Raw genomic sequence first — 72089 nt, forward strand, 5'->3', positions numbered from 1 at the left:
TATACTATTTATACAAACTTTTCAAAACCAAAGTATATTTTTGTCTATACTATAAACCATTTTTCCCAAAACAACACGTTTTCAGAAACAAAACTTTTACATTGGATTCATGGCTATTTTGAAAACATAAAACCTTTTTCCTCCATTATCCAAAGCCATGAATCTAATACATAAAATCCTATGTTACTCACAGGCATTTTTATGCTGATGTACCTATTTTCATATATGTTTCAGGTACTGCTATGTGATGATTGTTGATGCATGCTACACATAGGATGGACTTGTGCCTTAGCGACTTTAAAACTGAGAAACAATTATTTGTATTTATCTGAATTGTATCAAAACATTGAGTTCAATAATTCAATAAAACAAAACTATTTGATCCATGGTTGTGAAACAATGATTCTGTTACAACACTCCCCGACGTTTCCACCACGATTTGTTGTTTTACGTGGTCGGGGTGTGACAGGAGGTAGGAAGAACAAGCTCCTATTTAGGTACCTCTAAGTGTTCACCACTACACTTGATGTAAGAACATTCAAGGAGGGTCATGAACTATAAATAATACAAGAATATTAAACACTAATCTAAGAGAAATCATCAAGTAATGTGTGGATTTTTAAGTAGGATAACCCAAGTTAATCCTAAATCACACAAACATCAAGTCTTGAACTTGAACATCACTTGTGGGTTAAACCCTTGAACAAAACAGAAAGTTTGTGATGTTTATACCTCTGATTTTGAATATCTCAACCTTGTTTTTAAACCTAACTAACCATAGATGTGGTTATAAGCATAAGGACATAGGTTTGAGATGAGTTTCCTCAAGTTTAAACAAGTTTATCAAAGATTGAAACATGAACAGAAAAATCAGTCAACTTTGGATCCCTTTTGGCGACGTTCCAGGCTCTGATTTTCCAGGGAAAACCCATGGAAATGTAGCTAAGGTCAATACAAAGAAGTGGCAAAAAGAATTGAGTGAATCGGATAAGAATTGAGTGAGTTATGCGCATTTTCGTGAAGAGGTGTCAATCTGCTCGAACCCTGATTTGCAGCTACGATTTGGGGGTTTTGAGAGTGTTTTAGTGTCGCAAAAGTGGTAGGGAGGCTGTTTATAAGTGGTATTTATAGGGGGAAGGATTAGGGTTAAGTTGGGTTGGCATTTAATACAAGTAGATGAGAGTTTAAGCAATAAAAAAAAGAGGTAATTTAGCAATATATGGCTGATTTGCAAGGGCTGTTTGGCAGCTTTTATATTATTTTTTTTTTGTTGTTGTTTAAATGATGTAAAGTGTATAAATAAGATGTATTTTATATATGGTTAACATGTCCTACAATGTCTAGTGTGTATTGGACATGTATCAAGGCCTAAAGGTATATCAAACATGAATTAAAGTAAGAGTAAAAAAAAATATGTTATGCATAAGTATGTGTAAGAAACCAATATGACAAGTATATACGATATGTGACTTGAGGTGTCAAATAAGAGTAAAGAACATGAATTTGCGTTTTCGAAAATATGACCAAATATTTGTTTAAGAATCACGAACACATGGTAGTTGTTTGCGAGTTAATCTTCGTAAGTATGCATTAAGGATAAACAACATAAATTTCATATAAAAGATCATTTTTTTACTACAACCGAAGTCTCGGATTTACAATGACTTAAAATGAATTATGATTACAAAGGAGACGGATTTCCGAAAGTAGAAATATACGACAAGTTTTCTAATTAGGGAAAGTGTGGAAAAGCAGGGCGTTACACAAGTAAATATATTATTACGTGATTCTTGTTTTAAATGGATTTTCATCAAAGATCTATAGTAAAATCCAACTCTAAGTTGCCACTATAAATGAATTTTCTAGAACCAAACAGATAAATTAGCCAAATGTAAATCACAAATCTATATCTAAAATTATTGGTACTTGATAATTATAAACATCCAAGCGTAGTTGCTCAATTGCAAAACCCAAACAAATTTCAACAAAATCAAACATACCTATTCTTGAATTCCGACCAAATTCGAGCAGCGTTGTCCATATTTCAAGGCACCATGCTGATTTAGAACAAATTTAAGCGAAATAAAAACAACGCACAAGTGCATAAAAAAGGTAAAGTTGAAAAATAAAGCATTTTTCATATAACAAATCAAAGCTTATGCAAATCCCCTTTGCCACTGTCGTCCAGGTCTCACACTGCTATACCCAATAAACCCTAATTTACTGGCAAATTAAAAAAAAAACCTAAGCTTAACATACAGTTAGTTATACAAGATATGACCAGTTTGGAAACATGCAAACCTTCGTCGGAGTTGTTGGAACCCTTGCCAGACAACCAACCCTTCCAGAAACCCTAGATTAGGTGGCTGATGTTCCTCTTGCTTGTAAACCCTCACTGTTACCTCGAATCCACCATCATCGTCCTCATCAGCGCCCACCAGATCTTGTCCATTCATCCTCTCTCTCGCGCCCATGCGGTATGCTCTCTCTCCCCGGTGCGGCGGTGTGTTTTCCAACAAAATGAACTTTGAGATACTATTTAGTTATTGTAACATTTCACTTTATCTTTTATTAGGTTAGAGAGTTATGTATTACATGGTTTATAACATTTTACTTTGTTTTTTTAATTTATTATTAGGTTAGAAACTTACGTATTACCTAATGTTGGATAATCAACAGAAAAAGAAAAGAAAAGAAATATTTTAGTAAAAAATATTAAATATACAAGAGATAAGCTGGATATTATGATTTAATATTATTATTTTATTGGAGTGTAAAACGGGATAATGGGATCCTTTATTAGAAGTAGAATTCTAAATATACCACATGTATAAAATAATATGTATGTTCTACTTGTATTGAATAAATCCTTTTAACGAAACAGTTGATTAAAATAAATATTTTTTTTTAATATGTGATTATCAGTTATCCTTGTCCTTATCATCAAAATATAAAAACAATTAAAACTACCAATTAAATAAAATCTTTATCTTTATAAATATTTAAAACGCTAATATATTATTTTTAGGTTTTAATAACTAATATATGATTATAATAATTAATATATTATTATCTGTTATCTTTGTCTTTATTATTAAAATCTCTTCTACAAATTTTAAATTTAATATTATCAATAATTGACTTTCCATAATAAATATTTAGAAAAATAATTAAGACCGCCTCATAGAGTGCCATGTGTCCCGAACATGGTTTCTTTTATTATATAGTACTAGTGGTGCAAACACGGGTGGTTTCTTAGAAAACCATCCATAACACATTTTCATTATAAAATATTTAGTTTTTGTTTTCCAAAAGGTTAAATATAAGTAACCTTTTGCGTTTTCATATGACCTTGATCACACACTAGACCCTAAACATCTGATTGACCAAAAGTGAACAGACATTTAACCTTTGTTTTTAAAAACCAAACCTCTGATTAATAAATAGATTTTAGGTTTCAAAAGAGTATATCATGTGTTTGAGGTATTTAAAACTCTGTTTGACTAAAGTCAACCACTGTTGGTAAAGGGTAATCTCTGTTTCACCAAATCACTGTTTCTCAAGACTCTGTTTGTAACCAAACAGAGGTTTCAAACATATGTTTCTCATACCCCTGTTTAATAAACATATTTTAGGTTTCAAAAGAGTGTATCATTTGTTTGAGGTATCTAAAACTCTGTTTGACTAAAGTCAACCACTGTTGGTAAAGGGTAATTTATTTTTCACCAAATCACTGTTTCTCAAGACTCTGTTTGTAACCAAACAGAGGTTTCAAACATATGTTTTTCATACCACTGTTTGAAATCCTAACCTCTGTTTCAAAAACAAATACAAGACTCTGTTTGTAACCAAACAGAGCTTTCAAACATATGTTCTCATACCACTGTTTAATAAACAGATTTTAGGTTTCAAAAGAGTGTATCATTTGTTTGAGGTATCTAAAACTCTGTTTGACTAAAGTCAACCATTGTTGGAAAAGGGTAATTTCTGTTTCACCAAATCACTGTTTCTCAAGACTCTGTTTGTAACCAAACAGAAGTTTCAAACATATGTTTCTCATACCACTGTTTGAAATCCTAACCTCTGTTTCAAAAACAAATGTCCTAGTCCATGATTTCAGTAGATTCCTCAAACGATTTCCTGACGGCCACTCGCGTCCGCCAAACGATTTCCGATCCAAACAATCTTCTCAAGAGTTTCGAATAGAAGTCCTGGACCTGCGATTAGGTTGTCACCCACCTTAATTCAACAAGGAGATGAGCATTAATGTCCATGAAATGCCTCAAACAGAGCTGTCTGAATACTAGAATGGTGACTGCTACAGTAGAACTCAACCCAAGGTAAATGTCCTTTTATTCTTACTAAAGTCAATCACGCACATGCTCGCAGCATGTCTTCGAGTGTCAGGATGATTCGTTACTCTGTCTAGTTGTCCTACAGTGATAAGTAATGCTCATGCCTAGACGTAAGCCAAGGGTGCAGTGTATTGATTGTCATAAATCAGGTATAACTCAAAATCAAAGGTAGCAGAAGTTGGCACCTCGTGCCTAAAACCGCCTCTCTCAAAGGAACATTCACAACCGTGAAGACTCGTCAGTTTCCTTGATTGCGAGATAGTGTGCTGGTAACGTGAGACAATCAACGATCACCCAGGTGATACTGGTTCCGTTTCGAGTTGTAAGTAGATTAGCGACAGAATCCATGTCAGTCTGTTCTCATTTCCATGCGGGTATTACTGGTTGCTGATAATTCACTTTGACTTTCCCACAAGTCAACCATCATTCACATATATAGCTAGGTGGGCCTTCATGCCCAATCACTAGTACGAGATTCATAGACCCTAACATCTCCCATCAAACTCAGACGACTGGAATATCAAGGTCGGTGTGCTTTGCTCAACACAAATTCCCTTAAGTTTCCGTATAACGAGACCCACGTTCGTTCCACGAGGTAGCAAATATCGTCCGACCTGCCAAAGGTTGCTTCCCCATGCCCCGCATGGGTTTAACTTGCAATTTCTCTTCCTTCAGTTCTCAAGTTTGAACAGAGCGGGTCTAATCAGGTAAGTTAGAGTCGATAGTGAACTGCAAACTCATACACACTTAGGGTCCGTAGTCGAATTCATTCGAAGGTTCCATCCAGCGAGGCCATCATTTGATTAGCTCTTTCAAAACCAGGGCATACGAGAGGCTCTTGTGGTCGATCTAAGTAGTGCATTTGGTATCGCCCAAGAGATGCCTCTAATTTGATTCCAAGAACTATGGCTTCCACCGCCAGTTGTGACTCGTGCAATTCTTCTTGTAAGTCCGCTACATAGGCTATCACCTTCTCGTGTTGCATCGGCGTATAACTGAGACTCTGATTCGAACCATCATGATATACCACTAAATCACCCGCACCCTCGGGTAAGGATGATGTTTAGTGTGTTGTAGAGTTTGGATCGGAAGCTGAAAAGACGTTCTCCCGTTTTGTATCCCACGAATGCACAACACCCTGCTATGCTAAGGAAGTTAAAGCTGCACTATCTTCGAAAAAACCCTGATGAATCTGCGATAGTATCAAGCGAAACCAAGAAATTGCTATATCCCCGAAGGAATCTTTGGCGTCGATCAGTTTCTAACCAAATGGATCTTAGCGAGATCCACGTGTACTCCCACTTCGTTGATTATATGACCAAAAGGTACCTCTCGAATCCAGAAATTACATCTAATCAAGATTCCGCGCGAAGTGGCTCCTCCCTTAGGAGCTCTAAAATAAGGTGTGAATGCCGCCCATGATGTTCCTTCCCCCTGGAAATGTTACAAAACATTATCAATAAACACGATCGATTCATGTGGTCCATAGAGCTGCTGGTGTGTTGATTAACTCCAGTCGCACTGGTCGCATTGCGTTCGATATGCCGTTGTGGAAACATTCCCCCTTGGACTTCCATCTGATGGTAGTTCGTTCGTTAGTCATCCCTTGAATAGGAGCTTAACCCTTGCAGTTGGTCAATAGGCTGTCAATACATGGTCGAGGCGAACGGTTCTAGACTGTCGCCTTGTTCTTAATAATCAGCACAAATACGAAAAGGCTTATCTTCATGAATATAATTGGGGCTCCCCAAACCGAAAAGCTGGGTCCGATAAAACTCTTGTCCAACAGCTCTTGGGGTTGATTCGATAACTCCTGTAAGTCTCCTGGCGCAAGACGATAAGGAGCACGAACAATTGAGGCTGCTCCTGGCATGAGGTCGATTTGAAATTCCACCTGGCGATGTGGAGGTAAACCTGATAATTCTTCTGGTAGCACATAGGGAGAAATCACGAACAATTGATGGATCCTCAATCCTCTTTTCCGTAGCCTAACACAGCGGGGTAATCCTTCTGTGGACACTTCCAGCCTTCATTGCTGAACTGATGGTAACCTCTGCACCACTCGTATACTTTATGACAGAAGACCACTTTCTCCTCACATGGTATATCTGCACGATATCTGGATAACCAATCCACACTGACCCCTGCATCAAAACTATCAAGAGTTTTAGAAGGTCGATGTCGTACTCTTGTCCCACAAGGTCGAGTTTGCATCCCAACAAACACATGTAGTTTCAATTGACTTGACATCAGCCGACTCCACCACAGGTTCAGATTCAAGGAGCATCAGGGTTAGATAGAACAGAGACGAAGCGACTAGCTACTCATACTAGCTACCACGTTGCTAAAATCCTGGCGTCGCCCACGCCAATCCTGAATGCTCTTCCACGAACACCACTTCTAGTGTTGTTGTTTTCGTTACGAGAATTCCCGGTACTGTCGTCATCCCCTTGGTTGTTGTCTTGAATTATCAACGGCTAATCCATGTCGTAGGCACCTTCATTTCCATACCGTAGGCTACGATTACAAGTACCTTGATGTTGCCATGACTGTTGCCTCTATTGTCGTTGCTTGAAACAGAGTCCTACGATCTTCACCAACCAAATCCATCCTTTCACATTCTGGGCCACGTCCTAATGTGCTACTCACTGTGCTAGTAGTCACTCATTCCACACTATAATCTGTTGTCATCGCTTATGTCCTGATTGATTCGTAAGAGTCGACTCCCAACAGTCGCTGACTAGGGTTAAGGATTCAATTGAGGTCAATTCGCTGGTGTTAGTTGCCGGTAATCAGGGTCGTCCAAATACTGAGGTCGGTAAAGTACTATGCTCATCTTCTGGTCCATCGCTCTTGCAAGTTGACTGAGTAATACACAGTATGTCGCGAGAGTGTTGCAGAAGTGGTCACACTTCGGAGTCTAAGACGCCAATACATAGAGTTCTATCAAATGAAGAGAAGCGAGGAAGGTATAAACCAACTCAAGGACGTTCGCGCAAGCACCTAACATTCTACACGTTTCGCTAGGCGTTCAGATGCGTGTTCAAGTAATACTCAATAGCATCAAGATTCGTAAGAGTTCAGAAAAGAGTGAAAAGATCATGTTTGAGTAGGAGACAATCACTGTTATGACTCCTATAGACTGTTGAGTTCTAACATAACATCAATTAATAGAGCGGAACCCCTCTCACACTCGTTAAGCCTCACTGGGACTCACATGCACCCCACATTATTATTATGTGTGCACCCATAATAATAAGGCAATTTGCATGCTTATCTCAGTGCCTCTTAACTCGCGCTAAAAGGTTCCCCGAATTCGAGCAATGAGACAGATGACGCCACAACATAGATCATGAAAGTTCAAGAAGAGTCGCACTCTTAAAACACGTAACATGGGTTGGTAACATAGAAGTTCATACTGCAGTGCTAAGTGTACATTCACGTGTGATGTTATTCATAAGCAAACACTAGATATACTATGCAGTAGTAAGTGAGAAACGAACCTTGCAGTCTGGAGCTGAGTGTTATGGTCGATTTCGGTACTGTTCGGTTATAGTCTGGTTTTATAAAAACGCTTTAAAACCAAGTTCACTATAACCAGTGGCTCTGATACCAAACTGTCACACCCTCAAATTACCACCTCGGGAGTGTCCCTGAAAGGCGTGCGACGGACTGACAATGAGCCACTAATTACATTGAATCTACAAGTCTCGAAATAAAATTTCCAATTTAATTATAAAAATCTCAACAAGAGTTTATACGAAAAACCACTAAGTTCAGCGGAAGCGTTATCAAAACTATAATTTAAATATTCTCAAAGCAAATGTACGAAAAACCAATATCCCAATAAGTGTATCCAATCAGCACAATCCATGACCACTCGAACCGCTCCAAACAGCAAGTTCCACATCCAAGAAACCTAACGACCTGCGAGCATGCAACAAGTGTATCAGACAAAGCTGGCGAGTCCACAGTTTAAGAAAACGTTTGTTACCAGTTGAATGTAAAACAGTTCAATAACCAATGCAAGTAATATTGTTAATATCTCAATTCCGAACAAGACGGCTCCTGAAGTACATGACTGCCCTTTCCCACGTACTCCTATCCAGTACTGGGCCCGACTGGGTCATTAGTTCACACCCGTCCTCTCTAGGAGCGGTGTGAGGGTGTCAAACCTAAGTAGCGCTACCAACTAATACCCGTTACCCTCCAGGTAACAACATAAGGGACTTACAAGAATGATAGGTGAGAATATTAACCAATATACCCGTTTTTACCCAAAAGACTTATCCCTCCACGAGATACCCACTGACAGTCCCCAACCACTGGGACGCATGCTCGAATGTAGTGAAGTCACCTTTGGTTTGCTCGGTAAGACTAACCACCCGTTTACCAGTGGATCAAGCATGCCCTAGCATGAGTACCAGTATCAATCAGTTTTAAGTTTACTTATACGTTGTTCACGTTTACACACATAGTATACATCCATCAAGCAGTCATGATATAACACTTAATTGTGTACGAATTCCTTCATCTAAAGTTCATTCACACACTTGGTGCTACACGTATAGAACTATACCTCGCCTACCACGTTTCAAATATCCAAATGACATCACATATCATCATACAAAAATGTGCAAATTTATTTACCACTCGTGGCCCGTAGGCCCATTGTGCGAGACCCCGGCCAAACCGTCCTGGTCCGCAACCCAGGTGCAATTATCGTTTCAGCTCCTGACCCACCCGAACCAGCCCAATTGTTTATTTCCCGGAGCCCACTCGCACCCTATGTGCGGCGGCCCACCGGCTGATTAGTTCGTGTTTCATGTGAGCGGCCCAACAGTTTCATCATTCATGTACAATCTTATTATGCAATTGTGGCCCAACTACTTATCTAAACGTGTGTGTGTGTGCAGCCCATTAGTGAAAACCATCCGCATACATTACCAGATTATATCCATTTAATTTAACAACCAAATTCAACTTGTGCAAGTTATGAATTTGCCAAGAGGTCCCAAGTTATTCAATCATCGAACAATATGTGCTTTGTTTTGTACCCACTCCATTATATATTGTCATACAATCCTAGCAACAACTAAGTAACCAGCAGCAACACATTACACAACATCAATTATTATTTACATAACAAGCAAATCAACAACATGATCATGCAACCCTAAACCTTGAACTCGTCCGCATTAATAATTTTTCCTATCTATACAACCCAAACATACAATTCGAACACATCGTGAATACCCTCCTTCATACATACATGTTAATTTGAACTAATCAGTTCTATAACAACTTATAATAACCATCAAGATTTTCCCATTGTCCTAGTAATCACAGTTTCATCATGACTCATACCTGGACTTAACCTACCACTATAATCATCCTAACAACCAATCACAGCCCAACGCAGTTCTTAGGGTGGTGTGCAACGGCCCAAACTAGTGGTCCGCATACCGGGTTTGCCGCCCACTTCGAGCACAACACAACCTTTGTAATAGTTTCAACATATAATTAAATCGATCCGGCTATGGTATCATGGCAAGCATTATTCATTATCGTTTGTCGCATACTCATAGATCATCATATAAATCATTAATCCTCACATCAAATAACACATATCATGCAAACAGTAACCATGTATAACAACTTCATGAGAGTTCACGTAATCATCATGGTTCATTATAACACATATGGTTTCGACCAGAAATTACCACATAAAGGTTCACTTGTTCATCATCACAATCAGCGAAGGTTTACATTTAAGCAAATATGATCAACCATAAATTTAAGCAAGTATTATCACACTAACCAAGGATTCAGGTGCAAGAGATGATGTCTCGATGATGATAAGGGGGGTCCCCTGCCGCACACAACCTTGGAAAAGATAGGGTTTATTTTGTTTTGAGTTTTTCGTTAAACAATAAATTACGTGCATTATAATTGGTAAGGGTTTGGGGGGGGGGGGGGCGGTTACCCTCTTTGGCCGAAATGGGCTTAAGCCCATTTAATTGGGTTGTCACAATTTAATGACTTAGGTCTATGTGAGTGAATGTGAAGTTGATTGTCAGCTCATGAGATCAGTTTGTAACTTCCATGTGATCTTAATCTTTTATCGGCCCACCAATTTCTTTGGTCCAATCATAGTTTAGTATTCATAATTGTGTTGGGATGTGAATTCATTTTTGTTGCACGTGACTTTGAAGTTTTTAACAATTTGCATATGAATAATAGTGTCGGCCACTTTCAGATTGTGAATATTAATCCATTCAATTGCATGTGATCTAATCATGGTTCTCGGCCCAAGTGAATAAGCATCAGCCCACTATCAAATGTTTGGTTCAATTATATCAATGTAGATTGCATGAAATCACATTTGAGGTCCAATAACAGATCATCTTTGACAGTGAATCTCGTGTACCTAACGGCACATTTAATGTTTGTCAGAAAGTTTTATCAAGAATGCATGTGATACAACCAGTCCAAAAAGGAAGTTGATTACTATTTCATTTTGAAGTCAAATCGTCGAGTGGCAAGTCTCGGATCACTATCCGACACTTTGTTTGTTATCAAGTCTCGGATCACCATCCGATGCAAGGAATCTGCTCAAGTGTCGGATTGCAACACTAACCTTAAAAGTTCGAGTTGTCACAAAACATAACTACATATAGAACATGTCTAAGAAGCAAAATTAGTACCACCGATGAACCAAATGTACAACCACAAACAATCATGACATGAAATGTTGTCTATAAATGTTCAATCAACGCAAGACAAACTAAGAGGACTTTATCTTTGTCATGAAATGCACAACTTTTGTTAACTTCAGCAATTGTATAGACTTGTGAAATTCTAACGAAAGTTCATCACCAAAAGCAATATTGCATGATCTCAGATAAAAAGACCATCCAACAATAACGTAGTTGAATCCAGTATTGGTTTTTTGAGATGTTGTAAACGGTTCCTGGACTTCACATTTGAGATTCTGGATCTTGATAGGCTTAGGATTATCAGTATGCAGATCCAACGGGAAGATACATCTGATGGAAGATGCTAAAAAACAGAAAATTAAATAATGAATTTTATAAAATATTGATATATAACTGAAATTGTTAAAATAACGAAACAAAGTAACGACTGCAAAACTTACAAGCCTGTCTTCAGCATCTGTGGTGAAGTGTAAGACTGATTCTGAAGTGGATGATACTAAACGAACCTTTTGAACTTTACACGGTCTATCAACAGCTTGGTTTTCCTCTACAATTGTCTTGCCACGAAGATTGTGCATCTTTTCAACCTAAGTAAATTAATTTAGAATATAACTACTCTAAATTCTTGAAATTTTGTAACTTTCTTTATCAACACAAACTATCTTCTCAACTCAGCTTTGAAGTTTAAACTCAATCATACAGAAGAATATCAATATATTGAGATAATAATAAAATGGACAATATAAAACTAATAAACGCTTACATTAGATACAACACTTGAAGAGGCAGAAATGTCACGAACAGAAAAATCTTTAGACTGAACTTGAGGATCGTTAACATCATCAGCTATTTTTACAGAATGATCTTCAGGCTACAACAAAATTTTAAAAAACCTTGTTATACTTATTATACAATAAAATATATGCGTAGGAAATTATAAACTTACAACATTTTTAACATCTAACTGATCAACCAGAAGCGCAATCTTTGAATCAAATAGCCCATCATCAACAAACTATCTTTATAAGAATGATCATATATAAGAAACCATATTTTAAATCATAATAATAAGTAAATATTACATGTGTATATATACATTAAAAATATCCTCAAAACTCGTAAACTGCTTAGAATTACCAACCGAAGCTCCAGTGTCATCATCATCTAAAGCAACTTCCCCGGAATTCAGAACTTGTTTGTGTTTAGCCTACAATATGGGATTTCAAAAGTTATTAGCATAATATAATAAAAGTTACTTATCACCATCATGTTATCAAACAATGTATTTTATCATCAAAATTTTATACCGCAACCAATAAATCAAACCCATCATCTCCATAAACTGAATCATCCAGCACAACAACATCAGCTTTCTTGAAGGAAACCTCAGTTCCAGTCTCGGGATAGAAAACGGAAAGCTCAAACGTTTTAGATGCAATCATGGTGAAAACCAGCCAAGATTCAACTGCTATCGGAAGTTCTTCAATCAATTTTAACCATCCATTAGTAAATCCGCATCCATCGTAATTTTTACCATAGAATTCTTTCCAAAATTTGTCAGCAATTAGCTATAAAAGAAGCAAAGGAATAATTAGTGCAGACTTACAAATTTGATATGAACTAATGATCAACAGAAGTTACAACGGGTTAGTCAACAAAAGTAAAAATGAGAATTACTCAACAGGGTTAGTCAACAGTAGTTACAGTATTTACACACAACCTAACCACTGTTGGCTATCAACTATTACATACCTCTGTTGCTATCCAACAGAGGTTTCGTAACAACTGTCATTCATTATGTCCAGCAGAGGTTGCAACGTGGACAGATCTTAAATATCAGATGTTAGTCAACCGAGGTTAAAAGACTTGGTCAGCAGAAGTTAAAAAGGTTAGTCAACAGACGTTAAGATTATAAGGAAACGGACGTTAAAAGGGCAAACAGATGTTAGCAAGTTGTTGAGCTAGCAAAAAATGTTTACAGTAAGTAACAAAATAATATATTGTTACTTACATTCATGCCAAGTTCAGGTCTAATATTTGCTGAAATGTAAGAGTTCTCGTAGGCATTTTCTTTAAAACATGAGACAACGAATGACAAACTTCCAATAGCTTTTACCAATACAGCATCTTTGGTTTTCAAACAATAATCTCTAACAAACTTTGTCCATCCATTCGTAAATCTACAATGATCATCTTTCTTCCGTACTCGTACTAACCATGATTTGTCACCATCAAGTAGTTCTATAATTCGACCGTAAGGGATCTCCTTGCCCCACAACAGACTCTCAAAATCAAGTGGTATATTCTGCGACATTACTTAACAAACATCTTACATCAAAAATTAATGTAGTATCCTAATAGTAGCAAGAAAGTTAAAAAACATACCAAAAATATAAAATCATCTTCATTAAGTGCTGAAGCAGAAAGAGGTCTGAACCATTAAGAGCCTCATTAAGAGGTAAACAAATAGCCCCTAGTTTTATAGGTTGTTAAAGGGGGCGACATTGTTTATGTGACACTAACGTGCTTAAGTGGAGCTAAGGTGTTGATGACGTGGGACAATGAACCCCTATGAGCTCAATTCCATACCTTCCATCTTAAGTTGTTTGATAATACAATTTTTCTTAATTTTTTTTTTGTTGTAAAACTAGGCTAATAGCGTAAACAATATGAGAAATAGAAGTAGGGAGAAAGATGTGTTTTCATTGATTGGTATATAGTTTACATTGAAATACAATGAATATATATAGGAGACAATATCTTGGAGAACAAGCCAATCTATTTTAGGAGTTGATAACCACAACAATATAATATATTTATAACACTCCCCCTTGGTTATCAACATAATACGCTTGTAGATGCTGCCTCGTTAAAAACCTTGCTTGGAAAACCCAGTGGGACAAAACCTCAGCTAAGGGAAAAAGAGTGCAGCGCGTATTTTCTTCTCCTGATACTTTTGGATTAGATATGTTTCCTCATTAAAAACCTTACTAAGAAAACCCAAATGGGACAAAACTTAGTGAGGGAAAAAGAGTGCAACTTGAATAAATCTCCCCTTCATTATAATATGCATCATTTAAGTGACGTGTGTCAATCTTCCTTGAAAGTTGCTCAAAACTTTTGTAGAATGACTTGTCGTTTGATGCCTTGAAGTGCAATCCTTTATGTTGAATGATGTTGTAAACTTCTTGTGAGACTTCTAATGCTTCCTCTTGCGAACAAATACCATAAGATCCACAAAAGTGTTTTATTATAATCCCTGCATTTACAAAACTAGTCAAACTTGTTGATGGGTTAGTAAAATATGAACCCATATCTTTCGTACCATAAGGGTATAGAAAATATATGTTTTATCCATTAAATTATCTCCTCATGATACACAATTTATGAATTTAATGATATATGTTCGTGTATGACTAGTAAGATATATTTGTACCTCAGGACCAATGATCTTTACTTTTTTGATAGAAGATGATAAAAGTCATTTTCTATATCAAATATTTGGACATCATTAAACGTACTTACACCATAAGCCTTGTCCCTTTGAAAATGTCCACAATCTTCTAGATGTATTATGATTGATGGATAATAATACAAATGTATGTTCTACATATCAAGCCATAAATTTGCAATATCATCTTTCATTTCCAAATTCTTGCTTTTATATTTGAGCTCATTTTTTTTCTCTTCGGGAGATTCAATGACATCATCAACATAAATTGTAATACTTGTAAACCTCATATTGTTCTTTTAATGAAAACAAATGGACCAACTTCACCATATGTATTTCTCATTTCTGAGCTCACTAGTTAATCGATTATATCACATTCGATTCGACTATTTTAGTCCATACATATTTTGTCAACTTCATATAGTATGTTCTTGAGATTTTGATATTAATGCTTTTGGTATTATCAATCCATGAGGAATTCTTTCCATCTTATCCAAATATGCATGTGTGTTCATTCTTCAAGAGTTTTGCTACATAAGCTTTCTCATTTAACACATTGATTTCAGTATCATATGCAAAACTGACATGAACACTTGCTTTTATCTCCAAAATCCATATTGTACCATGTGTATACACTATTTATCGAGATATCACAATTACTGGGTACAAGTTTTCTATGTATGTTTCTTGGTGCACAAGTAGATGTTTCAATTAACCTTTCAAGCACTCAATTGCTTTAGAAACTCATCAGGAGTTCCAGTTATATCCAACATGTAAAATAATCATAACCTATTCAAATTCGAATATGTATAAATGATCACATTGTTCTCGAGAACTTACTTTACATGACTTATATAATTTAACCCTTTGGGATGTTCATGTAAACTTTCAGTATCAAGTGATACAAAACATTCATAAGACGCATATCAATTCTCTCTTTATATTGACTAAAAAATATTAGAAAGTCAATGCATCCACCACTGGAGAATACGTCTACTCATAATCAGTCACAGGTCTTTGCGAAATTCTTGTGCCACCAATTTTTCCTTTTCTCACTCACTTTGATTTTCACATAATTCGCATAGAGACTCGTTTATATCCAACATTTTTACAACTTCAGTTGTATGGATTGTTGGTCCAGAGACTTTCCATGTCATTAGAGAATTCAACTTTGTCTTAGTTGCGTCTTTCCATTTTGGCCAATCATTTCTATGTTTACGTTCATAGGCAGATCTCAAATCTTGATCCTCATCATTTAATCATTTCAAGCGCTACATTATATACAAAAGTATAATGACGTCGATTTTTATTTTGATTCCATACATATCTTAGACATGATACAACTTATCGAGATCTTTTTATTTTCAGGTACCTGAGGTTCTTCTTGCACCATCATGTCTACTGTCTCTTCAGGAGATCTTATTACTATAACCTCGACTTGACCATCTTAATTACTTGCTCCAATTTTCGAGGCATTTTGTTATTGGAATCAACTAGTCTACCACACTTTACGCGTGCAATATACTCGTTACAAAATATGTGGTTGTCCTCTTGGGACAAATATGACTGGAGCATAAGCAGTTGATTATATGACTTACTTAGTCATTCTATTTAGGTCAGTGAACTTGTCTGGTAATTTGTTATTTAATATTGGTAAATGAATTATCATTTGAGCTTTTGGTTCACCGTTCATAGTCTGAGGATCAAGATGACATGATAATCCATTCCACTTTTCACTTTTCAACTGCGTGTTATCTCCCCCTAATGTTGGGAACATTCATTCACTAAAGTGAAAACCAATGAGCCGTAAGAAAATCTCTCACCAATGTCTTTAAGTATTTAATCATAGACGATTATTTATACCCAACATATTCTCAAACTTTTTAGAAGTCCCATCTTTGTGCGGTGTGGTGGATGAGTTTCAATATATGTCGCACAACCAAAGATAATCTTTGATGAGACATCTTTGGTTCCTGACCAAAAACCAAATGTATGGGGAGAACTATAACTTATTGGCTTGATGTGAATTAATGGTACTATATGTAAAATTACATGTACCTAAATGAACTTTTGCTCCTCTCATGATCATTGGCTTTGTAATCAATAGTAGACGTTTAGTGGTCATCTCAACAATAACACTTATTCCAATGATCATTAATAACTTGGGAATCAAATTCGTTATTAACAAATAAATATACTAATCTGGATTAATATGCTTGCTATCACATTAGCTAAGCCACAATCACACAAACTTCATGTTGTGGATTTGATAACCATTTAGACGATGCATCAATTTAAAACACTAAATGGTATCATGTTTGGATATACGTATCCTTTCTTTATTCCAGAATATTTAGTGATTCACACCCTATCTTGGTTGGTAAATAATTAATTTCTTCTTGAGAGCAAAGATATCTTTAATTCATGAAGAATCTTCGAGTTCTTCATTCTGTTTCACAACATCATTGACTCGGCGTGGTCTAATCGGTCATGCTAATCAAATATCATGATCCATAAGCTGCTAGTTTATAATCGTAGTTGTATTACTTGCACGTATGTAATACAAAAGTAAGACATGAGAGAGATTATTTGAAACTATCATGTTATATCACTATCATTATTCCCACATTTTATTCGCATATTATCACTCTCTTACATTGCCACTTCTAGTGGTCGATCTCATTATGCCTATCATTACAATATTAATAGTCGGTCTCACTATTAACTTGGTTATCTTACATTCTCTGATAGTTCGGCCTCATTACAAGTTTCTCACAACATTGTCAATGATATACAATCACATTCATTTCAGTGAATGGAGTAGAACCAACAAAGTTTCATTGTTCCATAATATTGAGACTTTAGCATATTTGAGATATGACAAATGGAAATTGTTTGATCTGATGTTTCCTTGTAAATAATCTTCTCTTTACATAATACAAATAGAGAAGTAACTACATGTTCGAGTCATGTAAGATTTATCGATTAAATATCTTACGACCTTTTATAACTTGATAATGAGATTCAGGGAGTATGATCCTTCAGGTGTCATATCTAAGCATATATATGCCCTTTCATGATAGTAATAATAAACCAACTTTGGTTTAGTTTTTCTATTTCATACTATACATATAGTAAATAATATCATACAAAATATGAGATATACATAAAGTCAAGTCATACAGTACATGTTATAAGTTGCCACATATAAAAGCTCTATAAAATAAAATATTTTTTCATAACAATAAACAAACATATATATATATTATTTGTGTATGACTATTCACAAGAATATTATATTATATATCCAAATATTTATCATCTTGCTTTTACATAAACAAATATTCCATCAAGTTCTCGTTTTCTTACAAACATATGATCACTTATCACTCTTCAAATTAATTTATGAAAATGTCTTTTACCACAAACATTTATAATTTATGATAGTATCTTACAAATTATTGATTAACTGATGTTAAAATACAAACATGCATACGGTATTATCCACAAATATCATAGCAAATAATCAAATATGATAAAATCAACAATGTTAGAGATCATACGTACAAATTTAAATTTAATGATTATTCATAACTAATAGAGACTAATTCAAATATTTCAAATACATCAAATATCTTTTGTATAAATGATATTATAATAATAAGTAACCTATAATTTTTTAAAATATTTTGTGGGCTTTTCTGGTCTAATAAAAAGAATCAACAAATCAATTTGTAAGCTAAAATATATATCATGGATAAAAGTTTCATATTCATGCGATATTCAAAGATGAAAAATACCTAGCAAAGCAATATGATTGACTTTTGCTGTTAATTAAAAGGAATGTCAAATCTCTTCGTTCAATAAATAAAAAAAAACTTTTCTAGATCATATAAATACTTCAATTAGTAACCATCCAATGATTTTTTTCGTAACCCACCGCCAATTCCGTAGGGCGGTTTCTTCAAAGCAATTGGCAAAACATATGAAAGATTTAGAAATTCCAATAACGAAATTCTAAGTTTGAATATGAAACGAACTAAAAAAAATCGTGACAAAAATATCCAATATGGATTTCATGAAATTACATATGATAAAAGTTATCATAAAACCAAATAAATTATGAAATACCAATAATATGATGTAATAGGTAATTGAATATAACTAGACTTGTTTTAGAGAATCTAAATGCCCAACTGAAAGAAAAACAAAAAAACATCAAGATGGTACATTCTCTAAACTAATACAAATTTGCATAAACTCAAATCATTTTTTTTTACGCAAACTAAAATATCAATGTCTATTTTAGTTAAGAACGTAGATCAATCAATTTTAAAACAATAATAGTGGTTAATTGTAATCATCCAACATACTTTTAGGTAATCACAAATATATGATTCATGATAAGAAGATAAATATAGACGTGCACGGAGAATGATTAATTAATTAACATGAAGAATGTGAAAGAATGTACCATACAAGAGCCGTGTGAAAACACTCTTCTATCCTTGTGAAGCAACAACACTAATGCTAATACGATCCACCTTCAGAGAGCAATCCGTGCTGATAACGTGTTGTAAAACTAGGCTAATAGCAAAACAATATAAGAAATAGATGTAGGGAAAAAGATGTGTTTTTATTGATTGGTATATAGTTTACATTCAAATACAATGAATATATATAGGAGATAATATCTTGGAGAACAAGCCAATCTATTTTAGGAGGTTTTTTTTTGAAAGGTAAACTTTATTAACACAACCGCTACCTCAAACCGATGCAACCCAAATAACTACAACCGTTAAATATTTACAAATTTACACCAATCATTCCAAGAAGTTTCAATACCTTTATTCCTAGTTTTGAACCATAAAAAACCCAGATTCTTCACTTTGCCGCAAATGTACTCGAGCTTCACCTCTTTGTTCTTGAATCTTGCTTCGTTCCTCATTTTCCATATCGCCCAGCACCCGATTCTGACCAGACCTTTAATGACTTCCATTTTCATTCCGACAAGACCCACGTGTTTATGAATGTCCAGGAGGTCCCTAAAGGTGAACACCACCAGCGGCTGGCACTTGCACCACCTCCCTAACCAAGACCAAAGCATAGAAGCGAAGTAGCACGAAGTAAACAAATGCTCCACAGACTCGTTACCTTCTCCACACAGCTCACAAGCCAAGCTACCAACATCAATATTTCGCTTAAACAATGCATCTGTGGTTGCAATTCTATTCATCTCCGCCCGCCAAATGAATACATTAATTTTTTCGGGATCCACTTGCATATATCCGGGACAAAAACATTCTCGCATGACTTCTGTATCTGTCAAGAATCAACCTGGAGTTGATAACCACAACAATATAATATATTTATAGGCAAAAGATCAAATACAAATAATCTTAACATACTAAACATACAAATTGAAGGAAAACTCAAAAAGACAAGGTGGTTTTTGTAATTACCACCAACTATCAAAACTAGTTTAATACCCGTCCGTTGGACGGGTTACGTTGATTTATTATATAGTAACAACGTGAATGAATCTATGAACACAAATATTTACTTGTTGCGTTTTACTATTACAACACATTCTGAGTCATTTTGGCCTGAACCCTTTACCAAAATGGGTCATCCCGTCCATTTTTCCATATACAATAAAGGAGCAGACCCTATTTGATCCACTACTTGAGTGTTAACTTCCTTGAGATCTTTTCTCTCCTTCCTCAAATGAGTCTTTTCCAAATGCATCAACCTGCCTAAATATATTTGGGATTTAGGCGAGGCCAGTAGGCTAACACATATTCGTGATTTTAATGAGTGGGTTTGTTGTACAAAGTAAAAAAAAAATTGTAGCCTTAACTGTCTCAAGGTCATGAGGTCCTCACCAAGAGCTCTGCAGTGGATCCCCTACCCAGCTACCATTAACAAAGATTCTTGACTTTGAGATACAACAGATGATATTCCTATAAAAGAATTTGATTAGCTTCAATAAACTTTTTATACATAAAATTAACATTAAAAGGAGAAAATGACCTCAAAAGTTGAAAAATGAAAGAACCTTTAAGATGTGTTTCGCAAGCAGTTTTTCTCCAACGGCGGATTACGAACTCTGTGAAAACAAAGGCAAAAAATAGAGAGTATTACCTATTTCTCCAAATTTGTAACTTTTAAACTACCTCAACCAATTTACATTTATACTAACCATGATGAACGCTTCAAAATCTTGAGCAGAACAGATTAAAAAAAAAAGTGAAACCGATTAATGACAGAGGCTTCGTTCAAGTCCTACGCGGGTCTAAAGGTTCCTGGACACCATTTGGTTCTGGTAGATCGTTTGCCACTTGAACCATAACACAAAACAAACATCTACCTGTTCAGCAACTACCAACCCATCAGCAAGAAGTGATGATGTCAGCCACACCTGCAAGCATATTTGGAATGCAGCCATAGGTGTTGCACCCAATATGACGCTAAAAAAACTGCACACCGGACAAATAGCCAAAAAAATCCTAACTAAGTCAATAAGAGCAAATCAAAGTCATTAACCCCCCCCCCCCAATCATTCGAGCGTTGGCTGGAACCCGTGATGCCATATTCTTATTAACACCCATTCCCCGGTTTCCCCTGATATCCATCACCACCACGACCACCACACCTGTTGCCCCCAAAATCACGTTTGCACACTCTACCGCCAGTGAAGTTTCCACGACCCCTCATTCCTTCATTTCTGAATCCACCGCCCCTTCAAATAGGAAATCTCCCACGCGCTACTGTTTCAAGAAAATTATACCTATATGCTTTAATAATATGTTCTGAATGCTTTTATCTACTATGATCCAAGTTACTCAATATTTCAACCCATTAACTAATCCATTTGCCACATGTAATCTAATTGCATATGTGTTTGTTGAGCGTGTTTCCTCAACAACAGCATTGCATCCATTGATTGCGACTGGCGACGCCTAAAACATCATAAGACACATGTCACAAGAATAACAATAAGTTTGGAGATGAATGAAAATATTCAATAGACAATTTTTTAGCATTTTCTATCTATTGTAACATATAAACAAAAACCGGTGCACACCTGAATCGCCTTTTGAACTGCATCAGGCACCTCAAATTCAACAAATCGAAAACAAAATCCCTGCAAAGTTACAAAAAAAAAACGGTTCAAACGCTTAGAAAAAAATAAAATGGATATGTACCATGTTGTTTCGAACTTGAATGCCATTTGGCGTAATAGGACCAAATTTCTAGAACTCTTTCTCCAACAAAGCAGGTGTAGCATTCATTGGGAGACCCTTGATGTAAACAGAATAGCCATCAACTACCGAATACATGCACTTAGCATTTAAAAAAAGAGCCCTGCAAGTTTAGTCATAAAACTATCATAATTCCAAAAGATAATCTATTAAGGAAGTTCGCATCTTGAATCATAACAATTTATAAAACATATAGAGGCAAGAAAACACATGCAAACTAATATCACATTAATTTAGAACAATTACCGTAAACAGTAGACGTAATTCTAATACTCGTAATGAACCCGGATTCAGAACATGAGAGCAACTCTGTGGATAAATCTAAGTGGAATTTTCTACAAAAATGACCACTAAACTGTATCTGTTAAATCAATCAATTTTTAATTATGTTATAAAAAATTAACCTCGAAATCCAAATACCAGATTCAAACACAAAAAGAAACTGCAGATAGAATAGCATACTTAAACCTTTTCAATCAAAATAACACAACACATCAAACATAACTTCAAAAGTTTAAACAAATGAATTAACTTTGGCTGATTTCAAAGTGCTTCTCAAATTTTACTACTTAAAACATGAGTCCTTGTAGCCTTAGCCCGTTCTGTGTGTTGTATTCATAAGTGACAGAAACAAAAAGAAACATATTATCCCCCATTTTAGTTTAAACATGATCAATACCGATGAACTAAAGATTGAAAGGTACAAACTTTCATATGGTATAGTGTGGGATATACCTTTCGATTGGGAAGCTCGTGAGAGGGCCATCAAAGGGCATCTTACCAGTTACCACAAAGATTATTATTAGAAACATCACTACAGCAATCAAAATTTTCAGATTCACCATCTTTATATGAATACTTAATGCTTACAAAACACCTCCCAATGTTGTCACATGTTCTTTTCGTGCCTAAGGATTCTTCTTCATCATCCTAACCAAAAAATCAACTACAGTCAGTACATTGAACAACAAAATTAACGCTGAAAAAAAAACAGTTATAAATTTAAACTTTCAACATACTTGACATCTATGAATGTTTATTGAGCAAATTAATAGAATAGACCAGAGCATAATTAGGGCAAATTGATTTAGGGCAGAAACTATCTATGATAGAAAAATTACCTTCAACACTTCCATCAAGTAATTAACAGAATGGATTTAAGAAGATATTATCAAAGGATTCAATTAGAAGAAACTAATCAGATTTCAGAAGTCTGTTCGAGGGAATCAATCAAGTGAGCAATAAATAGGATTATAGACACATTACCTTCAAAACTTCAAATCAATATTTACCCATAAATCACGATTGAAGGTACGGCGTTTTTGATTCAAGGGTTTACATTATATAAGGCTGCTCGGCAACTGCTTTCTACCCATCGGCAACTGCTTTATACCCACGTCCCAATTTTATAGCAACCGAGCCTAGTGGAGAAAATGGGCCGCAAACCATGAGAGAGTACACAACTGCCCTGAACTGCCACCATAACAGTTATTTTTAGGAGTTTAAGTGGCTGAGATTTAATCTCAGCCAAATCCAATGGTGAAGATTGAGTTAAGGGTTGGTTAGACTTAATGGGTTCCATATATATATATATAATTACTATACAAATGTGAACTCAACAAAAAATACCTAAAAAACACAAAAAAAAAAAATTAACATTTTTTATTAAAAAATCGCTACATTCCGTTAGAAAAAAAAATTTTTTGCTGCTACTAAAAGTAGCGATTTTTTAATAAAAAATGTTAAAAAAATAAAATAATTTGTGTGCTTTTTTAATTTTTTTAGATTTTTTGGTAGTTTAGTTTTTAGTATTTTAGCTTGGGTGGGGGGGGGAGGGGTTAGGTTTTTTTTAGGTATATTTGTAGCGTAACTTTCATAGTTATTGATAATTACAAAAATGTCACCTTGTCTTTTTAAGTTTTTCTTCAATTTGTATGTTTAGTATGTTAAAGATTATTTGTACAAGAAGTTTACCCTATATTTATAACATTTTTATATTTTTTAAATCTTAGTACTAGTAGCATCACGTTTCCTTTGTGCCACCGCCAATTCCCTGTTTCTCGTATCGCCGCCGAACACAACCACCGGACTCGACGGTGAGCTTTAACCGAATGGCCCAAACGTCAATGCATTAATTAGTAACCACTAACCAGTAACATCAACGACATTCTAAAACTACCTCCATACAATGATTCGTTGGGGTTTAACCTTACGTAAAAATAACCCCATCAATAAAATCGAGCACCATTATGATAAAATCATCCAATCCTGCAACACTCTACAAATCCTCACACAAATACATTCCATTCTCACCACCACCGGCATCATAAAACAAAGTGTTCACTTAACTGCACGTATCATCATCAAATATTCAAACTTTCTGCACCTTCAAACTGCAAGACATGTGTTTGATTCCACTGATCATGACACAAGTTCTTTCTTGTGGAACACCATGCTCCGTGCCTATGCAAACAGTGGGTTCTCTTCAGATGCATTGGAGTTCTACTCGCTTATGCGAAAAGCGGACTTTACGCCGAATAACTACACATTTCCCTTTGTTCTCAAGTCGTGTGCGGCTAGTTTGTTGATTACACATGGGAAATTGGTTCATTCTGAGGTGTTAAGGACTGGGTTTGGTTCAGATGTTTATGTTGAAGCCGCGTTGGTTGATATGTACGCGGGTTGTGGGATTATTGATGACGCGCGCAAGGTGTTTGATAAAATGTCTAAGAGAGATGTTGTGTGTTGGACTGCGATGATCACGGCTTATGAACAAGCTGAGAGGGCGGAGACGGCTTTGTGTTTGCTTGATCAAATGCAGCAAGAGGGTTTTGTAATGGATTGGGTTGCTACTGTTACAGTTGCGTCTGCTGTTGGTCAGTTGGGAGATGCGAAAAGAGGTCGGGCTGTTCATGGGTATGCTGTTCGTAACGGGCTGTTATATGAAGTGCCTGTTGTTAATTCGGTTCTTGCAATGTATGCTAAATGTGGGGAGGTTGAATTTGCGGATATGATCTTTGAACGCGCAGAAGAAAGAAATGTTATTACTTGGAATTCTATGCTTACTTGCTACGTCCAAAATGGGCTGGCGAGTGAAGCTCTTGATCTTTTCGAACGAATGAAAACGTCAGACGTTAATCTTAATCAAGTAACAGTGTTAATCGTTGTTTCTGCGTGTTCTTATCTGGGTTCCCGACAGCAAGCAGCCAAAATCCATGATTTTATAGTGCAAAACAAAATAGATATTAACCAAACATTACGGAATGCGATAATGGACATGTATGCGAAATGTGCAGATTTAGATACCGCGTTAAAAATGTTCAAAGAAATACCCGTGAACCAACTTGATGTTAGCGCCTGGAACACTTTGATCGCGGGTTATGGAATGCACGGGTATGGAAAACACGCACTTAACGTTTTCAACCAAATGAAAGACGAAAACTTTCAGCCAAACCACATTACATTCACCTCCGTTCTTTCCGCTTGTAGCCACTCGGGACTCGTTAACGAAGGAAAGAAATGTTTTGCGGAAATGGAAATCTTCTCGGTGGCAAAAGAGCCGAAACATTACGCGTGTATGGTTGATATGTACGGTCGAGCAGGGTTATTAAACGAAGCTTATGAGCTTATAAAAGATATGAAATCACACGCGAACGATGAAGTTTGGGGAGCTTTGCTTTTGGCTTGTAAAATTCACGGAAATACCAATTTAGCGGAAGTTGCGGCTGATAATCTTTTCCACCTTGAACCACAACACACGGGATATTATGTCTTGATGTCGAATATCTACGCGGATTCAAGAAATTGGCAAGAAGTTGGAAATTTGCGACGGGATATGAAAAATAAAGGATTAAGAAAGCCTGCGGCAGTTAGTTTGATCGAAGTTAATAACGAGTTATATGGTTTTCGCACTGGGGAACATATGGATTCGTTCACGAGAAACGTTTATCAAAAAGTGGAGCGAGTGGTTGTTGAGTTGAAGATGGAAGGTTATGTTCCTGATTTGTCTTGTGTGTTTCATGATGTTGAAGATGAAGATAAGCATGGTATGCTTAACTATCATGGTGAAAAGCTTGCTTTGGCGTTTGGGCTGATGAATGTTGATGCGGGTTTGCCTATCTTTATAAATAAGAACCTTCGAGTTTGCAGTGATTGTCATTCGGTATTTAAATTGGTTTCTCGAGTGTATGGAAGGAAAATCGTAGTGAGAGATGTCAATCGGTTCCATCACTTTGAAGATGGTTTGTGTTCGTGCAATGATTACTGGTAAGCTTTGGTTACAAAGCGCGCCAAGATGCAAGGCGTAAGCCCTAGCGCTTCTGACTGCTTGAGGCGACGACGATACACGAGGCGCACCTCTTGTACGTGGGAAGAGTGTGTACATCAATATGTACATAGAGGTTATTTATATACTAAAAGATATATAGATACCTTGCGCCTCACATGCGTGATGCAACGCGACTCACGCTTTGCGCCTCAACCCTATCACCTTGGTATGCCTATCGCTTTTTAAAACCAAGGTGGTAAGTAATTTTTCATATATTCAACATTCTTTGTATTTCTTAATATTCTTTGGAAATCGACACACCAAAACCAACAGTGAACATGTTGCGTGTACAAGTGCGTTAACAACACCTCGTTGGGGTTCAACAACTCTCGTTAGACTTGAGCATCAACAAACGGTTCTTTGACTTATACCTGGCTTTCAAAGAAAACAATTGAGACGGTTCTTTGAACGTCCTCGATACAACCATACAAAACTTACACCCCGGTTTTCATAGACTTTCAATCTAACACTAGGTATTTTACCATGCTTTCAAAATTTAGTTACTTACATCCATAAACAGGTATGTATACCAAATCATAGATATCTTCTAGGCATGTACTCGTTGATTCTGAGAGGAAAACTATAAAACTCCTCGTTTCTGCCATCTCCTTTACGGTGCTGGAAAGGCTTCCACCATGGCACACCTCTATCGTCATGTGCATCGTGAGCATCCAACGTGTTGTCCAATAACGTCCCCACCATCATAGCCACCGTTGGAGGCGAAGAAAATATAGTGTTTAATATATCATTAAACTGAACAAAAAACATCACACAAAGATTTAGTAACATGTTATGTTATTTAAAAAAAAATTATTATTAATAATAATAACAATAATATAAAGTATATACGAAAGACGAGATCTACTTACCCATCCACCATTAGAACGAACGGGTCCCTCACCCGAGCGTGCATAGTCAGTATTCATAACAAAATATTGTGATATCGATATTCCAAGGAAAAGAGAGGATCCCAAAATGTAGATATTTCTCATGGAATTATTGTTTGTAAATTGAATAAAGGTAACTCCAACAGCAGCTGGTGAAACAAGAACACGCTTGTTAGATATAGTCGAAAAAAACACTAAAATTAGATTGTTAGAAGAACACTCACCAACAAGACCGTACAGGACGCAATAAATGGCTGCAAATATCGGTAGAGGGATTGATGCAAAGAACGCCCCGAATTTACCTGAAAACGGCTAGTTTACAGTCAGAATACAAGTATTATATTGAGAAATTATTTGGGAAAATTGTTAAAAACAAAACGGACCGAATATGGAGAAGAATAACATGAAAGCGGCCGATACTTGAACCACTCTTCGACTCCCTACGTGAGTTAGCCCAAGAAGTCCGACATTTTCTCTGCATAGTCATTTAGAATAACATGTTTTAACTTACAGACGATAAAATGCGGCTAGTAACTTGTAAAAAGGATTGTATAAGAAATCGAGTAGTTACACAGATGCAGTATTCCCGACGATGGAACCAAACATCCCGTCGAATAACTGGCCGATGCCCTTTATCATGAAAACGGAAAATGAACATCAATTTCCGTTTAAAACTAAACTCACATAATCAAAAATAACCAAAAGGTATGGAGTGTGGATTGTGTATATATATATAAAACCTGAAAACCAATGCTTCGGCTAATGACATGTGCTGGTGGCGGTGTAGCACCCGCGAAACGCGACGCAGCATAAAACGTGCCTGTTGACTGCACAAAAATAACTAAAACATATCATGAAATGAAACAAATAATAGCACCCCACTTGTAAAAATAAATAGATAACAAAATAAATAAATAAATAAATAAATAAAGAAGAAAGAGTAAAGAAACCTCTACTGTCGAAACAAGAGCGGCCCCCATCATTCCGAAAACATGACTTGCTCTGAATATAGGCGTACCCCATTGAAACGGGTACGAAATTTTTACCCTATATTTATAAAACCGAATATAAGCAGTCTGATAATTAAGCTAAATGATTCTTAGAGAACCTTCAAGCTACATTTTATTTGATCCCATTGGTTAGCTGGTATTGGTGGGTCCCGTGAGTTTTCTGGTAACGTGTTCTCCAAAACAAAAAAAAAAAAAGGTTCATAAAGGACAAAAATTGTATTTACCATGGAGCGGATTCAATGAGATAGGAACGATCCGTCCTGCAACTAAGCTTTGTTTGCTGACCGACGTTATTATAAGCACCGGCTACAGTGAGGATAGCAGCAAAAGCCCACACGAGTGCAATACAAAAAAGCAATGCGAATCTTTCGAGAATAGAGTGGGCCCGATGATGGAGCCGCTTCAAATACTATAACATAACATTATCAATTTTCATCATGCATACACACACACATACATACATACATACATATATATACACACACACATACAAATATACGCATACCTGTTGGAAGACAACCAAAAATACAAGCATAGGTAGGCCTATCTCCGCACAGTTGGCAAGCTGCAATATCATGACCATATGATTATGAGTTTGATTATTATTAAACTATGCGGATTCAAAAGTATGCAAGATTTCATGAACCGGATGTTCTTACCTCAGGAAACCCCCTTCCAAATAAACCAAGACCGACTACACAAACGTATGCAACGATAACAACAGGACTGAAAAACCTATAACAAAGCCCAAAAAACAGTCAAATAAAGAAATCATCAACGCGATACAATTGAAGTTCCATGAAATTTAAAAAGTAAAACATTACTTAGTGAAGTCTCCCCATGCCCTACTAAATCCGATAATAATATTGACGAATGAAGATATTATCAAGGCTCCTTGAATAGCCCTTATAGTGTGTTCAAATCTCTATCATTCAAAAGCATAAACAAAAAGTTTCTTTAGTCAGTATACTTCATAACAAACGACACAACGACTAATTTTAGATTATTAGAATTGTACATTACGTATATGTAGTTATGTACACATATACCTGATGCTCAGATGAGAAATCTTCATCTGCAAAATCATTTATAATTGCTAGCACGGATAAGATATAAGCAAAAGACGGTCCCATGACTGTAGGAAGCCTGTTACCGATCAAAGTTTGCAAAAGGGTGTTCAAACCCGACATAAATAACACGGTTTGAATTACCCGAGCCTTATCTTCCTAATGAAACATAAAAAGTAACAAACATTGGTAAGAATAAGATCAAATTCAACCACTCATTTCATATATAGATTAACCGACTCACATGATTACCGCCCATTCGAGGAACAAGCCTAGTAGCGATCATAACAACACTTCCCAGCATCACAATATAGTGTTGGAATCCAAGCAAAACAGTTTGGGCTGTCAACAAGATTATTCAAACAATTAGAAACATAAAGTGATGTAAAAGAACAGGATAAAAGATTTAACCAAATTAAAAATAATACCAATAACAAATAAGGAAAAAACAATAATTATATTTAATTCAAATTTGATATGGATTGATTGCAAAATTAATAAAAAAAATCATCCTTGATTATAATATTAGTAATAAGATTCTACAAAGCAATGAATTAAATTTAATTAACTTCAGGTTAATTCTTTGTGGGCTTGACCTCAACTCTTCAAGAATCAAAACCATGAAATTGAGGGTGGGGTCAAAAGATTCAAGAGGGATCAAATTGAATCAAACAAACACGACAAGAATAAAGATAGCAAAAAGGGTTTACAAATCAAGAAAGATTACAACTTTTACATAAGAAAAATCAATCCTTTTTAAGGATTAAAATTAACAAAAAGAATAAAATTTCAATAAACAAGTAAAAAAGAGTAATTATATAAATTTAAATTTGATAGGGCTTGATTGCAAAATTAACAATAATATTTTACAAAGCAATCAAATTTTGGCTAATTTGAAGTTGAATCTTTGTGGGCTTCACCTCAACTCTTCAAGAATCAAAAACATAAAAAAATTAAATCATTTTGTAAAGGGGAATCAAAAGATTCAAGAATCAAATTATATCAAACATCACATATCAAAAAGTATACACACAAACATCAAGACAGCAAAAAGGGTATACAAATCAATAAAAATCACACCTTCAAATTACAAAAAAAAAAAAAAACAAAAAAAAACAAAAAAAAAAAACAAAAAAAAAAACAAAAAAAAAAAAAAATCCAGCAAAAAGGATATACAAATCAAGAAAAGTTCCACCTTTTTATTACAAACAAAAAAAAAAATCAATTCTTTCAAGGTACAAACTTAACAAAAAAAAGTTCAAGATTTAAAAAAAAAAAGAAAAAACACTAACGCCATGAAGGATTAGAATGGATGCAATAATTAAGTGAGGTAAGCTGTTCAGCAGGTGGATAAGCAGGTCCTCTAGCCGCACCCAGCGGCGCGTGTATCATGGGCGGCGCAGCCACGACAGCTGGTGGGTGGTGGTTGTGGTGGTGGTGTCCGTTTTCCACCATAATTATTTTTCTGTTCAGTTTCCGGCAGCCGAAATTCTTGAACGGTTACGATAAAAAGATGACTTCAAGTGTCTGGCTTTAAAATGTACAACTAATAAACAATAATAATAATTATATAAAAATATAAATTCTTGTGGGCTTATCGTCCATGTGATGAGAGAGAGAGAGAGAGAGAGAGGAGAGAGAGAGAGATTTGTCTGGCGTTGGGGGCCGCAACGCATTTACATATCGGGTGAGTGGACAATGAACCCGATTATCGATAGTGTGATTTCGCTTTCTACAGAAAAAAATAATTTATTTCATAAATGGTGAAAGTTTGTATGTACGTTGTGCATGTGAAGTTGTACATTTGTTGAAGTGTTTATATAGCTTGGAAATTGGGTCGATAAAGCACACAGGTCTACGACGTAGGTTGACTCTGACATGCTCCTCTTGTTAGATTTTTGTGGGAATAATGTACATCAGACAAAGTTATTTAACTATTATCCAAGTTATAGAATACAAAATGGGTCTAATTTTGAAAGTTTTATTTTAGAAAAATGATAAAATAAGTGTAAAAATGCATCCAAGTCGTGCCGTTCTTGGGTTTGATGACTATCTCTGATAGTGAAAAATCTAAGTTTTAAAATTAAAAGGTTTTGTAGTACGTTGAAATTAAGTAGTAGGGTGACGCACTTTCTAAAGAATGAGTCGGTAAAAAAAGTTAAAAACGTTTATCATTCTCTCTTCTCTCACTCTATCACTCTATCCTAGGAATAAGTATTTGGTACCGGGTACCGCTTAAACATTAGTACGACTTACCTTTCGCAGACTGATGGGCAGTATAAGCGTACAATCTAAACTCTGGAAGACATGCTACGTGCATACACCATTAACTTAGGTAGTAGTTGAAATGAACATCTACCCTGATTGAATTCTCTTATGATAATAGCTATTACACTAGTATAAAAGCCGCGCCTTTTGAGGCTATATACACGAGAAAGTGTAAAACACCTGTCTGTTGAGCTAAAGTTGGTAGAAACCAACTCTCTAGACCTAAGATTGTCCTTGAATCAACTAAAAGAATCTTGTAAACCTAAGATAGACTCAAGGTTGCCCACGATTGACAGAAGAGTTATGATGATAAAGGGCGGAAGCCTCTCAAAATTCCAAATCAGAAATAATATATTAATTAAAGTCTTGCATTTGAAAAGACGTAATAAGGGCAAGCTGAGCCCTAGATAAATTTGACCATTCGAGATAACAGAATGTGTCAATTCAGTAGCATATAGACTTAAGCTACCAATAGAGCTGACTAGAATTCATGATGTATTCCATACCTCTAATCTGAAAAGTGCTTAGCTGATAAAGCACTTGTCATGTCTCATCATGAAGTTCAAATTTACGAGGGCTTGAGGTTTATTGAAAACCCTTTGTCCATTAAGGACCATGAAATTAAAAACGCTCCGTAAGAAACATGTGACAACCCTCACCAAATCAGGTATCCATACGACTTAAATTAATATTTAATTACTGCTTAATTACTGTGCTTGCTTACAATTATGGATAAACTGCTACTTGAATACTGATACATGTACATACTTGCATCATACTTTATTTGCTGTCACTCAATTATTTACATACAGAACTTTAGTGACAACCTTGATGCACAAAAGCACAGTAGCACAATGAACGAATAACCCATTTAACATGCTGTTATAGCCAGCATCAGGCAGGCACTGCCTCTAAGGCCTGTATGAGCCAGAGATAGTTTACTACACCGGTAGAGACTGTAGGGAAATGAGGGTTGTAGAACTGCGTCACTAGGTATAAGTTATAGTGACCGGATGTGCCTAAAACGTTCTCTAAGTACAAAATTCAGCACTTTAAATAAAAATTCAGCATTTAGCCAACTAATAAAGTGTCAAAACAGGAGAAAAACGTTACTAGACACTTTCCAAAGTGTCGGGAATAAACCGTGTCACTAAAAATAGTATTAACGACACTTTAAAGCTTTGTTAAGCACTTTAACGGATCCCTGTCCAACCGAACAACCGGACTATACCCGGAACATAAAAATATTGCCATCAACACAGTTTTTTCTTTGTTTAAGCCTGTTGGGGTCCCTGAATACCCTAACACCCGTCACAACTTACTACATGCTAGTAACCGGGTTAACCTCCTAATTATCTAACTATGTCTAACCATTTAGTTGAAATGGAACCGAATACCCCCCCCCCTCCAACGAAATCGTCCCCAAGGGGACACCCCTTGTCCTTTGTTGATTATTTTAATCCTACTTTGCCTAATATCTAGTTAACACAAAATCCGTTGGACAATGATGCAAGAATTGTCTATAAGTAACATCATTAACCCACCATAACCTTCACCACACATTACACAAAATCACTCTCGCTCCCCTCTCTTTGATTCTCGGCCGAAGACACAAGCACAGACACACCCACCTTTCGATTTTGATCAAGCCATTCCATACATCTACAAGGGTTAAGGATCGCGCATAAGGAAGCCCGGTGCACTCGGATTGCGAAGGACCTCGCTACATTGCTTTTATCCACTTGATTTCCGACTAGTTTCTTCCCTAGCCTCGAGCTAGTAGTAAGTGACTATAAACGCCTTCTTGATCTATTCTAAAGTGGTTAAAATGAACTTTGTCGGTTAAAAATCATGAACATACAAGATGACATACTAAAAGTCTTGTAAAAGAATGAATATGTTGGATAAAAGCTATAGAGTTGTGTAAAACTTGTAAGACTTGTTTTGTTGTGATTATTTAGTGTTGATCTGTGTTAGTAGTAGCTCGGATCGTCATCTAACCCGGCTAAATCATGTTCATGTAACATGACCTAGAGTATGTTAACATGTGAAAGTGGTTAGATGAAGAACACTACTACTATTAAACATGAACTTGTGTAAAAACAATTTTTCTTATGAAATGGAGTTGTAAACTAATAGATCTACAGATCTACAAGTGGTATTTTCGAAGAACCAAGTGTCAAGTGAAATCATGTTTTCTAAACCGGATCTTTACTAAATAAAGGTGATTTTTGGGAACACACAAGTGTGAAGACACTTGTGTAACACAAAGTTTTGACAAAAGAACTATTTTTGTAAATTTTGACAAGAAGATGTGGAAATGTATTTTCTTTAAAAACGAGACTTTCAAGAAACCAGATTGATTTATACAAAGATCCACTAAAAGTAATGGAAAGTTACTACGTATTTTAGATAAACCACAAGTTCATGTATTTTTTGCGATTTATATATATTTTGACTAGTTTGATGGTTTGAATATTGTTTATTGTTGATTGAGAAAATTGTTGATTTGAATTTTAAAAGAAAATGATACGCTTGAAAGCGTGGCCACCTCCAGTTACAGGGGAAACTCTGGCGAAATTTTTCCAAAAACCTAACACTTGGGAATATTTTCATCACAAGTGTTATGAATATATTTTTAACTTGTTTTCAAAAATGTAAATTTCGCCACGATTTTATTTACAACATTTCTAAGTGTCGGATGTGGGATTTTCACAAAGTAAAACGTGACAAATATATATATAGTATATATATTTCATAACAACACTTGTGTAAATTTTTATGATTGTTTTGTGAACCATACAAATATTATTTTTAGGGTAAAAATAATATTACCGAATGTTAATGATTCCAAAATAATACGAACGCCTTCACAATAAATATTAAGTTACAACGGTGTAATTATTACCACCCGATCTTTATCCGTAACTTACGTATTTTCAGAAAATACACATAAATATGTATTTTGACAAGGATATTACTTTGGAAAAATTATGTGAAATAAAATATAATATTTTTGGGAAAAATATTTATATTTTGGAGTTAGAATTAAAATATATATTAAGTGACACTTAATAATATATTCCGAAGATACAGAAACGCACATGTATTAAAACCCCCATCCTTGGGAAGGAATGTATTTACTAAATAATTACGAAGTGTAAACACGAAATAGTTGCCTAACTATTTCCCAAAAGACATTAAACCTTAAGCTAAGGCACGGCCGTCCGTCTAATAGAAGTTAGTACGTGTAGGTCGTCGCACAGCAGATTGATCAGGAGATTTACTTGATAGAGACGCACCACTGTGAGTTCATGTCCCCCTTTTCTCTTAACTGTTTTCAGTTTTCTAAAACTGCGGGGGTGAAATACATGTTACTATGATTACAAGTACTTTTTACATGGTATGGTTAGCGTAAGGAGGGTTACTACTTAGATCATGTGAGTGGGTAGGCGCAACTTGAGGCCATTAATCCTCATTGTAGGACCGAGGGACAGTAGCGGTAGATCTATCTGGGTGTAGCGAGCCCAGCCCCAGGCCCAGCATAACGGACCTCGGGGTGGCTTTGTACCCAACGCAAAATCCGCTAGGTTTGAGTCTTCCTACTTGCACTTCACACATATCAATGGCCTTGCAAACCATTGGTGATCTCTTTTTCCTTATTTGCTACATACTAGGATTTTATACTTACAAAGGTTTATTACTCACTTACACATGAACTCGCTCAACAATTTTTGTTGATTTTTCCAACTTACATGTATTTCAGGGAACTAAAGATCTGGCGCGGTATGCTACGTTTTCCCGCTGCATAAGAGTTTCGAGGTCATCCAAGTTTAGGGGATGTGACTTTTACCTGGACGAGTCACAGTCCTTAAACTGCGTTTATTTCATGTTGGTGTTTGTGTCTTTCGAACAATGTTTTTATGTTATTAGGTTGTAGTGTCCGTTGCATGAGTCAACGCCTTAAGACAATGTTGTGTTACTTATGTTTTAAAACTTAAATCAATGGATGATCTTGCATGGTTTTATTTTCATATAGCTTTGTTATGATTAAGCTATGGTATTAAGAAGTCACACCAAATTAACCACGCTTTCGCAAAGCTAGGGTGTGACAGCTTGGTATTAGAGCTCTGATCATAGCGAACTAGGATTCCTTCTCGAGTCTAGACTATGATCACTAGGGCTCTCACGAAAACATTTTTACACTGCATACCACTTAAGTCCAGATCCAGAACGTTTTTACAAACAAATGTTGAGCACATTTTATTTATTATTTATAGGCTCAGTCTGGGAGGCTGAGGCTTGGCCTGGGAGGCCAAGGCTCGGTCTGGGAGACCGAGGTAGTTGTCTAGTGGGTCTAGGGAGTCAGTCTGAGAGGCTGGGAGAATTGGCTAGTGGGACTAGGAAGAGCAGTCTGGGAGGCTGGGAGGCTAGTGGGACTAGGAAGATCAGTCTGGGAGGCTAGTGGGACTAGGAAGATCAGTCTGGGAGGCTAGTGGGACTAGGAAGATCAGACTGGGAGGCTGGGAGGCTAGTGGGACTAGGAGAACTATTTGATTGATTAATTGGTGACTAATGTGTTTATCTGACTATATGATTGATTATTTGTGCATATTTGTGTTTATGATACAGACACCATGGATTCATCAGGCACTGGTGAGTCGGACACTACGGGTCCTATGCCCATCGTATCAGACGACCGAGAGTCATCGGAGCATGAGGTACACACTTCAGATGTTACCAGCATGGATGAGGATGATTTTCAGCCCTTCGCGCTACCCGATGTTGTCGCCGAGCCCGCTGATGGCCCTTTTGCCGGGCATTTGCCGCTCGTGGAGATCCCTGCCCCTATACCTCTTGCCGCTTATCCTGTTCTTGATATGCTCCTCGACGCCGACGCTGATGACGACGTCGATTTGTTTGATGACGAGCCCCTGGAGGATGATATTGAGGGCGAGGCCCTTATAGCCGACGGTGGTCTTTTGCTGCTCGCAGATGCTCCAGCTGAGGAGTCACCTGCTCATTCACCCGTCCCAGACTCTTTCGAGTCTGTGGCCTCTGCACCATCACACACTCAGGGTGCGCAACACTATTCTCATGCCTCAGATCCTGATAGAGCATCATCTGCTGCCCCTGCCCCGAGCTACGCCTTCGATCACGACCTTGATGAGGATTCCGACCCTGTCTTTCCACCAGGGTTTGATCCGGACCAGGACATTGAGTTTATACACCTGGATTAGCCCATGGAGGACCCGGTTGCCCCAGTTGACCCTGTTGACCCTGCGTTTGCTGACCACGCAGATTTTGAGATGGAGTTCGATGACCCAGAGCCTGCCATGGCCCCCGAGCCGATAGCCGCTCCTGACCTTGTGTTTGAGCATGACCCTATTCATACTGGCGTACCCATTGTTGACCCTGTGATTGCTGATCTACCCATTGATGATCACCCTGTTGATGCTCCACTATTGGAGGGTGATCATGTTGTTGTTGCTGCTCAGGCTGATGCCCCTCTCATCGCTGATGTACCCGCCGAGCCTGATGTTGTCGCTCCTCTTCCTGATCCTGTTCCTTTGGAGCCCGATCATGCGCTATTCGCGACCCATATTGATCCCCGATATGCGCACACCCAGAATGGGTGGATTGATGCTGATGATGAGCTCCCACCTTTTCCCCCACATACCACCGATGCACGTCACATGGATTTCCCTTTTTCATTCGCTCAGTACACACCTCCAGCACGACCTTGGGAGGGTTCCTTGACTCATCCCTTCAGCCATGTGCCGACATCTGTCCCAGTTATACCACAGTTTTCTTCTGCTATTCCCCCTGTTCCACTATTTTCTGTGCCACCTTTTACCCCAGCGAGTGAGCCATTCCTTTGGACGTCACCACCTATCATGCCTCCATCCGACCCCTACCATCCTTTTCATATGGGGTATTCTAATGAGGACATTCTTATGTCGTTTGTTGTCCAGCAGGAGGCACTCACACGGCGTATACAGGAGCTCGAGAGAGCTCAGCCACCTCCGTGCCAGTGTCAGGGTCAGACCCACCCTGCTATTTCGCAGCCCCCTCGACCGTTGTCACCGGACTCTGCTGCACGTCTTTGGGCACTAGAGCAGTAGATGGCTTCCTGGTTGCGTTCCCAGAGAGCCATGGAGGAGGAATGGCTCCAATTGCGTCGTTTGTTCTATTCCCATTTTCCCCCTCCTCCACCGCCATTAGTGTAGAGCTCTTTAGTACAGCATGGGTGGACTTTGGTGAGAAGACGGCGATTGCTCTGACCGCACAGCTTTTTGGAGACTGCATTCTGATCCTGACTTTTGTTGATATGTATATGGATGTTTGACACTGATTTGATATATTTTTGGATTGGGGTGATGTAGCCCTTAGTCGTTGATGTTGTATGTTATAGTTATGTACTTGTACACTTTACCATGTGGTCTCGATTTATGGCAATGTAATCGCAGTATTCTCATCATATGTGATGTTTTGATTGATTATTTATGTTTTATAACATGGGATGTTGTGTGATTGATATGTTTATAACATGGGATGTTGTGTGATTGATATAATTGTAACATGAGATATTATGTACTATTACTATCATTATATACGTACGCTTTACTATGGCCTGACCCACGTAAACACATCGTTTAGAAGATGCCGCCGAGACGTCAAACGCGAATGCCTACCAATAAGGCAGAGCTTCAGCAAGTCATCGCAGCTGCCATCGCACAGTACGCCGCCTCTCAAGGAGGGACTAGTGGAAGTAATTCTGGCAATACTGGCAACAACAATCCGCCTCATGGTAATACTAAGTCATTGAGACATACCATGATCCAATTGGATATCACTAGCAAGGATGCTAATGCCATTCATATGTTGTAACGTATGTGCAGGGTGCACCTACAAGCAGTTCCTAGACTGCAAACCTGTCAATTTTGATGACACCGGAGGTGCTGTCGCTTTTGTTCGTTGGGCCGAGAAGACGGACTCAGTTCTCCGCATGAGCAAGTGTGCTCCAGACCAGCAAGTTACCTACATTTCGGGGCTACTCTTGGACGGAGCCCTGTTGATGTGCGTGAAGTGTGTTATATTTTTAGATATATATTTAAGCCCTTTTTACACTTTTAGCCAAGTTTTAAATTTATAAAACACGATATTTACTAACACTAAACACACATATGGGCAAGTGCACCCATCGTGGACGTAGTATAGTGTTGGTAAGATACCGAGGTCGTCCAAGGACACAAGAGCTTTTAATACCGGTTTATCCTCAACGTCTAATCAAATCAAAAAGTTAGAAAAATGTTTTAAACTAAGAAAAATAAAAACTAACTAAATGCTGAAAAGTAAAATAAAATAAAAACAGATAGACAAGATGAATCACTTGGATCCGACACGTGTATTAGTATAACCTTTGATTATTTTCGCACTTTTGCACTTGTTTAAGAGATTATCTTAGTTATTGTAGTAGGCCCCTTTTTCGGAGGTGACGTTACCCTCAACCCAGTAGTTTGAGTCAGCAAGGATACAATCCTAAAGGGTCGGATTATTGAAAGATAATGAATTAAGTTATTAATGCAAATTATGGTAGGCCCCGTTTTCGGCGGTGACGTTACCCTCGGCTAAGTAGTCTGAGTCAGCAGGGATACAGTCCTAAATAGCCGGGTTATAGTATTAATAGTAGTTAGCTTATGAGGGGGTCAAAGAGTTTGGATCCCCGCCATCCAATACCTATGGGCATTGAAGGAGATCCTACTAAATTTGACCCAGGTCCCAAGCAGGACCTCTAAACGCTGAACAAGGGCAAGACCTTTACCAAACCGTTCCCTTAACCCCCGACCAGGTAGCCAACATACCTCCATATAGACCGTGGAGATATGAATGGTGAAAATCTTTTATTTTATATAGACAGTAAAATAATGCCAAGACACCACGGACAAACGATAAGGAAAGATCACCTTCAACATAAGTAACTAGTTATTAAAGTCATTAATACAAAACCAAATAAAAAGTGCAAAAGATTAAAAATAAAAAGTATTATACTAAACACTTGTCTTCACCAAGTGATGTAAGAGACTTAGGCAAACATGGCCTTGATTGTCAAGAACTCTTACGATCAATCTTGGATCCCGAGACGACTCACACACTCTATGATGGACAATGGATGATGGTGGTGGATGATGGTGTTATGGTGGTGGTGGGTGGTGGATGAAGTGTGAGAGAGGTGGTGTGCCAAGGGATGAGAGAGAATGAAGCCAAGCTCCTCTATTTATAGGCTGAACAGAACGCTGGACACGGCCCCGTGTTCGCTGAACACGGCCCCGTGCCCGTCTGACATTCTCTCTCTTCATTAATTGTAATTGCGAATTACAATTAATGCGCCTGCTGTACTTTCAACACGCCCCCGTGTCCGCTGGGCACGGCCCCGTGGTGAGCAATGGAAGCTTCTACTGGTTTGTCTTTTCTGCTGCTTCCTGGGCACGCCCCCGTGTTCACTGGACACGGGGCGTGTTCAGGCTCTGTTCTCTTCTCTTTGTCTTGGGAGGTGCCGTTGAGGGTCCGGGCAGTTTACTTCTGTTCCTTTTCTTGTATTTATGGTAGAATTAGTGGTCTTTTTGCTTCTTTTGTGATTTTGAGCTCATTTCATCCTGAAAATACAAAAGGAAGACAAAAACACTCTTTTTCCAACATTAGTACTTAAAAAGGGTTAGTTTTATGCCTTAAATGATGTGTTTTATATGTTGCATTTTACACACATCAAATACCCCCACACTTGAACTTTTGCTTGTCCTCAAGCAAAACTCTTTTAATGTGGCTTACACTCCCAAATGGAATAGGTAGAAGAGAATTTTTTTTTTTTTTTTTTTTTTTTTTTTTTTTTTTTAACTTGTCCTAGAGTGTCGGGAATCCAAGGTTTGTATAGGTTCTATTTTTACCTTATTTACAATCTTATTCGTCATGGTTTATTTTGAACTTTTTCATAAGATAAACTACTTAATTTGGCATAGCATGCCTTATTAAAATTCCATTTATATACAAGTTCACATACCTCACGGGAGATCACTCAATCACTCGGCCGAAGGTGTATATTTAAGTGAATCGCTCGAGAGCTGCACGGATTTACATTTTCCATATGCTTGCCAAGCGATCAATCCTCCTCCTTTTTAACTTTTACCTTTGTAAATATCAAGAGGTCTTTTGGGGTGAAGGCTTGGGTTTAAAGGTGGGTGGTTGGTTAGTGGTTAGTAAAAAGGGCGAAAATCGTAACAAGTGTCGGTTTTCGTAAAATACCTTATTTTTGGTGACATTTATTTTTGAAGTATTTCTCCAAACAAGCTTTTTGTAGCTATGTTTGTTTTTGACTTCATCATATATTTTTTTTTTTTTTTTTTTTTTTTGATCACGTAAAGGTATGTTTATGAAAAACCGAGTTTGTCACTAAAATAAAGGTGAAAAAAATGAAAAAGGTTTTTGGTGGGTAGAAAATTGTTTTGGGGGTAATGAAATGAAAGGTTTAGGCTCAAAGGGGTTTTCTAGGGGGATTTTGGGTAGGTGAAAAAAAATGAAAAATAATGGTTTTGAAAGAAAAATAGTTAGTCCTAATGCCTCCATCATTTACTTACTTGGGTTTAAGTTGGTAAGGACCGGGAATGTATCGTCGTGGCAAGTTCTAGATTTGTAAAGACCGAGCGGCTATTCACACAAGAAACGAAAAATGAGCATTTAATCTAAATATGTGTATTTTTATGCTCAATAAAGGCTCAAAACTCACTTTTTTGTGGGAATGGGTTTTTAATGTGACCAAGCATATATAATCGAATTTTAGCTAGACTTGTTATACCGTTTCATAATTTTCTTATGTTAGTTCTTTTTATCACGACGCTATCGGTTGTAAGTTTGTAAAAATATAACCCTTTTATAACTTGTTATTCCCAACTTAAACTAAGACAAGTAAATAAATAAAAAAAATTGAAAAAGTTTTTGAAAAAAATTTGGGGTGTTTAGCGGTTCCAATAGAGTTTTGTGTAAGGCTTGTTTTAGGATTTTGCAAAATTCCAAGGTTTTAGCATCCCCCCTACACTTAAATTACACATTGTCCTCAATGTGTCCAAAAATAGAGTTTTTGGTTGATTAGAATATGTAAAAGTGTGTTTAAAAACAAAGATTTGTGTTACTGGCACTCTGGACACGGCCCCGTGTTGACCGGGCACGGCCCCGTGGTCAAGTGCCAGTAACAAAAATTATAGAATTGAAACAGAAGCCTGGACACGGGGGCGTGTTCGCTGAACACGGCCCGTGTCCAGTTACCTGAACTGGGTGATTTCCTGCAGGGGGCTCAGCACGGGGCCGTGTTGGTTGGGCACGGCCCGTGTGGAGCCTTCTGTTATGGAGATTTTTGTCGGTTTGTTCTGTTCTTCTGCATGGTTCCATTTTTTCTCGTTCCCTTTTTCATCCATTACCACCATGAGTCCATAAATCATAAATACCATCATAACATTGCTAATAGAGAGATTACATAATTATAGTTAATTAACTAAGGGGTACATAAGGTTATCATAAAGGTTCTACTTATTTAGGAAAATTTCGGAAATAGCTTCCCGATGTAGAAACATTCTTCAGCCCATGGCTCCTAGGTTCTCACTCAAAGCCATTCTTCTATCTCCCTTGGGAGGTAGAAGGTAGCTTCATTCTCGTCGGTATCTTGAGGAGGAGCGCTTACCGGGACTCCTTGCACTACCCTTGGTTGCGATACTTGGTGCAAGGCGTGCCATTCTGCTGGGATGATAACCTCGGGTACCACATTCCACGCCCTGTGTGTAATCACCGGAACCAAAGGCGGGGAAGCAAGAAGGTTTATCCTTTGGTGCAGAAGGTTTACTTCTTGCAGGCAGCCCTCCAAACTTATCGTTAGATGATTAACGCGATCCACCAAAGCTTCTTCTACACTTGTCAATTCGTCCACGGCTTCCCTTAAAGCGTAAACGTAGTTTACTAGGGAATCTTCTGCGGTGGACGATCTCCTTCCATTTCGGTTATTCCTTGAAGATGCTCCGCTGTTCCGGCTGGCCATTTTCTGCGAAATAAGCCGAGGAACTAAATTTTTGCAAAACAGTACCTCGAACACGGCCCCGTGCTCAGTGAGCACGGCCCCGTGTTCACTGTCTGCAGGAATTTTTGTCTAATGGTTCTAGGTTTTTAAATTATTTCTATATACTTTCGTCGTGTTATGAGCTTAGATAATTTAAAAACACAGTTATGGAACTAACTTTAGACAAGAATCCATAGCGAAAATTCCTACAAACCTTGCATAGAAGGTTGGAATCATGGGTTTCCAAGCTTCCATGGAGGTAGGGTTTGAAAAATTTTTGGAAGAAGAGGAAATGAACAAAAGTGGAAAAGATAAGATGGTCCTTAGGAACCTTCTTTTGGTACTTACCTAGGATGGTATATGTGAAGATTCCAGGGATCTCTGCTTGGTGGAGTGGTCAAAAATGAGCAGGATTCAGGCTGCATTTAAAGAAAACGACAGCACACTGAACACGGCCCCGTGTCCGCCGGACACGGCCCCGTGTGCAGAGAAAATCCTGACACATTTTGTCCGTATTCTGACAGAATCAGCAGAAAATCTTCTGAGCGAACACGGGGTCGTGGTGACCGGACACGGCCCCGTGTCGGAGGGCTGTCTCGTGGAGTTTTGTCTTTTCTAAGGCGCTTACTTATATCGGGTGGCTCCTGACTGGTTGGAACAACCCCAAAGTGCCTAAGATACCTTAATTGTCCTATACTAAGGCGAGAACGCAAGAGGTTGTCGGTGAGGGTAATTCCTATTTTCATTCTAGGTGGACAAGTCCAACCCTTTCCCGGGCTCTTGTTAAAGAAGGTGTATGCCGAATCGCTCAGGTCTATGTATGCACCGAACGAGGTCGATGGGGAGTCCTTCATGGCACAATCGGCACAGGGACGACTATCGTCCACGTCTTGTCTAGGAAGAAAGGTATTTTCGGGAGCAACGAGGTTGTCAGAATGCGGTTCCAACATTTCCTCATGGTCATCGTCTTGGGATGGATCTAAGAAATCCTTCCTAAGTTCTTTTGACCAATTTAGAAGTAGTTCTTCTAGTTGAAATAGCTCGTCAAGGAGCATATCTCCTAGAATATCCGGTTGGGCGCATTCGAGGGAGAAATAGTGTTTATTTTTACTTTCGCCCCTCTTAAGGCTACAAGGAATTGGTGGGTCTATATAGTGTGGCCTATAAGTGAGGAAGAAACATTTTAATTCCTCGTGTTCGCCTCCACATAATTGACACCACAAACCATAAGAGTGCCGAAAGTAAAAAGAATCACTATTACTCATGTTTGTATCAGAAGTTACCAACCGCCGGGATCAAACGGTTCTGTTTTCAGCAACTGAATCTTGGGCACGGGGGCGTGTTGAGTGGACACGGCCCCGTGTTCAGCCTACTGTCTGATATAAAACAGGATTGCCAGTTCCAATGATTGGGCACGGGGGCGTGTTCAGCGGGCACGGCCCCGTGCTGAGCTCTGCAGAAGCTGAAAAATCTAAAAAAAAATCCTAAAAATTAAAGAAAAATAAAAAGATGATTAGGCCGTTGATTCCTAACTTTCTTAAAATCCTTGTGTCCCCGGCAGCGGCGCCAAAAACTTGATGTGCGTGAAGTGTGTTATATTTTTAGATATATATTTAAGCCCTTTTTACACTTTTAGCCAAGTTTTAAATTTATAAAACACGATATTTACTAACACTAAACACACATATGGGCAAGTGCACCCATCGTGGACGTAGTATAGTGTTGGTAAGATACCGAGGTCGTCCAAGGACACAAGAGCTTTTAATACCGGTTTATCCTCAACGTCTAATCAAATCAAAAAGTTAGAAAAATGTTTTAAACTAAGAAAAATAAAAACTAACTAAATGCTGAAAAGTAAAATAAAATAAAAACAGATAGACAAGATGAATCACTTGGATCCGACACGTGTATTAGTATAACCTTTGATTATTTTCGCACTTTTGCACTTGTTTAAGAGATTATCTTAGTTATTGTAGTAGGCCCCTTTTTCGGAGGTGACGTTACCCTCAACCCAGTAGTTTGAGTCAGCAAGGATACAATCCTAAAGGGTCGGATTATTGAAAGATAATGAATTAAGTTATTAATGCAAATTATGGTAGGCCCCGTTTTCGGCGGTGACGTTACCCTCGGCTAAGTAGTCTGAGTCAGCAGGGATACAGTCCTAAATAGCCGGGTTATAGTATTAATAGTAGTTAGCTTATGAGGGGGTCAAAGAGTTTGGATCCCCGCCATCCAATACCTATGGGCATTGAAGGAGATCCTACTAAATTTGACCCAGGTCCCAAGCAGGACCTCTAAACGCTGAACAAGGGCAAGACCTTTACCAAACCGTTCCCTTAACCCCCGACCAGGTAGCCAACATACCTCCATATAGACCGTGGAGATATGAATGGTGAAAATCTTTTATTTTATATAGACAGTAAAATAATGCCAAGACACCACGGACAAACGATAAGGAAAGATCACCTTCAACATAAGTAACTAGTTATTAAAGTCATTAATACAAAACCAAATAAAAAGTGCAAAAGATTAAAAATAAAAAGTATTATACTAAACACTTGTCTTCACCAAGTGATGTAAGAGACTTAGGCAAACATGGCCTTGATTGTCAAGAACTCTTACGATCAATCTTGGATCCCGAGACGACTCACACACTCTATGATGGACAATGGATGATGGTGGTGGATGATGGTGTTATGGTGGTGGTGGGTGGTGGATGAAGTGTGAGAGAGGTGGTGTGCCAAGGGATGAGAGAGAATGAAGCCAAGCTCCTCTATTTATAGGCTGAACAGAACGCTGGACACGGCCCCGTGTTCGCTGAACACGGCCCCGTGCCCGTCTGACATTCTCTCTCTTCATTAATTGTAATTGCGAATTACAATTAATGCGCCTGCTGTACTTTCAACACGCCCCCGTGTCCGCTGGGCACGGCCCCGTGGTGAGCAATGGAAGCTTCTACTGGTTTGTCTTTTCTGCTGCTTCCTGGGCACGCCCCCGTGTTCACTGGACACGGGGCGTGTTCAGGCTCTGTTCTCTTCTCTTTGTCTTGGGAGGTGCCGTTGAGGGTCCGGGCAGTTTACTTCTGTTCCTTTTCTTGTATTTATGGTAGAATTAGTGGTCTTTTTGCTTCTTTTGTTATTTTGAGCTCATTTCATCCTGAAAATACAAAAGGAAGACAAAAACACTCTTTTTCCAACATTAGTACTTAAAAAGGGTTAGTTTTATGCCTTAAATGATGTGTTTTATATGTTGCATTTTACACACATCACCTGTCCTGGTGGAATTTACAAGTACAGACTCTTGGAGAAGCCGCTGCATACGCAATGACATGGAACGAGCTGAAAGAGCTCATGCGCCGAAAGTATTGCTCTCGCGCTGAAATTCAAAAGTGGGAAACTGAATTTTGGCACCTGAAGATGGAAGGTCCGAAAATCGCAGAGTATGTTCAGAGGTTTCACGACCTGTCACATGTGGTACCTTATATGGTCACTCCAGAATTCAAGCGAATTGAGCGCTTCATTTGGGGTTTAGCTCCTCAAATCATAAGTATGGTGACTTCTTCAAAGCCGGCAACAATTACTGAGGCAATTGATCTGAGCGTGGCTCTCACTGAGGAGGCTATCCGCCTAAACAAGTTTTCTGACAATAAGCCAAAGAAAAAGGAGACTCATGTCGAGTCGTCCGGGGGTAACAAAAGAAAATTCTCGAACTTCAAACAAGGCACCAGTGGGGTTGTTAAGAAAGGAGAGTCAAGCACGCCAGCTCAAGTTACAGCTGGTACTGGAAGGAAAGGAAAGGGATATATGGGTACCCATCCCAAATGCAACACCTGCCAGCGTCACCACTCAGGCCGATGTGGTTTATAAGTATGTGAAGCGTGTGGGAAAACTGGTCACTCGAAGGATTCTTGTTGGGCTACTATTGGCCGGGGAGGCCAAGGAGGATTTGGAAATAGAAACAATAACCGGGGTGGAAATGGAAACCGCCCACAAGGAGACAATGGAGGAAATGGGAATCGTGGAAACAACGCAAATCAAGTTGGTACTAGAAATGCGAACCGAAACAACAATAATCAAGCTGGAAATGGAGGAGGAAACGGGCGAAGACCAGGATGCTTTAACTGTGGTGATATTGGGCACTATAAGAGGAACTGCCCAGAATTGAATCAAGCCCGTGGAAGAATCTTCAATATCGAAGCAAGGGAAGCGCGCCAGGATCCCAATGTCGTTACTGGTACGTTCCCTGTAAACCAACGCCTTGCATCCGTTTTATTTGATACTGGTGCCGATTATAGCTTCGTATCGTTAGAGTTTAAGAATATGCTTGGGTTAGTCGCTAGTAAGTTAGATATTCCCTACTCAATCGAATTGGCTAATGGAAAGTTAGTAGAAGCCAATGAAGTGGTCAGAGGTTGTGTGATCGAGTTGGGAGAGCGGGAGTTTGCTTTGAATCTACTACCAGTCCAGTTGGGAAGCTTCGACGTGGTAGTAGGGATGGATTGGTTATCAAGCAACAAGGCAGAAATTATTTGTCACGAAAAGGTCGTTCGCATCCCAACCGAAGATGGTGAAACAATTGTGGTTCATGGAGAGAAGCGTGATACGCCTTTAAGAATTATCAGCTGCCTGAAAGCGCGTAAGTGTTTGCAAAAGGGATGTGCTACCTTCCTGGCACACATTGTAGACAAGAAAGCTGCTGAGCCGAAAATCGAAGACATCCCTATCGTGAGGGAATATCCAGAAGTCTTCCCAGAGGACTTGCCTGGATTGCCACCTCAGAGGCAAGTAGAGTTTCGCATCGACTTAGTTCCAGGCGTCGCGCCTATGGCTAAGGCACCTTATCGACTTGCCCCATCTGAGATGCAGGAATTGTCGACACAACTTCAAGAGTTGCTAGACAAAGGATTTATCCGACCAAGCTTCTCGACTTGGGGAGCTCCGGTCCTGTTTGTCAAGAACAAGGACGGTAGTTTTCGAATGTGTATCGACTACCGGGAGTTGAATAAGCTGACGATCAAGAATAGATACCCTCTGCCAAGGATCGATGATCTATTCGACCAACTGCAAGGTTCAAGCTTTTATTCAAAGATCGATTTGCGATCTGGATACCATCAGTTAAGGATACAAGAGGAAAGTATCCCGAAGACAGCCTTCAAAACTCGTTATGGACACTACGAGTTCCTAGTTATGCCGTTTGGGTTGACAAACGCGCCTGCAGTTTTCATGGATCTAATGAACACAGTTTGCAAGCCGTACTTGGATAATTTCGTGATTGTGTTTATCGACGATATTTTGATTTATTCAAAGACAAAGGCTGAGCACGAACAACATCTAAGAGCTATTTTGGAGCTGCTGAAGAAGGAACAGTTGTATGCCAAATTCTCTAAGTGCGAGTTTTGGCTACGTGAAGTCCAATTCCTTGGACATGTAGTAAATGGAGATGGGATTCATGTGGATCCCACCAAGATCGAAGCAATCAAGAATTGGGAGACGCCAAAGACGCCAACCGAGATTCGACAATTCTTGGGTTTGGCTAGCTACTATCGAAGGTTCATTGAGGATTTTTCAAAGATCGCTCAACCATTGACGCTCCTCACGCAAAAAGATAAGAAGTTTGATTGGGGAATCAAATAGGAAGAAGCGTTCCAGCTATTGAAAGATAAGCTCTGCAATGCGCCAATCTTAGCACTACCAGAAGGTACCGAGAATTTCGTGGTATACTGTGACGCCTCGCGTTAAGGATTGGGTTGCGTGTTGATGCAATGCCAAAAAGTTATAGCTTACGCGTCCCGCCAATTGAAAGTGCATGAAAGAACTATACCACACATGATTTGGAACTCGGCGCAGTGATATTTGCGTTAAAGATCTGGAGACACTACCTATATGGTACAAAGTGTACAATCTTCACAGATCATAAGAGCCTACAACGCATATTCAACCAGAAGGAGTTGAATATGAGACAGAGAAGATGGGTTGAGTTGTTGAACGATTACGACTGCGAGATAAAGTATCATCCAGGGAAGGCGAATGTGGTCGCCGACGCCCTAAGTCGAAAAGAAAGGATCAAGCCCATAAGGGTTAGGGCTTTAGAAATGATTATCCAAACCGATCTTTCCTTGCGCATTCGTGGCGCGCAGAAAGAAGCTCTTAAGAAAAGAAACCTTGAAGAAGAATATCTCCGTGGGGTGGAGAAGCAATTGGTGCCAAACGAGGAAGGAACGTTATGTTTTATGAAAAGGATTTGGGTTCCTCTGTTTGGAGGTTTGAGGAAAGTTATTTTTGATGAGGCACACAAATCGCGGTACTCTATCCATCCAGGAGCGGATAAGATGTACCAAGATCTTAAGGATTACTATTGGTGGCCTAGGATGAAAGACGATGTTGCTGTTTATGTGAGCAAATGTTTATCATGCGCTAAAGTGAAAGCGGAATACTAGAAGCCTTCAGGACTTTTGCAACAACCTGAGATTCCCAAGTGGAAATGGGAACAAATCTCCATGGATTTTATTACGAAGTTGCCAAGAACGCCAAGAGGTCATGACACTATTTTGGTAATAGTGACCGATTAACAAGGTCTGCGTACTTCTTACCTATCAGGGAGAAGGATAATACGAGCAAATTGGCTGAAATTTACATGAGAGAAATTGTTACACGCCATGGAGTACCTCTCTCGATCATCTCTGATAGAGACGGAAGGTTCGTATCAAGGATATGGCAATCCTTCCAAGAAGCTTTTGGCTCGCAACTGAATTTGAGCACTGCATTTCACCCGCAGACCGACGGACAAAGCGAACGGACGATTCAAACGTTGGAAGATATGCTGAGAGCATGTGTTATGGATTTGGGCGGTAGCTGGGATAAGCATTTGTCATTGGTCGAATTTTCATACAACAACAGCTACCACACCAGTATTGGTGCCGCGCCATTTGAAGCTTTATATGGCCGCAAGTGCAGATCACCGCTTTATTGGTCTGATGCAGGAGATAAACAATTGGTTGGTCCTGATGTGGTCCAGGAAACCACAGATAAGATTGCACAGATCCGAGATCACATCAAGGCGGCTCGTGATCGTCAAAAATGTTATGCGGATCGAAGAAGGAAACCTCTAGAGTTTGAGGTAGGTGATATGGTTTTGTTGAAAGTATCACCCTAGAAGGGTGTGGCACGCTTCGGAAAGCGTGGAAAGTTGAATCCGCGGTATATTGGTCCGTTCAGAATTTTGGAGAGAATTGGGTTAGTAGCCTACAAGCTGGACTTACCTGCTGAACTGAATGGCGTTCACGATACATTTCATGTATCAAATTTGAAGAAGAATCCAACTCAAGATACTGTTGTCATTCCCACAGACAAGATTCATATTGACGACACGCTCCATTTTGTCAAAGAACCAGTTGAGGTTACAGATTGGAAAGTGAACAAGACCCGCCGGAGCAGTGTTAAGCTCGTCAAAGTCCGATGGAATGCAAGACACGGTCCAGAATACACCTGGGAACGTGAGGACCGAATGAAAGAACAGTACCCCCACTTATTTCCCAAGAACCCTGCATTTAGAAGCAGAACTTAAAATTTCGGGACGAAATTTTTCTAACGGGGGGAGAATGTGACAACCCTCACCAAATCAGGTATCCATACGACTTAAACTAATATTTAATTACTGCTTAATTACTGTGCTTGCTTACAATTATGGATAAACTGCTACTTGAATACTGATACATGTACATACTTGCATCATACTTTATTTGCTGTCACTCCATTATTTACATACAAAACTTTAGTGACAACCTTGATGCACAAAAGCACAGTAGCATAATGAACGAATAACCCATTTAACATGCTGTTATAGCCAGCATCAGGCAGGCACTGCCTCTAAGGCCTGTATGAGCCAGAGATAGTTTACTACACCAGTAGAGAGTGTAGGCAAATGAGGGTTGTAGAACTGCGTCACTAGGTATAAGTTATAGTGACCGGATGTGCCTAAAACGTACTCTAAGTATAAAATTCAGCACTTTAAATAAAAATTCAGCATTTAGCCAACTAATAAAGTGTCAAATCATGAGAAAAACATTACTAGACACTTTCCAAAGTGTCGGGAATAAACCGTGTCACTAAAAATAGTATTAACGACACTTTAAAGCTTTGTTAAGCACTTTAACGGATCCCTGTCCAACCGAACAACCGGACTATACCCGGAACATAAAAATATTGCCATCAACACTGTTTTTTCTTTGTTTAAGCCTGTTGGGGTCCTCGAATACCCTAACACCCGTCACAACTTACTACATGCTAGTAACCGGGTTAACCTCCTAATTATCTAACTATGTCTAACCATTTAGTTGAAATGGAACCGAATACCCCCCACCCCCCCCCCCCCCAACGAAATCATCCCCAAGGGGACACCCCTGGTCCTTTGTTGATTATTTTAATCCTACTTTGCCTAATATCTAGTTAACACAAAATCCGTTGGACAATGATGCAAGAATTGTCTATAAGTAACATCATTAACCCACCATAACCTTCACCACACATTACACAAAATCACTCTCTCTCCCCTCTCTTTGATTCTCGGCCGAAGACACAAGCACAGACACACCCACCTTTCGATTTTGATCAAGCCATTCCATACATCTACAAGGGTTAAGGATCGCGCATAAGGAAGCCCGGTGCACTCGGATTGCGAAGGACCTCGCTACATTGCTTTTATCCACTTGATTTCCGACTAGTTTCTTCCCTAGCCTCGAGCTAGTAGTAAGTGACTATAAACGCCTTCTTGATCTATTCTAAAGTGGTTAAAATGAACTTTGTCGGTTAAAAATCATGAACATACAAGATGACATACTAAAAGTCTTGTAAAAGAATGAACATGTTGGATAAAAGCTATAGAGTTGTGTAAAACTTGTAAGACTTGTTTTGTTGTGATTATTTAGTGTTGATCTATGTTAGTAGTAGCTCGGATCGTCATCTAACCTGGCTAAGTCATGTTCATGTAACATGACCTAGAGTATGTTAACATGTGAAAGTGGCTAGATGAAGAACACTACTACTATTAAACATGAACTTGTGTAAAAACAATTTTTCTTATGAAATGGAGTTGTAAACTAGTAGATCTACGGATCTACAAGTGGTATTTTCGAAGAACCAAGTGTCAAGTGAAATCAGGTTTTCTAAACCGGATCTTTACTAAATAAAGGTGATTTTTGGGAACACACAAGTGTGAAGACACTTGTGTAACACAAAGTTTTGACAAAAGAACTATTTTTTGTAAATTTTGACAAGAAGATGTGGAAATGTATTTTCTTTAAAAACGAGACTTTCAAGAAACCAGATTGATTTATACAAAGATCCACTAAAAGTAATGGAAAGTTACTACGTATTTTAGATAAACCACAAGTTCATGTGTTTTTTGCGATTTATATCTATTTTGACTAGTTTGATGGTTTGAATATTGTTTATTGTTGATTGAGAAAATTGTTGATTTGAATTTTAAAAGAAAATGATACGATTGAAAGCGTGGCCACCTCCAGTTACAGGGGAAACTCTGGCAAAATTTTTCCAAAAACCTAACACTTGGAAATATTTTCATCACAAGTGTTATGAATATATTTTTAACTTGTTTTCAAAAATGTAAATTTCGCCACGATTTTATTTACAACATTTCTAGTGTCGGAGGTGGGATTTTCACAAAGTAAAACGTGACAAATATATATATAGTATATATATTTCATAACAACACTTGTGTAAATTTTTATGATTGTTTTGTGAACCATACAAATATTATTTTTAGGGTAAAAATAATATTACCGAATGTTAATGATTCCAAAATAATACGAACGCCTTCACAATAAATATTAAGTTACAACGGTGTAATTATTACCACCCGATCTTTATCCGTAACTTACGTATTTTCAGAAAATACACATAAATATGTATTTTGACAAGGATATTACTTTGGAAAAATTATGTGAAATAAAATATAATATTTTTGGGAAAAATATTAATATTTTGGAGTTAGAATTAAAATATATATTAAGTGAGACTTAATAATATATTCCGAAGATACAGAAACGCACATGTATTAAAACCCCTATCCTTGGGAAGGAATGTATTTACCAAATAATTACGAAGTGTAAACATGAAATAGTTGCCTAACTATTTCCCAAAAGACATTAAACCTTAAGCTAAGGCACGGCCGTCCGTCTAATAGAAGTTAGTACGTGTAGGTCGTCGCACAGCAGATTGATCAGGAGATTTACTTGATAGAGACGCACCACTGTGAGTTCATGTCCCCCTTTTCTCTTAACTGTTTTCAGTTTTTTAAAACTGTGGGGGTGAAATACATGTTACTATGATTACAAGTACTTTTTACATGGTATGGTTAGCGTAAGGAGGGTTACTACGTAGATCATGTGAGTGGGTAGGCGCAACTTGAGGCCATTAATCCTCATTGTAGGACCGAGGGACAGTAACGGTAGATCTATCTGGGTGTAGCGAGCCCAGCCCCAGGCCCAGCATAACGGACCTCGGGGTGACTTTGTACCCAACGCAAAATCCGCTAGGTTTGAGTCTTCCTACTTGCACTTCACACATATCAATGGCCTTGCAAACCATTGGTGATCTCTTTTTCCTTATTTGCTACATACGAGGATTTTATACTTACAAAGGTTTTATTACTCACTTACACATGAACTCGCTCAACAATTTTTGTTGATTTTTCCAACTTACATGTATTTCAGGGAACTAAAGATCTGGCGCGGTATGCTACGTTTTCCCGCTGCATAAGAGTTTCGAGGTCATCCAAGTTTAGGGGATGTGACTTTTACCTGGACGAGTCACAGTCCTTAAACTGTGTTTATTTCATGTTGGTGTTTGTGTCTTTCGAACAATGTTTTTATGTTGTTAGGTTGTAGTGTCCGTTGCATGAGTCAACGCCTTAAGACAATGTTGTGTTACTTATGTTTTAAAACTTAAATCAATGGATGATCTTGCATGGTTTTATTTTCATATAGCTTTGTTATGATTAAGCTATGGTATTAAGAAGTCACACCAAATTAACCACGCTTCCGCAAAGCAAGGGTCTGACAAAACAAGTTTCCCTCGTCAAAGTAAAATGGGATTCCCATTGTGGCCCAGAATACACTTGAGAGGTTGAAATCTGAAATGAAACGGGAATAGCCGTATTAGTTTGAATAAATCTCGAGGACGAGATTTCCTTTAAGGGGTGAGGATGTAACACCTGTAAAATTTTCGTCCAATTGTGCGACAACACGTGTCCCGAATCTCCAACTAAGGAGAGGGAAATTTATCGTTCAATTATGTAACGATACATGTCCAATCCTCCGACTAATCCCAACTATGTGGAAGGAGGAAGGATCCATACTGTACGTACATTGAAACGTGTCACGTATCTCCGACTGATCCCGACTCTAGGAAGGAGAGGGGCTATTTATGCCAAATGGCGAAAGAATCAAAGTCCAAGGACCTAAATGTAAAAATCTCAAATTATGGTTTCTGGAGGTCCCTTATGGACCGCAAGGCTTAGCCCTTACGGTTCGCAAGGGTTTAAACTAGTTTGTGCGCCTAAGTTCCTTACGGTCCGTAAAATGATGCTAAAGACATCTTCTTGGCAGCTAGCTGCCTTGGCTGCCAATTTTGCCACCTTGCTCCATTTTGCTACCATTTTCTCTGGTTCTTACACATCATAACACACATGTTAACATCTGGAAATGATGGCCAACACTTGGCATCATCTTAGGAACTTGATTCAACTATAAATAGCTCCATAGTTGCACCCATTTTTCTTGCACCTTTCTCATTCATATCTCTAATCTTCCTTGGAGCTTGTTTCCAGTACTTGAAAGCCTCCTACTGAGTTCTGAAAGTGTTCTTCAACACTAGTAAGTGCTCTCCTTAGTCTATTTCATTTTACTAGGCTAGTTGTTAGCCGAAAGTCAAACAGTTTGACTTTCTATTTTTCGGTTATGACCATTATGGTCAAGCCAATGTTCGATTCGAACATGGCTACATGATCATAATAATGAAGGTTATAATCCACTGAGATTATACCTCCTAATGATCACGTTAATTAGGCGAAATGACAAGTCGATTTTATATTAAATAAAAGGTAAGAAAAGTAAACTTTCCAAATTACGCTAATCAAGTTTCTAACTATTAAAACCTTAAGTTTTGACATCATATCAGTTTATAAAACATATTAGGACATGTCTAAACATGTCTAACTCGTCATTTCTTGTATAGAGCTCAATTCAATATCGAAAGTCAAGAAGTTTGACTTTTGCTTTGACTTTTAATTCTGACCCGTTTGGTCAACGTTAGGACTTGTTTAGAACTGATATTATGACCATATTAGTATAAGGTATAACCCTTTGAAGTTATACCCCTTGGTCATGTTAATTGGTAGGTTAAATGATAAGTCTAGTATTTATATTTTAAAAAGGATGATTATGCCCTTTCCATCCTAAAGGCTATAGAAACGATTTTCAAACCAGGTAGATAACATTCTGAATTTAAAACAGAATGTATAAATGTTATAAAATGTGTTTTGACACCTTGGAATTGTCATAAGACCCGACCGACCTTCCGAACCCGCTTTTACGCGCATAACTAGTTATATGAACCTAGTTCATATAATTTAGGCGTAACGGGTCTAAACATTTCAAAACCACTCCAAATCAGAATGCTTGGTTAAATAACATTTATCCAATGAGGCATTGCACTCGGATAGGTATAAACCACATTCTATCTGATCTACGCTTAATCTCGCGAATCTATTCTTAAGTAACGGGTCATGTCTGTCACACCTCAAAATCCACATGCGGAGTACTACGCGAGGCATGTGACTGACCAGGATCCAACCACCAATCATATTGAATCATTATAGTAATAGCAAAATAGTTTCATCAAACCAATACGATTAGTGACAATTTAAAGTTAAAGTCCAAAGTTTCTAAGTCCAAAGCAGTTTTAAGTAAAGAGCGGAAGCATAAGTAAAGTGGTTCCAACACAAGTTCAAAGTTCATGATTATTAAAGAACCCAACACACGGGTTAAGACGTCCACTACACTTCCCCAAACTGCAAGCTCCTAAGTCACTGTGTACCTGCAAAGCATGTAGTAGGGTGTCAACATAAAGTTGGCGAGTTCACGGGTTTGTCCAGTTTTAATTTCCAAAAACTTGTTTAATTAAGTTATTCATTTATATCATGCCATGGGGAGCTACCCCATATGTAAGCTACTAAACTACGTTATACCGAATCCTTGCGACCGTACGATTCCGTAGTGTGCCCCGTTTGTTAATGTCTATCATCATTGACGGTTTGCAAGAGTCTATTAGTTCACGACCGACCCTATCCAAGCACGGTGTGAGGCTGGTGAGACCTAAATAGCGCTATCAACTAATAACCCGTTCGCCAGGCCCCGACGACTAATCGACATATGTAAGTGGGGACTTCCGTGATAGAGTTTCGTTTAGTACACTTGTTGCATCAAATATAAATAGTGATTAACTGTGTGTCCCGCACAAGGGGAGAAAAGTATGTTTGTACCCCACACAAGGAGGTAGCGTTGTTTGTATCCCACACAGGGAGATAGCGTTGTTCGTTCCTTTTCCCAACCACCAGGAACGCATGCTTTTAGAAAAAAGTTGTGAACTCACCTCGGTTTGCTCGGCAGACAGTTTACTTGGTCAGGTATGCTGGTCAACCATGTCCAAATATGGTTACCAGTATAGGTCAGGTTTGGGTACAAATAATTCACGTATATCCTACACGTATCTAACACATAGCATGCATGTCAAGACATCATACAAGGTTTTTGGGCCTAATTTAGCATGTGAACAGTAAACAGTAACAGCTAACATGTAGTCCACAGCATTCAACTGTGTGGCCCAATTAATTGTTGGCCCAATGACTAAGGAATCAGACCAGTCGAAACCATGTAGTCTCGACTCTAAATCAGCGGTTTCGAGTCGCAACTAGATAGTCTCGAGTTGTGCATTTTTGATTCGCAACCCTGAGGTCTCGAGTCAGGCTTTGAGTCGAGATCAGGAGATCTCGAGTCGCAACCTGCTCGGTCTCGAGTCCCCTATTGTGTGTTGTCTAGTTTTGAGTGGTCACTGAGTGGTCTCGAGTCGAAACCACATGATCTCGACTCGCAACCACTGATGGAATCTTTCTAGAACCTTACCCGGATTGTACGAACCAACCACATTTCATTAACATGTTTCCTATATCGTACACATATTAAATCGGATCAAAACAACAGATTTCAAATATTCATAACATCTTCAAGTAGTTCATCATTAGGGCTTTCAACATTTTTATAAAAACTGTCCAAAACATAATAATATCCATCATTGTTTCATCAACCACATAAACATAACATCATATTCAAAATAGGTTGTTGTTCCAGACTTGAAGTTATCACCAAATGGCCTAGCAGTTTGCATTTATCATATGAAAAACCAATACTTCTCATCCTAAATCATGTTTGCATCATACAAAAACCTTAACATGAATCGGATTTCATCGAACAGCTTTAACTCATCATAATAGTCCACATATTATCATAAAAGATACATTGTCAATCATCAAACAACTAGACACTTCTATCCTACATAAGCATAAAGCCATCAAAAACAGTTTTACCATTCATATCATTCAACACACAATGTAGTCATCAAGCTAGTACCCTTATCATGCATCTATAATCACACAAAATCCTTATAAAAAATATTGTACTAACCGATTTGTAATCAGAAGTGTGGGGGTGTGTAGGATTGATGAAAAGGAACCCCCGAGTGATGAACACGAGCTGATCCGAGGGTCCTAGCTGTCGTTGGTTGGATTCGAGAGGAGAGCTTTAGGGTTTGTTAGAGAGAGAGTGGATGAGAGAGAGAGTGTGTGTGTGTGTGTGTTTGGGGATTTGGAGGTGATGATTGCTTGCCCAAAATAGGGGAATGTCGGCTAGGTTTAAGGGTTTTATGCCCTCACTCACCGCATACTCCACCACCTCGAGTGGGCTCGGTGGTTGGGCCAGCTCACGTATGTGGGTGCAGCCCACTTATCAGCGAAAGGGGGTCCTGAGTCGAGACCGGGTGGTCTCGAGTCGGAACCGTGTTGTTTCGGTTCACATGTATTGCACATATTTATATTATTTCACATATTACACATAATACACATAACACACAATGTATGACTTAATAATTTCACATTAATTATAGATTTTCGATTAGCATATCCGTATAATTCAATAAAGTTGTTCGGGAAAACCCGAAGTGTCACAATGTTTAAAGGAACTATCTTTTGACTCATATACATTCTAGCAGATAAATAATTCTATTTATTCCAGACTATAGAACCCCCCCGATAATCGGACTTGGATTAAAAATATTTTTACTTGCGGCTTTTGCTAAATTATAATCATATTTGATTGGAAGCTAGCAAAAGGTAAATACTCTTAACTTATTTTGTTTTTAAACTTGGGGTATGGTGAATATGCCACTTCTAGCGGGTATTACATAAATGAGCCGCCTATGATTGCTCATAAATGTAAGAACCCGGTTTAATTCGTTTTACTTGATAACTGAAACAATTGGGGGTTATTGGTACCGTGTCCAGGCGTCCCCACTCATTAACTATTATGGCCATACGGAATAGCGTGCAAAGGTAGGCATGCCGACTGTAAGACACGTTTATTCAACTTTGGTGTGTACCCTTAATCATTATAGCACTGAAAATGACCGGCTCTGATCTATGGGTTCCATTATATGACAAGTATGTAAATCTGGTGACAAGATAAAATCCCAAGAAATATTAAATGATTATCTACGGGTTTTCTCTATGTATAAAACCATTTTTGAAAAATTGTTTTCAAAACGAGTCAGTTAATTGTCTTTACCAGCGAAAGCTGACGTATTTTCAAAAGACTGAACCGTAGGTGCCGAACCTTATAATAGGCTAGGAATTCGGGTCAGCTAGAATGAAGGCTAAGGAATTTGCAACTCCTCAAGCTTAACGCCTATGATGTCTAAAACTCTTTTTATTAGATCCCGCTTGTTGGTGCATTACGTCTATTGACTTCGTCTTGTATCATGTTATAGGATAGGATAGTTTAGAATAACCAGTGCACGAGGTTCGAGAAACGAGAAGTGGTTAATTAGCATGTTGGACCGCTTATATGGACATTGTCCATAAAAGCGACCCACACAACTTCTTGGACCGCTTTTATGTCATGTTCGTATAAGTGGTTCCAGAACACTATAAATAGGTGACTGGTTATTTCATTTGTAACGGCTCGGAATTTGTAACAAAGTGCTGCCGAATTGCTTCCAGGTTGTAAACATTGCTAAAATCAATAAAGTGAAGCATTATATTTAGTTTGAGCGTCTAATTCACTGATTCCGCCTTTGAATTGGAAAACGACTCTTCTGATCGACTCATTCAGGGTCAACGACGATCCTACAAGTGGTATCAGAGCTCAGGAGGAAGAGTTCAGCTCAAACTTGATCCGTTTTCTGTCTTCTACACCTTCTTTTTCAATCTAGACAAGTTTCCACGGTTAAAATTGGACGAATTTTTCACAGGACGTGTATTATTGGACAATAATAAACCCTAGAAAGTTTCAGACTTAAATTCAATCTAAAAACAGGTCAAAACATGTTCGAAGTATGGATCGATCATATGACATCATCATGAACCGCCTTTAGGACACATCTTGGACCGCTTATTCGTACAATTTTGTTCCTGGTTTGCTCAAAATTAGTGTCTGGATCGCTTTTTCGGACATTCTTGGACCGCTTATCGTACACGTTTGGTCCTGAACCGCTCATTTGAACATTTCTGGTCCGCTTATTTGACAATTATTGGATCGCTCGAAAGACAGTCCGCTTGAACGAACAGTTCTTGATCCGCTCGATTGAACATCATTTGGTTCGCTCAAAGGATTCTTTTTGAATCGCTTTTGGTGACATTTCTTAGTTCGCTCATTTGTCAAACAATTGGCTCGTTTATTTGTCAAAATTGGTTTTCGCTTGTTCGATCAGTCTGGTTTTCATTCAAGTGTCAAGATTATTACACGACATCGAGAGTTAGTGTATTTCAATTTCCTTGATATTGTTTGAACTAATTGAATCTGCTTGTTTTGCTTCCAGGTCATTGTTTTCAAGTGATTAAAGATGTCAGATTTTGGAGAAGAGTTTTATAACACATTTTACAATGCATTTACTTCGGAAGATGTACCAATTACTCCAAAGAATGCTACAAAAGTGATATCGGAAAGCTTGAGTTATGATAATGTGTACGGGAATCATCAAAGACCACCAAAGCTCATGAATATTGAAGATTATCACTGGTGGTATGAAAGATTTGAGAATTGGGTTCAAGCATATGCATATGATAGTTGGATTTGTTTGACGCTGGGATACAACAAACCAAGAAATGATAGACGTGAGTTGATTAATCTGAAAGATTTCACAGCGGATGACAAGAAAGAACATTCAGCAGAGCTGAGAATGAAGACACTTCTTCAACAGTCTATCAGAGAGGATATATTTTCACTGCTTCAGTATGGTGAAACTTCTAAGTCAATTTGGGAAGCATTAAAAGTGAAAGCTGAAGGAGGAAAAGATATCAAGAAGAACAAAATATCTCTGCTGAAAAAGGAGTTTGATATGTTTAGCTGTATGAAGAATGAAACAGTTCGTCAAATGATTGAACGTTTTTGTCATCTGAAGATTGAGTTAGAGAGGTTTGATATTAGAAAAAACAGAGAAGAGTTGGTGGATAAGTTGGTTGAAGCGTTACCTCATGAAGATGATTGGAAGACATATGTGATTGTGTTGAAGAATGATATTAACTTTGATACTATGTCTTTAGATCAATTGATTGAAAAGATAGAGGGACATGATCTGTTGATTCAAAAGCAAAATAAGATGTCAAGTTCTAACTATCAACAGAATGTTGGGTTGTACTATCGAAAAGGGTTGATACAGAGCAATGAGTCCTCAAGAAACAATGAATCTCCAAGGATCAAAACAGGGTATACAGCTGAAAAGACAAACGAGTTGCCAAAGAATACCTCTTCTAGTTTTGATCCGGGGTATCATGCATCGTCAGCAACAGCATCGTCAACTTCAAACTCCAATGTTGATTGGAAGAATTCTCCTCTGCTGAACAATGAATTTGCTCAACAGCACATGAGCTTCCTAGCTTCCATTCTGGTATCGTATGAAGGTTTGATAGCTGGAAAGATCGGAAATCCTAATTTGACGAAAGAGGATTACGATCAGGTGGATCCAGAAGAAATGGAACTCATGGATATTCGTTGGTGCATGGCTAGTGTCATCAGAAGAGCTCAAAGATTTATGGAAATCACTGGCAGGAAATGTTTGGAAGGGCCTAGTACGAAGATGGGTTTTGATAAGAATAAAGTCACTTGTTTTAAGTGTAAAGAAAAAGGTCACTTCAAGAGGGAATGTTCAAACAACAGAGCTGATGAAAGTATGAATCCGTTTCGTGAAGATTATTACAAAAAGGCTATATATCACAAGAACACGGATCAGCCAATTAGAAAGCAAATTGATGGAGCATCATCCAAAGAAAAGAGAGCTGCTTTGTCATATTGTGATCAAAATGTTGAAAGTTTAGAGGATGGCTATGAAGATATGGTTCAAGTTTTGGATTTTTCAAAAAATTTGAAAGATGCAGACTCACCTAGTGGTATAATCCATGATGATGAGGGGTATGATTGGAGCCAGCATGATGATGAGGGTGTCAACTTGAAAGCTAAAGCTATGGTAGCAGAAGTACAGCTGACACGAGAAGAAAGACACGCTCGAATGAGACTGGATGACGTATACAATGCTTACAGAGAAGCCACATGGGCTGGAAGGTGGAGCAAAGATAAACAATGCTATGTTGATCCTGAAGGAAACCCAACTGTTGATCCAAAGACAGTTGATCTTGAAGCATTGGTTGCTGCTATTCCGACTGTGGATGTCTGGTGTAAAGGCATTAGGGAGAATCCAAGATACAAACAGCAAGTTGAAGAAGGAATTAGAAAAGTCATTTTTGCAAGTCTGGAGAAGAAAAAGAAGAAGACTGTCGAGGAAATTGTGATTGAAAGCAAGGAAATGGTGAATGAGGTGAAGAAGGTTGAAGGGAAAGCTGAGGAAGTTGTTGAAGAAAAAATGCAAGTGACTATAGAAGTCCAGAAACAGAAGACTGAGGATATGACAGTGCCAGTCATTGAGGTAAAAAATCAAAACGTTACTTCTGTCAAAATTGATAATGAAGCTGAACAGCAATGCAAGAAATGCATGGAAACATGCAGTGCTTGTATTGAGAAAGATGAAAAACTCAACAACAGGGACATTGTATTCACTAAAATAGAAAATATTTTTAAAGAAAAATGTCATGAGATGAGTGAAAATGAAAAGTTTTTGAAACAAGAAAATGAAAAATTGAAATTAAAATGTGATGATCTTGAAACAGAAAACATGAAATTAAAAGAAATGTGTTCAGCTGTTTGCAACGAATGTGCTCCAAAAGAAATAAAAATTCAAGAGTTGCAAAAAGAATATGATGTTATGAAATTGTCATATGAAACTGTAAAAGAAGCTTATGAAACATTAAAAAGTAAAGTCAAAAGTCTAGATGATCGATTGTGTGCTTGTCAAAGAAACACTAAATTTCTTGAAGCAAGATATGAAGATAAACAAAGGGTGGTAAACCAATATATTGATGATGTTGCTAAGCTTAAACAAGAATTGGCAGACAAAGAAAAATTGGTCAATAAATTGCAAAGTTATCATTCATCATCATATATTCTGGAACGTATTTTCAACATCACACCCGATGAGAAAGCGTCTGAAAAGAACAAAAAGGGAAAAGGGTCTGAATTTCATCAAGTTCCACCACCGTTGGAGAATAATTATACATTCTATGATGGCGAAGAAGTGGAAAAAGTTATCAACATGGTTGATCAGTTACCCGACAACATCGATGTGACTTACACCAAATCTGATGATATCAGTGATTCAGAGGTGGTTGGTAAGGTTGTTGAAAGCATTTTTCAAGAAAACTCGGTTGAAACAAGTAAAACTGAATCACAAGATGAAGATGAAGGAAATCTTCATGATAGTTATCTGAAGAACATCAAATCTGAAGAAAATTTGAATGATGATTCAAAGGGATTGGTTTATACCATGATTGGATCAGACAAATTATTCTTGGATGTTGTCTTCCCGATTCAGAATGTGATCTCAGAAAAGGTTGATAAAGTTTTCAAAATGGTTGAAATTGAAAAATCTGAAATTTCAAAATTTGCTGGTAAAGGTCACAAAACTTTTTATAACAAACCGGGTGGCAACAAGAAGAACATGAAGGCTGGGTTGGGTTATAAAAAGAAACAAAATTGGAAGAAAAAAATGACACCAAATTATCAAGAAAAAATGAGATTTGTTAAGGGAGATAGTTTAGCAAAAGAAAAAGAAAACAAAATGAAACAATCTAATGCTGAGTTTGAAGTACAAAAGAAAAAACGACAACCACAGGTCAAAGATGTGTCAATGAAAACATGTTTCAAATGTGATCGATTAGGACATCTTGCTCGCAAGTGTCAGAATCTAAAACCTGTGGATGTTGTTCAAAAGAAGTTTGATGCTACAAAACATAAATCTGAGTATGTGAAATCAAGGTCAACCAAATTTGATTCGAAACAAACTTGGATGTATAACACAAACAAGTTTGCTTCAAATCAAAAATGGAAATCAAATCCAAACAAGTTTGTTTCAAGACAGACTTGGAGTTCTCACACATCCAAATTGAAAACAACACAGATTTGGAGACCTAAAAGTGTTGTTCAAAATCAAAAGGTTCAAAAAGGAACAAATTTTTACAGACGAGGTACTCCAGAAGGTCAAGTGTGGGTGGTTAAGAAAAGTGTTGGGTTGATAAACAATGAAAATGTTGGGAAGGATCTAGAGAAGCAACAACAAATTTGGAAACCCAAGATTGTTTTAAAAGAGAAAGGTTCAACTTCTGGGGTGAAACAGTTTGAAGAGTCAATTCCAGTTGATTATGACGCAAACTTGCCACCACTTAAGGCTGAAAATTTTAAAATTCAAATTGCAAGAGTCAAGGTTACACCTAAGGCTGATCAAGCCTGGGTGGATACCATGTTTGATTAAACAGTTGGAATTGCCGGAGCTTCCTCTAACGCGAAGCATGAATCGGCATCTATCTCTATTGATTAAAATTATTTGTATATTTGATAAAGTTTGAATGTGCAGGTACTCAAGGGTGGTGAAGACTGTCAAATCCAACAAGTGCCTGGCGTTAGCATATGAAGAAGATCCCCGGTTTGGTCAGACGGGGAAAGTATGTGTTTGATTGTGTGTAAATTTTTTGAACAACTTGAGATTTGTTTGTGTGGTGTTTGTTGGTTGGTTGCTTACTTGGTTGTTGGTTGATAGATTGTGATAGACTGTGATGGTTGTGATAGTTGTAGGTTAAATTTGTTTGACTTAGGAGTGATGGACTATGCCGAAACCCTCACGGCGGAACAAACATGATTACTCACAAGTTGAAGAACGGTTTTCTAACGGTCAAAATCAATGAGTTGTAAATCATGGGGGTACGTTATATTTTCTGAGAAACAGAGCATGAGATGCAGAAAATGGATGGCGAGACAAAGCTATCAGTATCGGTTTGTCAAATTTCTTTAATGGTTTTGCATTTTAGGGGGAGATATATTGTCAAGAAAATACAAAAACATTAGAAAAATTTGAAAAATATAAAAACATGATAAATTCAAAAATTTGAGTTTTGCGTAAAAAGAGGAAATGATAGTACATCAGTAGACAGTTACAGTATGCTAAAGATTTGTAATGATTAAATAGCGTTAAACAGTCTCACTGATGATATGTCGATAGGTTTTTATACATTTAGTAAGCTTTTTCGGGATATAAACCTAAATTCAAAACTTGCTTATTTCGTGGGGAACACTACTTGGATATATAGGTAACCCCTGAAATTTCGTTTGAAAGGTCTCGTATTCTGATATACTAGGTGGTTATACTCTATGATGTCTGGGGTATTATTCCGGGACTTCTGCTGAACGGTGGTTCTGACCTAGTCCCTGGCTAATACTTTCACCAAAATGCTTGAAAAATAGCATAAAGCCCTCAGCTGGTTAGACAATAAAATTGATAATCAGTTGTTGTAGCTAAAAGATTCTCTAAAGGGAACACATTGCAAAGTCGAAGCTGATATCTCTCTGCTGAACGGAAGTTCTGACCTGAGATCCCTCAGTTCTCGCATTCCCTAATTTATGTACAGACATCATTGTAGTATTCTTACCTGTAAGACTGAATATTGGGATTCTGGATACGGGAGTATATTCAAGAGGTGGGACACATGAATGAGTTTAAGTCTTAAAACATCTAAATCGTATCCTGAATCAGTTGAAATTTGTATGAAAATTTAAATGGACCAGTATATCGACAATCTAAGTGAATTGTTTAATTCTGAGTATGATTTAAAGCTTAACGGTACTTGTGACTTGTTATAAACTGATATGATCCTCTGATGCATACTCAAAACAAAAAATATTGTTTGTAAATATGTTTGTATATATTTTCTTTACAGCTTTATTTTTTCGGAAAACACAAAAAGATTTTGATTTCTGCGTTATTTTCGATAAACCGATGTCTGAGTTGCTAAGTTTCAAAATCGAAGTATGCTGATTGTGTTTCTGAAAACAAAACGAGTTCATTAATTTGAAACTTGAAATTTGTTTGTAAAATTGTCGAAAACAGGTTGTGAAAATCTTCAAGGTCATTAATTTGAACTTGAATGATAATCTGAGAGGGAATTGGATTCTTGTTTACTGCCATATCTCTTGAGTTCATTGATAGGGGGAGTAGGTTAGAGAATTTGATTACTGGTTTTAAAGTGTTGTTACTTATCATTTGTATGAGTGATTACAGGAAAGATCCAGATTACGATCCCGAAAGCTGAGTCTTAGGGGGAGTCTGAAGATGAGATTATTGTAAACAAAAGTGTGCAAAGAGCTAGGTATCGTTAGCTGAAAAGCAAAGTGATGATCCCTAAAAGCATGGAAGCTTGATGAGAGGGGGAGCTTACAGATGATGAAGATGATCAATGAGAAAGATTGAAGATTGTTACAATCTGAACAAGTTGGCAAAGATGATCAAGACTGAAGAGGTGGCATATCAGAGGATGTTCACTGAAGACTTCGTCAATATCCGAGGGGGAGTCTGTTGGTGCATTACGTCTATTGACTTCGTCTTGTATCATGTTATAGGATAGGATAGTTTAGAATAACCAGTGCACGAGGTTCGAGAAACGAGAAGTGGTTAATTAGCATGTTGGACCGCTTATATGGACATTGTCCATAAAAGCGACCCACACAACTTCTTGGACCGCTTTTATGTCATGTTCGTATAAGTGGTTCCAGAACACTATAAATAGGTGACTGGTTATTTCATTTGTAACGGCTCGGAATTTGTAACAAAGTGCTGCCGAATTGCTTCCAGGTTGTAAACATTGCTAAAATCAATAAAGTGAAGCATTATATTTAGTTTGAGCGTCTAATTCACTGATTCCGCCTTTGAATTGGAAAACGACTCTTCTGATCGACTCATTCAGGGTCAACGACGATCCTACACCGCTTGTGGGCTTATACTGAAACGCTTGTACAACTTTTATATATATTCAAGCTTTTATTGAATTAAATATTTTTACTCAAATACTTCCGTTGCATTATTATATTTTGATACTGTTATCCAATCGTCACGACCCATCCGGGCCCACTGGAAATCGGGGTGTGACAGGTTGGTATAAGAGCTACGATTTGAGTGAAGTAGACACTTTCCTTTTGTGTCTAGTCTCAGATATCACAAATGCAGATCCCTTAAGAAACTCCGAGTCTAGACCTGAACATAAAACTACTCTTATATTTATATTTATATTTATATTTATATTTATATTTATATTTATAATTATATATATAGTTATTGATTTTACGAATATTCTGCAAATGCCGCCAAGATGTCGCGGACGAGATAAAGAATCTATGATGGGTCGCGGACTCAATAATCTCTACCATTGAGTAGATTGAAGTTCCATATGGCGAATGACACTGTTTTGGAGATGATGACTCCGATACGAGGATGCTAAACCTCGTCACCAGATACTATTTCTTTTGATAACCCAAAATCACCCAAAAGTCTATCACATCTGATGGACGCTTCGATGATACCTCACTAGCTGATTGAACAACAGAAATAAGGAAGCCGCATGTGACAACTTGTATAAATCCCTGAATGTTTCGTTTTACTGTGTAATTACATGTACGTTAAGTGAATTGAATATGGTGGTTGATTTTATTTGAACGCTTGTGTGCTTGGTAATGTGTAATGTGAATTACGTGAAACCGAAATCCAAAACTAAAATATTGGAAAACGTTATTTTGTGCAACAAAACATGTTATTATGTTAAATTGCAACACGAGACATCTTAATTAGTTAATTTTTGAAATATGTGAAACCGCTACATTATAAACCCAAAACCAAACCCACCCTTCCCCTCTTGCGCCACAATAGGCCCAACCCCACCCCATGTCCCCCATGCGAAATAATAAACCCAACCCACACCTTCTTGTTCCTTGCAGCCCATTAGCCCAAACACCCTTGTGTTTTAATGTTAGTGCATGCATCTGTCGACTTTGTCTTGTATCGAGTCTTATACTAGATAGGTTAGATCAGGGCACGTTGTACGAGAAAATAGGAAAGTTTTAGGTTGAATTAGGGTGATTTCGCTTGAGAAGCTAATTCCGCTTGAAATGACATTGGTCAGTTTCAAGCGGAATCACCATCCTTCTTATTTCGCTTGAACTGGTCTCTGTATGTTTCGAGCAGAATCATGGGGCTATATATAGAGGTCCAAGCGAAATCATTTGGAACAGTTGTGACTTTGGATACCGAGGTGCTGCCGGTTTTTCCAGTGACTGTACAAGCTGTTATATCAATCAAAAGTGTGTTTAAAGTGAAGAACAAGCTGCTTCTAAGTCTGTTTCTTGTTTTCCGCACCTGAAACAGATCAAAACTCCTCTGATCGACTCGTTTGGGTCAACTACACGATCCCACAAGTGGTATCAGAGCACAGGAGGAGGAGTTCTGCAGAAATCAGCTGAATTTCATTGTGTTTTCTTTATTCTACACCTTCTTTCTTCAATAGATCAAGTTTTCACGGTCAAAATCTGGTCAATTTCTCACTGATTGTGTAAAAATACATATTAACAAACCCTTGAAAGTTTCAGTTTAAAATTCGGCTTAAAAGTATCTGAAATGGACCAATTACCTGATTCCGCTCGAACGAACCTCTGTGATTCTGCTTGAGTTTGAGATTCAACTAGCCCGATTCTGCTCCAAAGTTCCTATTCCGCTTGAAAGGTTCAAGCGAAATCTGTAATTTCGCTTGAAGTTCAGATTCCGCTTGAAAAGTTGATTGCTGATTCCGCTTCAACCGGCATTCCTCTTAAAATTGTAGATTGCTTATTTCGCTTGAAGACAGTTGGGTTGGTATTTCGCTTGAAAGGATAGCTTGGTATTCCGCTTGAACTGTTGTTTGATTATTCCGCTTGAAATTGTGTGTTTTTGAAAAGCGTGCTACAAAATCATGAGTGAAGAATTCTACAACGCGTTCGCCACATCTCCGACTACTCCGGCTTCCATTGCTCAGAACATGAATTTGGAAAACGAGACCGGAACGTTACAAAAGCCCCCAAAGTTAATGAGCATAGAAGAGTATTACGGATGGAAAGACAGATTTGAAAACTGGGTTCAGGCTAACCATCTGAGATCATGGGAATGTATTCTGAAGAAGTATGTCTTACCACGTACTGATCTGCAAGTTATCAAAGAACTCTCAGAATTCACTGATACAGAACGAGATATGTACAAAGCTGAAAAGATGATGATCAGTCTACTTCAGCAAGCCATCAAATAAGACATCTTTATATTGCTTCAGCACGATAAAACTTCAAAATCAATTTGGGATGCTCTTAAAGTCAAGTTTGAGGGTAGTGAGAATATGATTAAAAGCAAGAAGGCGTTGCTTAAGAAAGAATTTAATCTATTCAGCAGTCTACCGGGAGAAGATACAAAGAAGCTAATTGAACGATATTGCCACTTAGTGCGATCTATGTCAATGCTGAGCATAACCAAAGATCGTGAAGAATGGGTTGACAAGTTAGCTGATGCGTTACCTCAGAAAGAGTGGGGTACTTACTTGATGATACTGAAGAACACTGGAGTTTGTGATGGTTTGACGATTTCTTAGTTTATTGAGAAGATTGAGAGTCAAGATCTGGAACAACAAAAGATTGCGAGGATGAACAATCCGAGTGGTCAACAAGACGTGAAAATGTACTACAAAGGCAGTGTTCCAGAAGTTGAAAGAAGTCCAAAAATACAAACTGCTTTTAGTGTTGGAGACTCATCTGAAAAGGTTGATCAAAGTCCTAATAGCAGCAGTGGATTCTCTTCATACCCAAGTGTCAACCCAAAGAGCTCAAATTCAAGTTTCAGTTCTCAAAATACCAAAAGTGGAAATGGTTATGTGATACAATGCAATATTGCTTTGAATCTTCCTGATGGTCAAAGTTTTTCTGAAGAAGTGGCGAAAGATCACGTTGAATTACTTGGTTCTATGCTACTATCCTATGAAGGATTGGTTGCAGGGAGGATCGGAAATCCTATGCTAACAAAGGAGGATTACGATCAGATAGACACTGAAGAGATGGAGCTCACGGACATCAAATGGTGTCTAGCTAGTGTCCTAAGAAGAGCTGAAAAGTTCAAATTGATTACTGGGAGAAATGACTTTCTTGATGCACATGTTTCTACTTTAGGTTTTGATAAATCTAAAGTTACTTGTTTTCGATGCAGGGAGAAAGGTCATTTGAAGAGGGAATGCAAAAACAGAGAAGCTAGTGAAGTAAAGAATCCGTTCGGAAAAGATGATTACTATCGGAAAGCCATTTATCAACAGGTTGGTCAACAACAACACCAAGAACCACAGGTGGCTCATGGTATAAAAGTGATCGAGGATTCAAAGAGAGCATGTTTGGTGAATCAAGAAAATTTTGACTGGAACAAATACATTTATTCCAACAGCAAAGCATGTTTAATCAATCAGGATGATGAAAGATTACCTGAAGGCTTTAGCTGGGATATGTTTGTGGATGAGAAAGGAGAGTTTAAAGCATTCATTTCTAAAATTGTGAAAGAACCAGATATGTTTACAGAGTGGATGAAATCTATTGGTGAGACTGTGAAGAATCAAGAAGAAAAGTTTGTTTCATCTGATGAAAGCTCACAAGGTTCAGATGAAAGTTCAGAAAGAGAAGCTGTCTTTGATCAAACACCATCTGATTCGAGTTCTTCTGATGATAATTCTGAAAAGTCAGTTGAGTTCGATCAATCACTAACTGACGACAACAATGATGATGAAGAAGAACGACATATTAATGTTGCTAAATCTCATCTCTCTCCTGAAAGTTTTCATTTTTATTTTGCAGAACGCTTGGAGAAGCTAAAGGAGAAACAAGCTGCAAAAGAAGAAAAGAAAATGAAGCCTGAGAGTGTTGTTCAAAAGGAAGAAATTAAAGAGGAGATTGTTGAAACTGAGCAAGTAACTGAAGCAGAAAAGGCAACTGAAGCAGAAAAGGTGATTGAGGTGGTGAAAACAATTGAAGTATAAAAGATTGTGGAAGTCATCAAGCCTTGCACAAAGTGTCTAGAACCTTGCAAGGAATGTGTAGCTAAAGATGAAAAGCTGACTAAGTATGAGAAGATGAAGGAACAATTACTATTCAATCTCAACTATGTGAAGGAATCATATGATGTTCTGAACCGAACAGTAACTGGTCTTCAAAAGACAAATTCTGAAAGAGAAAAAGCTTTGACAATGATGAATGCTGTGATGATGACAAAGCAGAAAGCTATAAACTTCTATATTGAGGAGAGTGCAAAGTGGAAACAAGAGTTGGAAACCGAGAAGATTGAGAATGAGAGAATTAGACGCTTATTACAGAGTTATTCTAGTTCTGATTATCTTATCGATCGAATTTATCCAACTGTTGCAGGTTTCGAAGCATTCAAGGATGACAAGCCAAAGAAGAAAGATACTGGTAAGAAACCGACTGTTAGCTATAACAAGTGTCCGCCTCCGATCTGGGAAGGTTATTCTCCTAGAAAACCAAATGAGGGGCAACTCGAAAAAGCAGTCAATATAAAGTTAAAAACCGACACAACTGATGATTTACCAGAAAACATTGACGTCACTTTTACATCATCTGACACTGATCATGAGTCTGAGTTAATCAAAAAGGTGGTCGATCAGGTGTTGGATACTGATGAGGAGTCTGAGTCAAAGTCTGAGTCTGGAGGTTCAAGTTCGTCAGTCAACAGTCAAAAATTGTCGGTTAAACGGGCTTATAGTAAAGAATTTTTATTATCAAAATCAAATTTGAATGATGAAACATTTGAAGTAGCATATACTTTGAATGATTCTGACAAATTATACTCTGACAAAGAGTTTCCAATAAGAAGTGTTCGTTTTGAAATGATTAAAAAGGTTTTCAAAATGACAGAAATTAATATTTCTAAAATAAAAGTTTTAAATCTTACTGGAAAACCTAAAAAATACACTTCAAGAGTTCAACAGCGTTTAAACAAGAAAAAAGGTTACAATTCTGGTTCTGGTTTTCAAAAGAAACCAAACCATAATGGTAATTTCAAAAAGAAAGGTTTAGACTTTATTCAACAAGAAAATTATAAAAATGAGAAAAATTCTAAAACAAAAACAGAATTTGTTTCAGGAGGAAGTGCTGAGGAAGAACAGAAGAAACCTTTCTGGAGACAATCAAACCAGGAGTTTCTTGCTAAAAGGAAAAGAACAGGAACTGGAGTTTTTCATCCAAAAGAGACTAGAACCTGTTTTAAATGCAATGAAGCTGGTCACATTGCATGGAATTGTCCAACAAATGCTAAGACAAAACAGAGAGTTTCTGAAAAGCTTAAAGGAAAAGTTGTTGATGTTGAACCACCAACTGAAAAATTCAAAATGTTTGAAAACTCAACTTATGAAGTTGGTGAGTGTTCTAAAAAGAATTTTTACAAAAAGAAAGCCAAGAACAACCAAGTGTGGGTTGTTAAGAATGTTTCTGAGAAAGTCGGCGATGATTCCGGTTCCACAAAGCCAGAAGAGCCACAAGTTGAGGTAAAAGAAGAAAAATCTGTGTCTTCAGTGGATGATGTTAAAATTCCACCATTGAAGAATGAGAATTTTAAACAGAAAGTTGGTAAGGTTGAAATCTCAGATCAATTTTATTCTGAGGAGAAAGAGTTTGATGTTGAGAAAACATTCAATGGGAATGTTAAGAAAATTTTTGGGAAAATGGTCGAGGGAAAGGCCAAAGGGGTTAAAGATTTTAACGCAACAAAGAAGGCAACTTACAACCCAACAGAACAAGAGTTAAAAACACCCAAGGTTGGTCAGACTTGGGTGGAAATTCTTTTCCCTTGAAAATCTGACTTTGCCGG

General features: G+C 37.8%; 3 protein-coding genes and 1 long non-coding RNA gene across 12 annotated transcripts; 2 read left to right on the plus strand and 2 right to left on the minus strand.

The window, feature by feature from the left end:
• Positions 1-19300: 19300 nt before the first annotated feature.
• LOC118492549 lies at positions 19301-23263 on the minus strand. 9 transcript variants are annotated; one of them, XR_004894426.1, is made up of 7 exons: positions 23057-23263; positions 22037-22720; positions 21613-21893; positions 20728-21487; positions 20584-20634; positions 20089-20488; positions 19301-19847 (listed from the first exon to the last, which is right to left on the minus strand). It is a non-coding gene; the product is annotated as an uncharacterized LOC118492549 (long non-coding RNA). The 9 variants fall into 9 exon arrangements; XR_004894433.1 differs by lacking the exon at positions 19301-19847 and having other exon boundaries at positions 20004-20277; positions 20386-20488; XR_004894429.1 differs by lacking the exon at positions 19301-19847 and having other exon boundaries at positions 20004-20281; positions 20386-20488.
• A 540-nt stretch (positions 23264-23803) lies between these two features.
• Positions 23804-26398, plus strand: LOC118492550 (pentatricopeptide repeat-containing protein At3g26782, mitochondrial-like). Its single transcript, XM_035990729.1, has one exon. The coding sequence runs from the start codon at positions 23979-23981 to the stop codon at positions 26058-26060; it is 2082 nt and encodes a 693-aa protein (XP_035846622.1). The 5' UTR covers positions 23804-23978; the 3' UTR covers positions 26061-26398.
• A 35-nt stretch (positions 26399-26433) lies between these two features.
• On the minus strand, positions 26434-30760 carry LOC118492551 (nucleobase-ascorbate transporter 3-like). Its single transcript, XM_035990730.1, has 14 exons — positions 30374-30760; positions 29326-29423; positions 29064-29240; positions 28839-28939; positions 28674-28749; positions 28520-28579; positions 28239-28423; positions 27955-28051; positions 27745-27831; positions 27576-27634; positions 27388-27479; positions 27229-27306; positions 26987-27153; positions 26434-26870 (listed from the first exon to the last, which is right to left on the minus strand). The coding sequence occupies exons 1-14, from the start codon at positions 30534-30536 to the stop codon at positions 26652-26654; spliced, it is 1659 nt and encodes a 552-aa protein (XP_035846623.1). The 5' UTR covers positions 30537-30760; the 3' UTR covers positions 26434-26651.
• A 5832-nt stretch (positions 30761-36592) lies between these two features.
• Positions 36593-59631, plus strand: LOC110943695 (extensin-like). Its single transcript, XM_022185430.1, has 2 exons — positions 36593-37284; positions 59610-59631. Exons 1-2 carry the CDS (start codon positions 36593-36595, stop codon positions 59629-59631), a joined length of 714 nt encoding a protein of 237 aa, XP_022041122.1.
• The last annotated feature ends 12458 nt before the right edge of the window (positions 59632-72089 follow it).

Source organism: Helianthus annuus, chromosome 5 (assembly GCF_002127325.2).
Source record: "Helianthus annuus cultivar XRQ/B chromosome 5, HanXRQr2.0-SUNRISE, whole genome shotgun sequence".
Lineage (NCBI taxonomy): Eukaryota > Viridiplantae > Streptophyta > Magnoliopsida > Asterales > Asteraceae > Helianthus > Helianthus annuus.

Excerpts from the sequence above, each read along its gene's own strand:
- LOC118492550 (XM_035990729.1), top strand. The coding sequence starts at position 23,979 with ATGATTCGTTGGGGTTTAACCTTACGTAAAAATAACCCCATCAATAAA.
- LOC118492551 (XM_035990730.1), bottom strand. The coding sequence starts at position 30,536 with ATGGTGGAAAACGGACACCACCACCACAACCACCACCCACCAGCTGTC. Across the intron at positions 28,940-29,063 it reads ATTTCTCATCTGAGCATCAG|AGATTTGAACACACTATAAG; the intron begins GTATATGTGTAC and ends TTTGAATGATAG. Across the intron at positions 28,580-28,673 it reads TTGGAAGGGGGTTTCCTGAG|CTTGCCAACTGTGCGGAGAT; the intron begins GTAAGAACATCC and ends ATGATATTGCAG.
- LOC110943695 (XM_022185430.1), top strand. The coding sequence starts at position 36,593 with ATGGAGGACCCGGTTGCCCCAGTTGACCCTGTTGACCCTGCGTTTGCT. Across the intron at positions 37,285-59,609 it reads TACCATCCTTTTCATATGGG|GTCATTGTTTTCAAGTGATT; the intron begins GTATTCTAATGA and ends TTTTGCTTCCAG.